Source organism: Ipomoea nil, unplaced genomic scaffold (assembly GCF_001879475.1).
Source record: "Ipomoea nil cultivar Tokyo-kokei standard unplaced genomic scaffold, Asagao_1.1 scaffold0276, whole genome shotgun sequence".
NCBI lineage: Eukaryota > Viridiplantae > Streptophyta > Magnoliopsida > Solanales > Convolvulaceae > Ipomoea > Ipomoea nil.
In genome coordinates, this window is record NW_017616704.1 from 1,585,603 (window position 1) to 1,657,691 (window position 72,089).

Consider the following 72,089-nt stretch of genomic DNA (forward strand, 5'->3'; position numbering starts at 1 on the left):
CAACACTCTCCAACTTAATTGACGTGAAGCAGGCTTAGTAACATTAAGATTATATTCTCGAATTATTAGTTCTCATCTTTTATTGATTACACACTTAATTCGATAGTATTTGGAAGAAAAAATCAATGTTCGAACTAAGATTGTGATTTTGGTCTTTAAAGGTCAATTGCATGTTGCTACATCTAGAGTTAGAAATCTCAAAGGTCTAAAAATTTTGATCCGTGGTGACTCTAAAATTGTAATTCAATTACTATTGTAGTTTACTAAATTCTTAAAATTTTGTAATATTAAATACTATGTACTAAATTTTTAATATAGTTTAAGATTTGTAGTAATCACCCACCTTAAATATTATTTTAATTGTAAATATATTTATGTTCATAATTTTATCATAGAAATTCACACATAATAATTATTAAATAACCAAAATTATATATATATATATATATATATATATATATATATATATATATATATATATATATATATATATATATATATACTAGTATTCGCACGGAAAATATGTTATAAAAATATACCCTATATGAGGTTTATATATCAAATACTAGTATATATATATATATATATATATATATATATATATATATATATACGAACCAGTATGTGCAATTCATATTTCAAATTTTAGAATCAATATGTATCATATCAATCATGCATTTCATAATCATATCAAGAGGTGTAGAATCAACATGTGCCATATAAAACATGTATTATATGAATCCTATGAACATGCTTACCTAGTATAAAAACATGTATTGTAACAGATTCAGGCATACCGTTCACCGAAGATTACGATAGAGACTCGTGCTGATAACGTGTTGTAATTCGGCCTATCAACTTGTTAGTTCTCGCGTGATAGTTGTACGGTAACGCATCGATTGTATGTATAAAGAATATTGCAATATGGAATGGAAGAGTAGAGAGAAAAATATAACACAAGAATGTAGAACTCAAGAACACAAGTTCTCTCTTTCATTATGCCTTGAACATGTATATATATACATCCATATAACCCTTCATTTTCTATAACATAAATAATGGAATAAATATAAGGCAAATGAAAGGTCTTGTGATAATGTCCATAATAATAATAATATTTATAACAAAAATATATTTTTTAAAATTTTCATCTTTAATTTATAATTTCTTGTAACTTATTTTTATCTTTTTAAAAACAAAACTCAATGGTTTTCTAATGCCCGTTCCAAACACGAATCGAGTAAAAATTACCGTAAAGATATGGACGTAAATGAAATGATTTGGGAATTTTTTTTAAAGAAATTAAATTAGCAAAAATTATGGGCCATTTTTGTTAAGTCAAGCTAAATTTTACTATTTTGTGTATATAGGCAAATTATTGTCTGGATCATGATTTACATAATGTTGTATGAACCATAAAAGAAAGTATATTTTTAATATATTAAAAGTACATTATTAGTGTACTGAATATACATTATACAGAATAATATACTTTTAGTATTTAAATAATGTACTATCCATGAATACAAAGTAAATTTTTAATATACTAATAAAAGTACATTATTTGTATACTAAATGTACATTATTTTATGGCATACAAAATATAGTCCACACAATAATAATAGGTGTATATACTTGTACATGTACATAATGCGTAAAGCTCTATGACTGTAGTGCTTTGTAGTATTTTTATGGTGACACTGAAGGTGTTGGAATATTACGAAAAGTTTTTGAAAACAAGCACAAAAATAAAAGGGTTTAGGTTAATTAATAAGTTTGAGTCGGGTGACACTCACACATTTTTTAAAATCTTATTTCTTACCTCCTAATGTAATAGGAGTATTGTAGCCTAAATTTTTTAAGATAAAATGAACTTAAATTTATAATTTGAGCACTTAAACAATAAATTCAATGAACTAGGACATTGGTTAGAACATAGAGTATTTGAGAGAAAGATCAAAGTTTTCTGGAGAGAGAAGTACGTATGAGAGTTGAGTTGTAAAATGTCCTACTCAACCAAGGTATATATAGAGGAGGATGGTTAAATAGCATTAGAAACACGACATTGACATTGATTTAAAATTAGTTTTGTAACCTTTATAACTAACAATTTACTCAGAAGATTAATTCTAAAACTTAAAATTGAAATTAATTTCTTAGGATCAGAATAAATTCTTTGGAGGATGGTACTCAAAATGTGACACCCGGAAAGTGAAATCAACTTTCCAGTCGAAAACGGAAAAATAAGATTTACTTCTCGGTCATGTTAAATAATCCTTTATGCGCTGTAACTTGAATGCGGAAGCACAATTAACATTATATTGATCGCATGTAAATCAAATCAATCAACTAAACAATGTTCATGATCATGGATTTTTAATTAAACAGAACTAAAGATAAAACTTACTTGTTCCGTTAGAGATGTAATCTTTAAATTGACTTGAATAAAGAATGCTTCACCTTCTGATTTGTATGCCTTAATCACCTCTCGATATGGGGACTGGAAACTTAGAGACTAGAAAACCTCGTGATCCCTAGAGTTTTCCTGGGTATTTATAGACGTGAAGAGAAACCCTCTTTCAAGAGGAATTATGGTAACTTCCTTTTAGGAATAGAAATCCCTTTAGGAATGTGAAACCTCATTTTAGGAAACCCATAACATTTTTCCATTATACATCTTTTAACCCTTATAAACTTAAATTTTAATAGAATGAGAGGGAATAAATTTCACCCAGTAATTCTGCCTTTACATATCACTAATCATCATCGTGAGTACCTTATGGAATTACAACCTTTATTATATAAATCAGTGTTAGGAAATAATTATTTCTAACAGTCTCCCACTTGATTCATATAAGTGTGACACCTTTATTATATGAATTAACGTTAGGAATAAATTATTTCTAACAATCTCCCACTTGATTCATATAAGCGTGACTTTACAATTTTCAATCCTTAATTTGAGCTCACTTAATATGAAAATGTAAAAGTCAAAACCTTATCGAACTTTATTAACCGAATCATGGTGGTTACAGGCCTGACATAGCGTCCCGCTCCCTTCCATGTATCACAGTTAATAAGAATCCGAACCATAATAATAAGGTAAAATCTGAAAGTACCTTATTCCTTATGTCTTAAACAACACCATTGTTATCACTTCTGAATTATGCATAAATAAGTGATCAACATCAACAATAACAAAATCAAAACCTGAATAGATATCTAAGAGTATCATCAACCTAATGTTCCATCAAACATAAACCCATACATGTATGGCAGAGTTAACCTTTATACAAGGACTTTACCAGTATGCCAATCCTTCCAATATGGCCAATGAAGGTCATGGGCGCCAATCCCTTAGTCAACGGATCCGTGATCATAAGATCGGTGCCAATATGCACTATTGATACTCTTTTGATTTTGTACCTTCTCCTTAACAGACAGAAATTTCAAACCCATGTGCTTGGCACCTCTAGTATATCTGTCGTTCCTTGAGAAGAACATAGCTGCCATATTATCACAATGGATCCTCAATGGTTTGGCTATAGTGTCGACAATGCCCAAACCAGAAATGAAATTACGTAGCAATGATGATTGAATTGTAGCCTCAAAGCATGCTACAAATTCTGCCTCCATAGTGGAAGTAGCAATGACAGGCTCCTTCACACTCATCCAAGATATTGCTCCATCAGTAGGTGGAAAAATATATACGAATGTGAATTTTTGAGTATCCAAACATACAACATAGTCTGAGTCCGAATAACCTATCACCTCCAGGTTATTCGTTCTTTTATATGTGAGTATGTGGTCTTTAGTGCCTTGTAAGTATCGCAGGACCTTCTATGCAATTTTTCAGTTTATATCTTTCTAAAACTTTGTTAATGTGAGCCTTCTGGATGAACCTAAAATCCCATGTGATCTATAATGAAATATTTCTATTCCAAAGTTCTTAGAAAGATATTATTTAACATCACACAATATCCTTTTATCATTAACAGCTAGAAGAATGTCGTCAACATATAGTACCAGGATTACAAACTTGCTTCCATTAACCTTCATGTAGATACACCGATCAACAGTGATCTCTACAAAACCAGATGATAATTTCAAATACCATTGTCTAGAAGCATGTTTTAATCCATAGATCGACTTCTTAAATCTACATACCAGATTTTCCTTTTCTGTGGCAATGAAGCCTTGCTGCTAATCCATGTACACTTCCTCTTTTAATTTACCATTCAGAAAGGCAATTTTTACAACCATTTGGTGGAGCTCAAGATCAGAATAAGCCACCAAAGCCAAAATAATTCTCAAGGAGAATTATTATCCTGTATGGCTTGGTTAAACGAGACTGGATCATTAACAATGCTCAAGTCACTTTCATGCTCAAGTACATAAACAATATAGTCATCAAGGAATGGCTGATCTTTTCTGTCTAGTAGATCTCCTTAATGCCACTTCCTGCTGAGGTTGCACTTGATCATCAACTTGAGTTTCAACCTCATCTTCATTTACAATTTGCTTCCTCATGTGGAATTGGAGCATCTAATTGCTGTTGCTCCAAAGTATTTCCATAAGGCTGCACGCAGCAATCAGAACTACAACAAAAAAAGGATCACTTGATGAATCTGGATCCATCAATGACTCCTTAATCATTATGAGCTCCCACACTCCCACGGGCTTTGCCATTTGTTGTGAAGCAAGCATTACCAGACTCAACAATCCTCGTACTATGATTAGGACAATTAAACCTGTACCCTTTAGACCATTTTGGATATCCAATGAAATAACCACTAATGGTTCTGGAATTCAATTTATTTTCATGTGGATTATATATCCTTACTTCAGCTTGATAACCCCAAATGTGAAGATGCCTCATGCCTCAAACTAGGTTTCCTTCTTGTCCACAGTTTATAAAGTGTTTTAGAAACATCCTTACTAGGAACCCTATTGAGTAAGTATGTTGTTGTCCTTAATGCATATATCCACAATGAAACAGGCAATATACAGTTTATTGACCATACTCCTAACCATTTTCCTTAGAGTACGATTTTGCCTTTCTTCCACACCATTTTGTTGTGGTGTGCCTGACATTTGTGTATTGTACACAAATGCCCTTAAATTCGAGGAATTTCTTAAATGGATCGGGAATTGAATTTGACCAACTTATGAAGTTTTCCCAAAATACTCACCACATCTACCTACTCTAATTGTCATTACCTGTCTATTTAACTGCCTCTCAACTTCAAATATGAATATCTCTAGGACATCCATAGACTGAGATCTTTCATGCACCAAATAGCTGTAACAGTACCCAGAATGATCATCAATAAAGGAAATAAAGTATTTCTCTCCGTCCCAAGACGGGACATCAAAAGGATCACAGATATCTGTATGTATTAAAGCAAGTAATCCTGAGCTTCTTATGGCTGAGTGTACTGGTACATGTCTAACTTGCTTTTACCTTTATGCAATCGACACATGCATCATTCCAGTCAGTAAAATTCAATTGACACAAAATTCCAACCTTAATAAGTCTCAATATCCTTTCTTTGGATATATGACTAAGCCTTTTATGCCACAAGAGAACTGAAGATTCATTTGGTGCACACCTTTTAACACGAACATCACTCATATCATTAAGCAAGGAATTAACAAAGTCAGCATTAAGATTGAAGCAGTATAGTGCATCCAACAAAACACCAAAACCACAAAGGGTTTTTTGTTGATACGAACATTTGTCTCCAATATTAAAGTAAAACCCAATGTATCCAACCTAGCTGTTGAAACAAGATTTCTAGAACAATTTGGAACATACAGACAATTCTCAAGATCAAGGCAAAAACTTGTATCTAGCTTAATTTTGCAAGTTCCAATACCTTCAATTCTAGCTTTCATCATGTTTCTTATGAAAAGAAACTTTTTCATTTTCCACTTGAGGTTGAAACATTAGAACATTGCATAATGTTAGAAATGTGTGTTGTAGCACCAGTGTCTAACCACCAAGTAATAGAAGGAACCTCAATAAGATTGAATTCAAAGCATACTAAAACTGAATGTATACTTTTCTTTTCCATCCAAGCTATCATCTTCAGGCATTCAGCTTTCTTGTGCCTAGATTTGTTTCAGAAATAGAATTTATGCGCTTTCTGAATAACACCTTGCACCTTCATAGGATGTTTGACCTTTTTTTTTTTTTTTTTTTTTTTTTTTTTTTTTTTTTTTTTTTTTTAAACTTTGTTGCTATTACTACTGACATCAAAATTGTCACCATTATAGCATGATACGATAGTGTTCACTGCAAACATTTATCTCACATATCAATTACTTTGAGTAACAAACCTTTATTCATACTATAATTTATAGACATTAAGTTTGCATTTAGATCTGCCTTTGTGTCAAATTTAAATACAATGTCAATTTACCGACATGCATCATTCACACATACTTGAATGAGACTATTCATCAAGTTTCAATTTAATATATAGGTAATCTTTTGACATGCGCTACATATTAACAAAACAAGAATCATAATATCCTAAATTGTCATTAATCACATGTCTGATCCACCTTTGGGCGACCGCTAGAACCATGTGTTAATGATCACAAATGTTTATTAATCATTTAGTGTCATTCAATGATGCAAAATACATGTGTACGATAAACATTTGTAAGCATAATAATTACTTAGCAATATTCTTGAGTGGGCCACTTTGGTGTCTAACGCACTCGACTTATGCTAATAATTTATTGATGTGAATAAACATTAATTTATGTTTAAACATAAACATATATGATTATTTTAGCTATTATCATGAGTGGGCCATTTTGGCGACTAACACACCCACCTTATGCTATTAAAACATTTATGTAAGTAAACCTTAATTTATATATATGTTGTAAACATAAACATAAATGATTATTTATCTATTACTTTGAGTGGGCCGCTTTGGTGACTAACACACTCACTTTATGCTAATAATTCATTTATAAACATATATATAAATTAATAGTGGATATAACCTCTAGCCTTAATTGATCCCAAATGAGCCTATAATTTAAAGCAACCCCTTAACGCCTTAAATAAACCAAATAGGCGGAAATATTACCCAAAATTAAATGAGCCTAGAATTTAAAGCAACTCCATAATACCTTAAATAACTCAAATAGACTCAATTTAATTTGCCCAACAAAACAATCCATCAACAAGGTCACCTGCAACCGTTATGCAACCACTGTCCGCCACCTCTTTGCCCCATCGCCAGCATCGCTCCACCGAGAAGCCAGTTGATTCGAGTAGGTTTGATTTCACAATTACAAATATATATATATATATATATATATATATATATATATATATATATATATATATATATATATATATATATATACACACACACACACACACACACACACTAGTACAAAACAGGGTATAGGAGACTGACATTTAGCTACTGTTGTTAAAAAACAACAGTATATTCTTAATTAAAAAATTCGCGGTGATAATTTCGTAATAATTGATAGATAATCCGCGACTGTTCTTAGCTATAATGGATGCGGATTTAAAAATTAAAATAACACTTTAAGATTCCGTTGCCGTTTCTAGTTGAAACAGTGACGGAATAGAAAAATAAAACTTCACCGTTTCCACCGTTTCCCTTTGAAACGGTGGCGGAAAGTATTTTTAAAAAAATTAATTACAATTCTTTTTTATTTCACCACTGTTTCTTCTAGAAACTGAATCAAAGTATCAATCTAAAACCCTACACTACTCCTTATCGAACAAACAAATCTAACGACAAAATTAAACAAATGTGTTGACTGTTGAGCGTTGCCCCGTCGAAGAAGACGCTCCCACATTTACGCCGAACACACACCCATCTTCAACGACGAATGCCGCCATAGCCGCCGAAAGCCCTTTCCTCCCCCACAACTGCCGACGCAAAAGCCATCTCCACAGCCCGTCACTGCCTCCGCCCACCACAGCCACCGTCACTATCTCCGCCCACCACAGCCACCGTCACTGCCTCCATCACAGGTTTGATCTTCATTTATTTATTTATTTTTAATTTTTAATTTTTAATTTTATTAGGTTTAGGGTTTAGAAACGACTACGGTCTCTGCTTCTCTTTCACCGTAAGCAGCGGGGCCACCGAGTCTCCCGGTCAAGGAGTTGATGCCAATCATTTTCATCTTCAGAAATGACTAAGGTCTCTGCCCCTCCTTCACTAAATTTTGTGAAATGAACATTTTATTTCCTAGCGCTGGTGTTTTTATCATTTCTGCTTTGAATTCCTAGCAGTTACAGATGCACAATTGCACATACATACAACTTTTGGATACATTTACTCATTAGACATGAAGACATCTAATAGAGTCTAGAACAGTTAGTGTTGATAAGGTTGATTAGCTATTAATTCAAGTCTAGAATACAATTAGTTACTTTAGATAGACCAGTTTACTTCATTACAGAGTAATAATTATTGACATTTTTCTGTTTGATTTTGGACTATTAACTAAAATGTTTAGTTGTATGCACAATCAAACTTATGAATTTATTTGATCTCTCTGCACACAAATGTGATTTGGAAGTGAAGAGTTTATGTTGACATGTCCTTGCAATGTAATGAAATTTGATTACTTGTGGCATGCGTTTCTTATATTTGCTTAGCATATTGTTTTAAAGTAGTTCCTAGGTGCTTGGTTGTAGACTTGTAGTTCAATGTGATAGATAATAAACTTGTCTTGATTTATGTTGAGGCATTTGATTGAAAAAAGAAGAAGTTCTCAATGGCCTTTCATCCTTGCCTTTAAGGTTTTCCGCATTACCTATCTTTTTTCTTTGCTGAGGAGTATAAGAAAATACAGATGGCAGTTTAGAATTAGTGAAGGCATGCAGGGCTTTTATTAACTGTTAAATTCATGTCTCTTCTAATATCTAACTTTAAATCCAGTTGGATTAACTGTACATTGCACCACTCTTTTTTCTTGCAGTCCTCCACTATTTTTTCTTGCAGTCCTTACCATAACCCTTTTGGCCTATAAATCTATAACATTAAATATGCCCGGAAAGGGACATGGTTAAATTTAGTATGACAGAACTGGCATGATATGTATTGTTTATCCCCACAATTAGCTTATGTAGGAACATATTTCACTTTAAAATAACTTTATTGTCATATGAAAATATCAGTTGGAAAAACATCCAACCCTGTGCTTTCGCAGTCGGTTGAGTCTCTCAGGATCCCGTCAACTTCGCCTTGCTATTTTGACTGGAAACTGAGGTGAGTAAACTTTTACCGGAGTTGCTTGTTTGTTAATTGTCTGCTATTTTCATTTCTTGAAGCATGCACATCATCCTAAGGGAATCTACTGTCTACCATTGAAGAGGGAGAGTTGTGCCTCACGACTTGCGCCCGCCTGGACGTAAATCTACTTTTTTTTTTTTTTTTTTTTTTTTTTTTTAATTTTCAGATTTTTTTCTCCCCTCCCATTTTCTCTTTCCTAGTCACACATGTAAAAACTCTTCAAAAACCTCACACTATTGAGGATGCTCTAATGCCTTAGTTTTTTGTGGGGCCCATATGGAATTAAAAAGCAACGCAGACAGTGCGTCTAGCGCACTGCCGTGCACGCGCCATACCTGGGTGCGCGCATTAAGCAATGTTTTTTTTTTTTCCGCCCTGTTTCTGTATGTGTTTTCCTTACTTTGAATTCTGTTGCTTTGGTATTTGAAGGAAGAGTAATTATTTCTTGATTGCAGCCATTTGTGTTTAATTTTGGTTTAAGAGTGAATGAGGCTTTGAGGCTCTGAGATATGACCATCTGTATGGGATGTTTATATATAGGGAGAGATTTGAAGTGAGGGTCAATGATTTGATTAGATTTGGTTTTGCAGAAGCATTGTGCATCTCAATTGGCTGATGTTTAAGACTTTATGTGATTTGTATGTATACACATCTTATTTGATTGCAAATTCCAGGTTGCATCAAATCAATTTCATCCAAATAACAACCAACTAAAAACACAAACCATCCCTGTTTGGATTTATTTCTTTGAACAATAAGCAAAGCAGAAATGCTAAAGAACTGGTGCAATTATTTTCATTAAAAAGAAAATCAGCATTAAGTACATGACAATCCATTTCTATTATGCATTTAGTTAGTCCATTGTGCTTTGGCAGATGACTCTCTTTCCTTCTATAAAAGTTTTCAAATGAACATTATTTTATTAGTAAATGATTACGGTTCTGCAGGACTTGATCACCAAGCCAAGATATCTTGTTACATTTACAATTGGCTATGAATGGAAATAAAATATTGATGCTGCAGTGAAGAAGGTTTGTCTAAATTCTTACCCTCTTGCCCTAGACTAAATATTGTTAGTCTCTTGTCTATTTCCTATTAATTCTTACTCTCTTGCCCTAGACTAATGAGGTTCTTTAATTACAAATTAGGTTCTTTGATGAATTAGGTAGCTTGACAAATTAGGTATTTTATTAGTCAGGTATATATATTGAATTTGCTTATGAGTTATGTATACTTCGATGATACATTAGGTATTTGATTACGAATTAGGTAATTTGATTTCAATTCAAATCACCTAATATCGTTTATATTTACGTCCATCATTGCGTATCCATATCTCCATAGTACTTAGAGTAGCATTTTATGAATTTACAGATATGGATCGGAGTTGGATGTATGAAAAACGCACTACATTCAAATATATTCAAGGGGTTCAAGAGTTTATACGATATGCTGAAGAAAATAGGAGTAAAAAGGCGGAAGACTTTATTGTCTGTCCGTGTTGCGATTGTAATAATTTTAAAAGATATCGTAGTTCCGATGAAGTGATGGATCATTTGATTCGCCGTGGTTTTAAGGAAGGGTACAAAAGATGGATATGGCATGGTGAAAGCTAACTTCCTAGTACAAGTGCAAGTAAGGAAACTCATGCACAAAGTGAAACTCAAGCAAATTGTCAAACTCAGGAAGATAATAAGAAGAATAATACATCTCATGTTAGCAATGATGAGGATGATGAAGATAATGACCGAATAGATGAAATGATGCGTGATGTACAAGAAGATTTTAGTGAAATGTGACACCCCAAAAATCCACATTCAATCCATGGATTAATTGAGTAATTAATCCTATTTTATTTGAAGAATGAATTCCTAAAATCCTGATTTTTAATACTCAAGGACTAGTATTTGACTAATCAACCTTAAAGTTGTGTTGTACCTTGAGCTTTGAGGGGAGTTCCCTTGTTCCTTACACTTTCTAAGGGTTAGTAAGGGTATTCTTGACTTTTCACCAAGAGTTAGTATTGTAACCTAACCTAGAAGACTTCTTCATTTCATTCCCTACAATTCTTAGAAATTAGCTCTACCTTCTCTCTAGAAAAGAAGTGTAGCTTATTCTCCAAGCCAAGTTGAGACCCTTGTCAAGATTCCAAGATTTGCTTCCAAGATTCAACCTTTCACCTATTTGGGCATCTAGGAGGGTAAGATCTAAGTTCATCTTTTGTTTTTGGTTGCATCTTAGTTGTCTTTTTCTTAAAGGTAGGATCTTTATGATCTTTTGGTTTGATCTTGAAATGGGCTTGGAAAGTAAGCCTTGTGGGGAGCTTGTTGTGGTGTAAAGTGAAGTCTTTTGGTTTACAAGAGGTAACCCATGCTCTACAAAACCTATTTTGCTTACCTATATGTGATTTCTTGTATTCTACATGTGTTTTGCTATGAAATGTGAGGGTTTATGCATTTGTCTTGTGATATTGCATATCTAGAGCTTGTGTTTAGGGTTCCTTTGTTCCATTGCTTGGCATTTTCCATGATTCAAGTCATTTTGTTGTGTTGGGTGAGATTTGGCATGTTTTAGACTTGAATTTGTGTTTGGAGAAGAAAATCCTCGAAGGGATCTTTTTGCATAGGAGTATGTACCCGCGGGCTGAACGGCGGGGAGAGCCCTACCCGCCGGTACATAGGCTTGTGGGTAGTGTACCCGCGGGCGGAACCACGGGTAGGGGCCTACCCGTGGGTCCATCCGCGGGGAACACTGTGGTGTTTGTTCGGGATCTGTTCCCCGTGATCCGTTTGACTCGGTATTTGATATTTTGACTTCCCGTTGTTCTTTTGTGGAACTATTTGAGCGTCTTCTTGATGTTCCGTATGTCTAGAACTATATGGTAGGTATCCATGTAGGACTTTGGTGTCTTGAATCGTGCTAAGTGTTCAACATTGTGTTTCGTTGGACCGAGAGGTGTCTTGTGTGTTCCTCGGAACTATCTTGAGTTTCCCCGTTGATAAGCATACTAGTTTGTTGTCTTCATGCTAGCGTGTGTGTTGTTTGTACCTTCCGTTTGGTTGATGATAACTTGTGTTATTCATCGTTGATGTTGTTGGGCTGTGACCCGTTCCTTGATTGAGTATGTTTCATACGTTCGTTGTGATCCGTTGCTTGACTCTTGTTGAGTTGTGGTGTGTGTGTGGCTTTACTTGGATTGCATGATTAGTGGTATGGGACACTAGTCACCAAGGTATTGCAGCGGTCCTCGTGGTGGCCGTGACGTGATTATGGAGTTGTGGCCTTTGTGTAAGGTTCACGTTTTTGGGGGATAACATGTGTTATCCGGGCATGTGTTGCCGTGTACGGTACCTTGTGTACTATGAATTGGTGGTCTCGTTGGTGGTCGTTGGTGGGGGACGACGGTCCCGGGGGAATAAGGTTGGACTAAGAAGTACAGGGGTCCTGGAGGTAATGGTTGGAAGAAGATATAAGGTTGGGGGTAGCCATAAGGTTGGAACAGGGCATAAGAAAGGCATACCAACTCGTGATGGGTGATGTTGCGAGGGCTTGTAAAGCCGACGTTGAGTGTTCTTCTCTCGTGATGTGTGTAGTCACGGAGGCATGTGTTGCTTTGGCATGTGTTGCCGTTGGGTGAGTCTTTATCCTTCGCGTTGTGGTTAGCCTTTGTGATTTGGGATGTGTTCCCGTGTTATCTTTGAGAGTGATGAGTCTTGTGTTGACTGTTGATCTTGGCTTTTGACTTATATATATGTATCCGTTTCAAAAATGGTTTTACACCTTATATCTATCTATGTATGATATTTCACATGTATTGGTGGGTTACCAACATTTATCGCTGACCGGGCGTCGTCCCAATGTTTATCTTTGTATCTTTCAAGTGATGTTTAGACGAGCGCGATGTCTAGTGCCTGGTAGCTTAGTACCCTCATCCTTGTTTTGTGGCCTGTGCGCGAAAGTAGTTTAGACTGATGTTTTTGGGATAGATGTATACACTTGCAGATTGTTTGTCGTAGCGTTTACCGTGTTTGGTAGGCGTGGCGTGACACCCCGTTCGGATTTCTTTTATCCAGTTTTCGTTTTATCTTCTGCTGTGCTAGTTTTGTTGTTTAATCTGCATGTGTTAAGGCTTTTATATAGGTCTGGTTTGGGGGGTGTTACATGAATTCATGAATTTAAAAGTTTGTTTGACAATGCTGAAAAACCTTTGCTCCCTGGAAGTACTAAATTTACTAAGTTATCTAGTGTACTTAAATTATATAATTTAAAAACAAAAAATGTTAAGGTATATTCAATAACTTTATATACATATATATATATATATATATATATATATATATATATATATATATAAAATGCGCATGTTATTATTCAGGGACAGTTTGGTATTCAAGATGAGTCAAAGAAGCCAGTGGTTTTGAAAATTGCATCGGGAAGATGGAAAGACTTTAAGAGTAGATTGTTACGTGATTATGTTCACAAGAAGTACAAAAGTTATACCTCTCCTACACAACTTTATTCGTTCTTGAGTGATGAAAAATGGGCGACATTAGCAAATTGGCAAAGTAAAGAGTTTAAGGTATATTTAGCTCATTCAGTTATAAGTAAAGTGTTTTATGAATATTACCATGTTAGTCACCAAAAAAATGAATATTAACATGTTAGTGAAATCATAGGAAAAAAGTCAAAAGGCGAGGAAAATGCAGGCGTTAAATGAGCATCCACACTTCTTGGAAAGGATGATTATTCAGGTTATGCAAGAGGAGTTGGAAGTTACTCTACCATCCAAGGAGTGTTTGGTAGACCAGATCGGAAACAAAACACATCGCGTGGGATTTATACAGAAGAAGCTGTCAAACAAATGTTAAAGAAATGTAGGCAAGATACAATGACAGAGGTGGAAGCACAGATGAAACCCAAGATTGATACCATGGACCAGCAACTTAAGTTTCTGATGAAGAACATGGCAGGGACACATCTATTTTCACAAGGGGTCTTGGCTGGAACTCCTCAAAGTGATTCACCGCTTTGTGATCAATCGCCTACTTGTAGCAATTGTCATTCAGTTGACACATATCGAGTTACAACAATTAAGGTAATATTAAAAGTTATTTCTTATATCAAAATATTGTTTCTTGTTAGATTGAGATTAACACATGTTTTTTATGAATAGACTCCCAAAAGGTGTTCACTAATAGTCTGTCTATATGGCATACCTATTGTTGTTGCAAAGGGTATGGCTCACCCAACTACAGACGAGACTTTGGTGAATCGTCAACCATTGTTTCATAACTGTGTCAGAGTTTGGGTGGATGAAGTGATTGAAGGTCGAGAGCAATTTAATATCCCTATGCCAGATCAGCCGTATGTCACTATAGCAGATGTCGTTGGCAACTTTGTACAATAGCCTATGCATTTAGTGAGTTTAGATGAGGTATGCATTCTTATATTTAGTTATTAAGTTAGTTTTCGTTGTTTAAAATGTTAGTAAAATTACAATTTTATATTTGTAGAGTTCACCAAAACAAAATAAGAAACTAAAAGACCAAAGTGTTGATATATCTGCTATTGGTACATGACCTCCCTTTGTTGATGACGATGTCTTACAACACTTGGGAGACAATTGCAAGTATTTAGTGAATGCGTTGAAAAGCTTTCTATCTAATAAAGAGTATATTGAGTTGGGCTTGGATGAAAAAATCTTCCATCATAGAAACACAAGTTCTATTTTTGTGATGATGAAAGATATAAAGGATTCGATGCTGATGAATTGGCTTGACGTCTCAATCATACAAGTGTTTATATTGTAAGTAAAAAAAAATTACTCTTGTATTTTATATATATGTTTTTTATATTTATTGAAATTTCTTATTAATTATTTCTTAATTTTTAGATTTCTTAATCGATTGTGCAATCAGTTCAAAATTAGGTCAATCGGGTTTGCTTGTCCGACTCAGATTTGCAATAGTATGCTTAAACGGAACGCCACCAATGTTATATCATATTTCATTCATGTCATGGAGCAAAACAGAGATAAACAATTTATTTTAGCACCATATCATCAACAGTATGAATATTGTTCTTTTACTAATTTATTAGTATTTCAAGTATTAGGTATTAAAATTTTAATAATGTATGTGTGTTTTTCAAATGCAGATCCCATTGGTTACTTTTGGTGATTTGCATGCGCTCAAAAAGCATATGTTTCTTGTATCCCTTGCCTTCTGATCGCGATATTGGTGAAATTAAAGTTTCTATTAATTTGTAAGTAAATATCTTATTATATATATAAGTATTTTAACTTCTATTATATTATTTATAAATTTTTATGTATGTTTATAATTAATATAGGGCATTTCGCTCTATTCCTACGAATGGACGGATTAAGAATATCGATTGGAAGCCATGCAAAGTATGTATAGAAATTGAATTTAAGTTTTAATTAGTGTGATATTTTGAATTACAGTAAATTGCTTAAATTAATAACATATATATATATATATATATATATATATATATACACACACACACATATATATATATATATATATATATATATATATATATATATATATATATATATTGGATCCGGTGAGGTTAGTATTGGCAGACGAGGTCGGGTATTTTGCCTCCGATTATTTTGCCTCATTTTCTTTTTGCTGGTTTGGTTGGATATTTTCGGGTAATGGCGGGTCGGGGGGCTTCCGGTGGTTGATGGACGTTGGGGTGGGTATGTATTCGTCTGGGGGGAGGTTGGTGCGTTATAGGAGGTCGGCGTGTGCGATCAGTGTTTTTTGTTCGGAGTATTGTAAACCAAGTTAACTTGCCCAGAATAATAACTTGATATGTATTTTGGGTTCTCGTACTATGCTGGTTTGGTTTTTTTTTTTTTTTTTTTTTTTTTTTCTTGGTTTTTTGAGGGGTAAAGGCCGTGTCTGGCCAGCATGTTATTTGCGTGTCTGTGTTTTGGCGGGTAAGGACTGGGGGGGGGGGGGGGGGTTGGTTTGATTGTACTGGTGCGGTGATTGGCGGTGGGGGGATGGGGTTTTGAAAGGGGGGTGTGAGTTGGTGATTTTATTCGTGGATTTTTTTTTTTTTTTTTTTTTTTTTTTTTTTAAATGTTCTCGTGTTATTCGCGGCTGGGAGTGTGGCTTTATTTTTGTTTTTTGTTTTTTTTTTTTTGTTTTTTGTTTTTTGTTTTTTTGTTTTTTTTTTTTAATGGTTTTCTTTTACTTGTTTTCGTGCGTTTGGTGCGGTGATTTGCGAATCGGCTTCAAGTATGTGCATCTGAACTAGTTTAAATGGGGTGTGTGTTCGGGTTTTGTGCATACGTGTCGTGTGTGTTTAATTTTGCCGTGTATGCAACCCGACCTTTGTTTTTTTGTTTTCTTATTCTCTGCTGTTGGACCTTTATTTTCTTGCGTTTAGTGTCGTTGTTTGGTGTTTGGTGCAGTGTGCGTATAGTTCTTATGGTGGGTGCGACTTCCTATTGTGGTTAAAAATAGGCTTTTGTATTTCATTTTCATTTGTGGTCATTGGGTTTGGATTTGTGGGAAAACAATTTAATAGTGCAGTGTGCATTGCGTACTTATGGTGTGTGCGTCTTATGTCTGTGCATTACGGGTTATAGCATGTGCGAATTACATTGATTGTGGGGAATAATTTGTGCACTTGTTTGCTCAAGGTGTGTTGTAATTTGCGTTTTAAGTTCGTTTTCGTTATAAATACGTTTTTGTATTTCAGTTTCAGTTTGGTCACCGGGTTTGGGTCTTTGAGCTGTGTGCACTGTAGGGTTATGGTGTGTGTGTCTTTATCTCTTTTATTTATTTTGTATTAGTTCATTATGGGTTTTCGTTCAAGAGTATACATTACGGACTATGTTCAGTAGTTCATCTAGGGTTGTTCATTTGTGTTTTTGGTGTGCAGTTCGTTGTTATGGCACGTGCGAATTACTTTGGTGGTGAGTTTGTTTCATCTATTATTTTGGATTGTGGGGTGTTTGCAATGCGTCACATGGAGACGTACGTAGGCCAGTCGATTGCTTCGTGGGATTGTGGCCTGCCTAGGGGGGATGCACGTGTGTTACTCGCCTTGTGCGTGCAGTATGTTTTTGAAATTCTTATGTTTCAGAGCAATACATGTCTACAAGCGATCGTCAGCAGTGTGGGCGGTGGTCGTTGAACATCACGATACATTTCATATTTTCTGTAGCCTCACTTCAAACTTTTACATACACTTCAATTTTAAATTTGCACGTTAAATATTTTCCTTGGCCGCATTTCAAACTTTTGCAAAACATTTCACTATTAAATTTGTTAAAACATTTCGATATTACTACGCCGTGCACTCATATGTTGTACAAAATGCAGTTATTTTATCCTTTACGTTTTTATGTATTCCATTGTTAATGCAGGTTGTAAATGCGAATGTGTACGCACAGGCTATCTCATTTTTATGCACAAGCCTAGGGCAAATTCTTCACACCTTCACGTCTATATGTACGCAAAACCATCATTTAAAATCATTTTATGAAGCTGTCTCAATGGAAAAATCCTTCTAATTCGCACCAACGGACCCATAAATCGGCATGCCACATTATTCTGCTCACATTAAACTAACACTCTAAATCGCACCAACGCACCCATAAATCGGAATGCCACATTATCCAGCTCATAATAAACTAACACGTATTCGCACACTGCTCCATACGCTAACGCATGCACCTTTTTGAGCAGTTTACACATCCATTTGTGACCGTCATCCAACTCAACCTACTACACTTGCACTAACCGTGTGATTCCCACGCACAGACCACCAAAACCCAACAACACTGCCCCCTTAATTTGTTCTCCATGACTTATTACGCAGTTTTATTTGGTCGCACATGATGCACACGCATGCACAATTCGTCGTCTAATGGAGAATTTATCAATTTATAATTTTTTGCCAATCTCAATAAAGGCTAGGGCATATTTCGCCTTAAATAACATCACACCATCATCAACTCACACAACCAGCGTTTTAAAATGCAAACATTATTGGGCTACTCAATAATAACAAACTAGTGGCATAACTACTTTTGTGGGCAGCTTCGTCTATTATGGCTAGCCGCCATTCCGCACGTTTTGCAAGTCCGTTTTTTCTTAACCTGCTACATCATTGCTCCCTCCCTAGCTGATTTCAGTCGTTTGCCCGACCCTTTGTTTTTTGCCTCTGGAGGTGGGTGCACTTCTATCACCTCTGGGCCTGGAACACCGCAATACGATTCCATAATTGCATGTTTCCCAAATTCAGACGCCCCTTGTTCTTCCCTCGCCCCTAATGTCGCTTCAAACGCTTCCATCCACTATCTCATCTGTTGTAGTTTTTTTGGTCTTGCTTTAGCCATGCCTAAACATCTATGAAATATGTTTATTAGATGCCCTTCCTCACTATTTCACATATCTTTCACTCTCATTACAAATACAGTGCATAGCATTTACGTACAGTAACTTGCACATGCAACTACCCTAACTTGCACACCCTAAAACAAAATTTGTACACACTATTAAACTTTATTGGTAACGCTAGACTGAACATACAAGACATCTTGCATAGACATTATGCTAACATGCATACGCTAGAAACATATAACTATCACATAGCCTCCCCTCGTATTAAAATTGAATTGCTCATAATACAATCTATCATTAAAATTGAATTGCACGGTATTACAAAACACTTTCACATATCTTGCACTCTCATTACGAATACAGTGCATACACTTTACAGTAATTTGCACAGGCCACTAGACAAACTTGCACATGCTATTACACAAACTTGCACAACTAAAACATAATTTCCACACGCTATTAAACTATTTTGGACACGCTTGCCTAAACATGACTGATATCTTGCACAGACTGTATTCTAACATGCAAACGCTAAAAACATATAAGTAGCACATACCTTCAATAGTATTAAAATTGAAAAGGCTAAACTCAATTACCGAGAAATCTTGCACAGACATAATACGAACTTGCACAGACATAATACGAACTTGCACAGACCACATGTAGACTTCAGGAACACACACTTCAGGCCAAACGAACTTGCCTATCGCGTATTCTGATATCCCATCCAATGAAAATATATCTCCTAATGTCACACACCCATAAAACTCTCTTGAACAGGCTATATGACACCTTATGTAACTCATCAAATCCCTATCTGTTTTGTGTTTACAGCAAATTAAAAGCTAGAACTTAGTTTACCTCACACATTAAAAAAAAAAAACCCCCCAAATCACATTTCATATCAACACACATGTCGCATTGTATAGAACACATTTTCAGACCTGTGTGGTATCTATTTTACTTACTGCTAATTAAACAAACGCCATCCACATGCACTGTCTAAACACACGCCATCCACCGCACACACCATATCTTACAAACGCACTCACTCAACATAATAACTGCACATACGTAAGAATATAATCCAACTCAAATGTAGTTCACTTGCACATGCCTTTAGCCGTATCCGCCGTCACCATCGCTGGAAAGTTGAACGCGCTTCCACCTTGGTGTGCTAAATGATTTTTATATTACAGTTCTCCCCACAAAATGAATAGCGTTTGTTACTATTAGTATATATCTAATCATATTATCATTCGGATGGTATGTATCCCAATTGATTTGTAACCAAAAATAGTTTAAGAATACAATGACTAATTCACCCTTATGCTTAAAATACTACCTTAAATATATAAGAAATCTCATTCTGTAACACCCCCAAATTTAATTCTCAACACATGCTATAAATAGGCTACTATAACAGAAACTGCCATGAATAGAATTCCTGAAGTATGCATACCACCATTTAGAAACTAATTAATAATTCAACTTACAAAATAGCTTTAAGTCCTTAATAATAAATGAGGGTGAAACCGCCACATCTAATCTAACACTGACTAGATGTTAGGCTCTAAACCATAACATTCAATCACAACTTAATCCAAAAACTAAAGAAATACAATATGAATCAATAACTCCAAAACATCATAAATAAAACAGCTACTACGTTCTAAGGCGCGCTCTCAGCCAACAACTTATTCATTCACCTGCACAAATCACAAACAGGAGAAACACGAAACAATAAAATTAGCAAAACATTGCTAAGTAAGGTTTACTCCACCCTGTAAAATGGATTTAATACAATATATATTCACATTCAAAAATAATTAGCCACAAGGCTTAACTTCTCTCAACTTCAACATAACATTTACTCCACATCACAATCCACATAGAATTTTCTCAACCTAAGATTTCAAATCAACTCTTTTCCAAATTACGCGTTTCCAAAAGAAATCATTTTTAGGAAGTATAGATGAATATCAAACCAAATAATGGGCAGGGTCTTAATTACTTAAGCCCTAGTGAACAGTGATCACTCCACTGAACACTACGCAAAAATCCCATTTAAACCAACCAAATAATGGGCAGGGTCTTATTTGATAAGCCCTAGTGAACAGTACTCACTCTACTGAACACTACACAAAAATCTCATTTAAGTGGAACAGAACTAATACCTTAAGTGTGCACACCCCCAATGGGTTTCCAAGCCCAACGGGTAGTAACTAGTCCTAGTAGCCAGGATACGTTTCTACTGACTACTACTCAACAGGGTAAATACCCTAGTGGTAGACTCCGCTAACCACTCCTCAAAACAACAGGACTAAAAGTTCTAGTGAGACAGGATATGTTTCTACTGCTCACTCCTCAATTAACAGAGAGTTTTTAGACTCCCTAGTGAATCAGTATATTTCAACTGTTCACTCCTCAACAAATTGGGTAAATCCAGAATCATAGTTGGATACTATATGAGTCAAAAAAAAACCTTTTTATTCACCACATTTATAAAAAACAAGAGTAATGATATTTCACAAGCAAGCAACTTCTCAATATCTCAAATAAGAAACTGTCAAAAATTTTCAGAAACTATGACCTGAATTGCAAAATTTACTGGGAAAAATCGGTAACACATTTTCATATGAAATTTTCCAGATAAGTAGTATAAAGAGTCTAGAATACACACAAAAAGTTTCAAGCCAATCTAAGGCCTAGAAGTATTTTTACCAAAATTCTTCTCAACACAGCACCAGACTGTAATTTAACTGGCAGAACACTGCCTAAACTTTACGAAATTATTCTGGAAAAACCGAAACATATTTTTAACCAAAACTTTTTATAAACATCAAATATAACAAGTCTAGATTCTCCATAAAAAAATTCAAGAAAAAACAAATTTAGGAAACAATTTTCACGAATTTTTCTTTCCAGCTGCGCCAGTCAGAATTTTCTCAGGCAATGATCAAATTGTGTAAAAGTTATCCTTTTCAATCACCACAAAATACCATATCACATATGCCCACAAAATCACGAAGTATATATATATATTTTTACAGAGTAAAAGTAATTTTTGATAGACATAAGCACTTACCTGGATACGTAAAACAAATCACACACTTGACCCGAGTCCTACGTTTGCTCCTCTGCAAACTCTCCTTCTAAACCAAATTGAATGTCCATATAAACACAGGAAATCACATAAGCATATAATCATAGAAATTTTACCACAAACATATAATTAAACTTACGAATAGATGACACTAGATGGAAGAAAAATTGACACCCAGGAGTTCTCTTGTGTCGAAGCCGAAACTGGGAATGAAAAGAATGAGAGTGTCGACTGCGAAGATGATGATTTAGGAGGGGAAGGTGTCGTATATGCTAGGGTTTGTTTTTGTATTTCTTTTGATTCCAGTAGCAGCGTGTGTTAAGAATTAGAGAGTGAATTTAAAAAGGTTTAGGTAACTAATATCATAGAATTACATCCTGACTAGACATATATATCTCAAACTTAATCTAATAAACTAACATTAATCTAATAAACTAACATATATATATATATATATATATATATATATATATATATATATATATATATATATATATATATATATATATATATATATATATATATATATATATATATATATATATCTAACGTACTGGAGAATCACATATACATACTATAACTTAAGTTAAATTTATTTAATATAATATAAACATATTAGTTTTAGGATTTAAAAATTAATTTATTATTATCATATAAGTATTATGGGTTTAGGAATATTAATAACCATAACATAATAGTAGTAATTTTTTTTAAACAGTTTATTTATAACAAATTATAATACTCAAATAATCGGGGTATCACACATTCAATCTCAACCTTCTACATGATCTCATCCATATAAGTGCACTCGTGGGATCCGGAGTATATATATATATATATATATATATATATATATATATATATATATATATATATATATATATATATATATATATATATATATATATTTTGAAGTGCCCGATACAACCTGGAGATTTTGAGTGTGGATATTATGTCATTTGATACATGTTTGATATCGTGACAAAATATTCAATTCATCTGTTGATGATTTGGATAAGGGAAGTGAATTTAAATACAATTATGTATAGTTAAGTTATATTTTATTAATTAACATAAATTTGATTACTTAAATTTTTTTGTAGGCATTTGAAAGTAATAGTCCGTACTCCATCAAATACATAAATGAGATTCGAGAGCAATGGGCAAAATATTTCTTTTCGGAGTGCGTGTAACTTTTGTTTTATTGATAAATAGTTTTGTTTTGATGATAGTATTGTGTTGTGCTTGTTTTGATGATATTATTATATTAAAGTGTGATCGAGGATATAAAGTAGTATTGTGTTTTGATGAAAGTATTGTTTTCAAGTGCATTTTGTTAAACTATTGATGTTTTTTTTGTATTAAAAGTATTGTGTTTCTATGATATTAAAGTGTGGTGATATAAATAGTGTATTGATAGATAAATTGTGTTGTGTAGGACTCTAATTGTAACAGGTACATGAACTATTAAAAAAAAAGGGGATTTAACAAAAATAAATTAAATAATTAAAAAAAAAAGAATTCATCCGCGACTGTTCTTCAACTAGAACAGTCGCAGTATATATTTTTAAAGAAATAATCCGTGACTGTTTCTATCCTAAAACACTTGCGGATAACCACAGATAAAGAAATTAAAAAACAAATAAAAATACAATCCGCGATTGTTTGACATTAAGAACAGTCGCGAATTAATTCCCAATCAACGACGAACAATAGTCGCGGAATGTCCAAGGCTTTTTGTGACTCTAGTGTTCGCGACTGTTGTACAACAGTAGCTAAATGTCATTTACGACAGTGGCAAATGATCAATTCTGTACTAGTGAATATTAAACAGTATACATTCATTGTACATTTATATATAAACATGCAAATCAATGCTTATATATATAAACAGTATGCATAAGTAACCATATATGTTGATGATAAAAGAAGGCAAAAGGAATTTTTGTTTAGAGATTTGATTTCATGGCGTACTGCCCAACATCAACGAACACAAAGCAGTTCATGTAGTCACCGAACAAAATACAGTTGCGTACACATCCATATAAATCCATCATCAACGATGCAGTATGTATATATGGGGCGATAATCAACAAACCCACAATCAATTAAACCTTATAATTAAAAATCCCCAAATATTATAAACCCTGATGGGTTTAATTACTCGGTGTGGATCCGAATTACTAAACCCGGTAAAGAACGTAAATAATAAAAGGATAGAACGATGTCGTAAGTTTAATAAAAGGATAGAACGATGTCGTAAGGTCGCAGAGACCATATATTGTATTATAATAATAGGTAGTCTATTACAACGATTCGCTAGGACAAAGTAGCTATAATAGATTGAACATGTTTTAATGAAACAAGGTGGGGGATTTTTATACAAGCCAAACCCCCAACCACCCCCTCTAAATCGGGGGGTGGTTGCATCTCCGGGTTGACTATGCCAGGGTGTGGACCGGGTCCGCGGGTCAATACGGCCAAGCCCTCCGAGGCGAGCCCGGTATGGCCGAGTCTACCGTGACGAGCTCAAAGGCTGAGCCCACCCCGAGGTGAGCTTTAGGGCTGAGGAGCCTTGGGCCGAGGCGCCTTGAGCCGAGGTGTCTTGGACCCCCGGGCCCATTCTGTACTTCCTTGCTCCGTATTCCCGGGTCTATCTGCTCCGGTCATAATATATCCATCATGAGTCCCCCACTCTCTTCGTTGCGAGAATTCGACAATGAAAGAGAGTAGAACAGTCATGACCCAACCCCTGGCAAAAACATGCCGAGCTCAACATTCACCAACCTCCGTCCTCTGTCCGCGAGACTCTCACCAGATGAAGTAGAATCCCTACAAAAGTGCACCACTTCTCTATATATAATAAAGCATAATATAGCCACAAAATTTTCCCTTCAAAGTGTGAATGCATTTTGATAGAAACAAGATTTGCAAGTATGAACGCATTAATTGTGTGTGTAGAAGTATTTATACATATTTTTTTTGAAGTTATTATCTATATTTATATTTTATAAATTATATTTTATTATTATAGTTCTATCTCTATCTCTATATATATTAAAGTATAATGAAGTATGAAAAAAGTTTATTGTGTTCAAATTTATTGGTAAAATTTTATATTTAATATAATTTGTGTATATATTCATTTAAACCTCAATTAAAATTAATTTGACTCCACATATATAAAGAGGAGAAATTAGATATAAATAAATATAGTTCTTACATGAATAATCTTTTTCAAATGAATAAGTTTTTTGTGAAGATTTTTGACAAATATCGCCTGTTATTTTATTCACAAGTTTTATTTAAATACGTTAGTTATATACTTAAAGTAGTTATTTCAAATTCAAATTCCTTTCAAAAAAAGTTCAAATTCAAATAATAATACAAGTAACAATAAACTTTAAAATCAACATAAAAATAGCATAATTAAACTTTTAAAAATATTAAATATTACATTGTATAGTTATACTTACATTTTTAGTCAAACTAATTTTGAGCTCAAGAACTCAAGTACGTTTTTCTATTTCCACAATCATTACTTTCTTTGCTAATTCAGAGGATGTCAAAAATTTAATTGGTAAATTTATTAAATTAATAATAGTTCGTGCATCGCACGGGATAATTACTAGTGTATATATATATATATATATATATATATATATATATATATATATATATATATATATATATATATATATTTTATTTTATTTTATTTTATTTTATTTTTATATATATGTATATATATATATATATATATATATATATATATATATATATATATATATATATATATATATATATATATATATATATATATATATATATTTTATTTTATTTTATTTTATTTTATATATATATATATACATATATATATATATATATACATATATATATATACATATATATATATATATATATATATATATATATATATATATATATATATATATATATATATATATACATATACATATATATATATATATATTTTATTTTATTTTATTTTATTTTATTTTATTTTTTTGGACTGAGAGGCCACCTCCTCCTTCCCCTCGCGGTTTTTGCTCCCCTTGCATGTCCATTAGCTTTGATCTTAGTGTCTTGAACTCCATTAGCGGTAGCGAGGTTGACATGGATGACTCCAACCCCGTGGGTGAGTTCCCTTCCCCCGGGAACGAAGTTAATGACCTCTATGCCTACCCCGGGGGTGGTCACCCTTTTGAAATAGCCACCCCGAGCTCGCGGAATACACGGACCTTGACGTGACCATCCCGCGCGCCACTGTGTCTTACCCCTTGGCCCATCAATGGGACAAAGCAAAGAAAATAGTGGGGTCGAGTGCCATGGTGGTGGTCCCCTCCCCGGTTGATAATGTTACCGAGCCTCCGGGTACCCACTATTTTGGTATCCACGTCCTTTCCATTTCGTTCGGCCCCCATTTTCTCCTCCATCCATTCGTCTTGACCCTCCTTAACTATTACGAGATTTGGTCGGGCCAACTAGTCCCAAACTCCCATTACATGCTCTTAGCTTTCCTTCTTAGATGTAGGGAGAACCGGGTGCAGTTTTATCTCGATCTTTTCAATTATCTCTACCATGTCTCGAGTTCTTCGGGCCGAGCAAGTAAGGGGTGGGTGGCATTCTCGACTCGTCCCCACATGAAAACCATCCAAGACATACACTCCTCCAACCACCAATGAAAACCCGCCTTCGTGTTCATTTCCATAGGCCCTGAGCTTCCTTTTGTGTCTCTTTGGAGTAGCCGATTTCGAAAACATGCGACCCCCAAGCAAAACCGCAATTTGATATCCCACGTCTTTGCCTTTCGTCACCTGGGTCCAATATTGTACATAGCGCCCATGTTGAGCGAGGATAGCATGGCTGGTGTGGGGTTTGCATTGGGCACCTCGCTTCCACCTCTGCTACCCGAGCCTCCCGAAGACGAGGGCGAGTGTTACTGTAACACCCCCTAAAAACATGCTATTTTAAAGCCTTAAACATGCAGATAACTAAACCAAACAACAATCACAGCGGAAGACTGAAAGATAGATGTATATAAATAAACGGAATCCGGGGTGCTATGCCACGTTCACCAAAGATATGAACGCACAGGCAACATCTGCAATGTTTAAATCTAAACCAAATATCTCATTGTTCTACATCTAAGCTGGCTCACAGGCCACAAAACGTAAGGGAGAAGCTATACTAGCAAGCACTAGACCGCGCACTCGTCTAGACATCACCTGAAAGAACACAATAACATGGGACGACGCCCGATCAGCGAATAATGCTGGTAACCCACCAATACATGTGAAATAACATACATAGGTAAGATATACATTTGTAAAGCCATTTTCGAAATGGAATACATATATATAAGTCCAAAACCAAGAATAATCGTCAACACAAGACTTAACACTCTCATCAAGAACACGGTAACACATCCCAAGACCACAAGGACAACAAAAACTTCAAAGGATAAAGACAAGACCAACACCAACACATGCCTTTGTGACTACACACGTCACAAGAAGAGAACTGACAACAACGGCTACACAAGCCCTCGTGACATCACCCATCACGAGTTGATATGCCTTCCTTATGCACGGTTCCAACCTTATGGCTACCCCCAATGTAACACCCCGTGTTACGGCCCCTAAACCAAATTACTTAATTTATCACCCACCCTAAAAAGGGAATTAAAATCCATCAAATTGCTAAAAAGGGATCCACCATGGTCCGTGGGCCTTTATCCTTAAAGCCAGTCCCTTAGTCCTATAAGAAATAAAATTAGCAAACCCATGCCACTTAGACCCTAATTATGACTCTTAATTATATAAATAGGGACATAAGAGGCACCTAGAACTCACACCATAATAATCTCTCACCACACAAGAAGTTCCAAGAAATCCCCTTAGGAGAAATCAAGAAAGAAGAAAACTTAAAGAAAGACCCTTCATAGCCAAGGAAATTAATTAAGGCTAAGAGGTAACCCATGTCTCAACAAACCTATTTTCTTTGCTATAATCTCCTTCCTTGACCTCCTTCTATATGCTTGTGTCTTGATTAATACCTCTATGCTATTTATGATATATTCTTGATGATTGATAAGATGATTTGTGCGTATTCTTGATAATCTTGATGATCTTGATGATGAAAAGAGGTTCTTGATATTGATGTAATGATTCTTGACAAATCTTGATATTTCTTGATGTTAAAGATAAATTGTGATTTTGATGATTTGGGAGGGATTAGAGCCCAAAGATAGATTGGGAATTTGTATTGTAATGTTCTTGATATATATTGGGTGGGAATTAGGATGTTCAGGTGTTCTTTATGTTTAGGAGTCGTGATAGGATGAGTTATACATGATTCTTGCTTTTGATCCATTAATTGACTACGTGGCGTCGTTAATTGCGTTTAAAAGTGTCTAAGCATGGTTTCGGGTTCCACAAAGGATCCCGGGACGAATTTGTGATGAAAGAGTCAGTTGGGGGTAGGTGGGGGTAGGGGTACCCGCCACCTACCCGCTGCCCGAAGATCAACGCCGGGCAGCGGGCAGGCGCCGGGCAGGCGTCCGCCCGCCGGCAACCTGCTGCTGGGCAGTGATATCCGGCGGGCAGCCGGCGGGTGACCCTCCACCCACCGGCTACCCGCTGGTCCGTTACCCACCCCGGGTCCTCGGCTTCCCCGTTTGATGTTCCCCATTCCCCGTGGTGTCCCAACAGACCCCGTTTGTCGTGCTTGAGTCTAGTTTGATGTTTCGGGTGCCGTTCGTAGGATAAAAGAGTTTTGAGAATTGCATGCTAGTTGAATCGGTAACCCGTTGACCTAGGTGGAAGTCATATGAACCCATTAGGACTATTCTTAGTATGTGAATGATCACACGTAAGCTTAATTATATGTCTCCCCCTTCCCAATGTGCTATTTTGTTTTATTGTGTGTTATGTGATGCATGATTCTCCAACTTGGTTGAAATCAAGTTGGCTATACGGGCAGTTGAATGGGCTGAGAACCATCCCAACTGTTAACCAGGTCGGTTAAGATCGGTCAGGTATATAAATATTATATAGGGCTGCGATCCACTATACGGGCAATTGAATGGGTTGAGAACCATCCCAACTGTTAACCAGACTGGTTGAGATCGGTCAGGTATAAAAAGATTATATAGGACTACAGGTCCACATGGGCCTCGGTGATATGACCCACCGACCTGGACGCGCCAGGCGGTGTGTAGGGCCAATAAGCCGAGGAAGGCTGTAGTCCATCGACCTGAGTAATGAGGCGGTGTGTAGGGCTACGGCTAGCTGCGATCCACCGAGTGATGGGACAGCGGTGTGTAGGGCCATAGTCTCCGAGGATCTTCGCCCACCGACTGAGTCCTTCAGCGGTGTGTAGGGCTTGATCCGCAATAGTCCACCGACTGTACGCATCAACGGTGTGTAGGGGATCACGGTCCACCGACTGTGCGCGTCAGCGGTGTGTCGGGTGTGGTCCGACGTTGAGTTCGTCAGCGGTCCTCTATGGGTTGGTTGCGATCAACTCCCTTCATGCCGCGGTATGAAGTAGGGTGCTGCGGGGCCATGTTAATGCTATACGCATTAACCCTCATGTTCGGGGCATGCGATTGGTCCCGTGGCGCCATCTCAATGTGATTGAGTATCACAAATGATGATTGAATGATGACATGATTGATGTGGAAATAGACTATGACCTTAGTTGCGTATTCTTTATGATGATTCTCCTTAACTACTATTATTGCTTGTGTGCTTACCCTATTTGCTGAGTCCGTTCCTGGTTTTAAAACTAGTGTCTCTTAAGTATATATCTTCCTACTTCAAATGATTTTCGTATATCTATATATATCTATCTATAATGTATTTCAACGCGTTGGAGTAGGTTACCAGCATCTCTCGCTGAACAGATATATTTGGCTTTCAGGCACAGATGAGTAGACACCGGAGCGCGCTAGAGATCTGAAGCGTAGAGTAGCTAGTTTCCCTTTTCGACCTGCGTGCCATGCTTATGTACTGACATTACTTTGAGGATTTTAGTTAGTTTGCCTGTGCACCTGAGTTCTCTAGCTCAGGTGTGGCATAGCACCCTGTACTCTTATGTTTACTTTCGGGATTTAATGAGGATTTACCATTATCATATAAGATTTAAAAGTTTCAAAATTTCGTGGTGTTACAGTTGGTATCAGAGCCTAAGTTTGACACTAGGATAAGACTCTTAAGACCAAGACCTTAGGGCAATAGGCTTAAAAACACTTGAAGTTTAGTAAGGATATGATTTAGGTACTTAAGAACACAAGAATTAGGAATCTTAGGACACGCGGTGAGATTGTGAGCCTGCCCTTCATCACATACCCCCCCCCCCCACCCTCATCCCTCATTAATTTAAAAAGAACTCCCCTTCGCTTATCACACCAAGGTAAGGGTACAACACTCTAACTCAAACGTTGCTATAAACATTGGCTCTATAGATCAGCATCATGGCACCAACCAGAAGACAATCAAGGACCCCGGAACCCGCTACACAAGACCCCCTGGCTCAAACCCTACAACAACTAACCCAAGTCGCCCAAACACTAAGCGATGTAGCTCTCCGCAACAACCGACCGCTACCAAACACAAACTCAGAAGTCGCCCGACAAGTTTCGAACCATAGGCCACCCACTTTCTCGGGAGAGGAAGATCCCGCCATCCTTGAGGAATGGATTCGGACCTTCGACAAAATTCTGGGGTTAGTAGAATGCCCAGAAGAACGTCGCGTAGAGGTAGCCTCGTTCTACTTCGGTCACGAGGCAGACCTCTGGTGGATCCCCGAGGGACCCACTTACAGACAGGAACCAGGATTCAACTGGGAAAGCCTGAAAACACGATTGAGAGAACGATTTTACCCAGCACACATAAGAGCATCCATGCACAAAGAGTTCCTTCACCTAAAACAAGGAGCGGCTACCTTCATGGAATACCATAATCAACTCCTCGAACTGGCACGCTTCGCGCCAGAACTAGTCCCCACAGAGACAACCAAAATAGAGAGATTTATATCAGGCGTCAACTTTGAAGCCCGAAAAGCTCTAGTAGTGAGCGGACCTGGACCCTCAACGAGGCCTACTCTAGTGCCGCCAATCTCTATCGAATCCAGCTACTACACCGTGGGGTTCTGGAATAGATTCAAAAAAGAAACACCGGCGGTGGGGCACCACCTATAAAAAGAACGAGAATCGACACCAACACAAGGCCAAGCAACCCAGTTGGACAAAGGTTGGGAAAAGAATTTCGTGTCTTATTCATAAAAAACTCTAAAAAAAAAAATTTCCTTTGCAAAAAAAAAAAAAAAAAAAAAACAAAATAAAAAAGAGAAAGCAATAAAGAAGAAGAATAAGGTTGGGAAAAAAATCTGGTTGGTAGGAGAAATTTGGAGGGATAAGGAAGGGGAAAAGTATAAGGTTGGAAGGAGTTCTTGATATATTCTTATTTGGTTGTGGTACACTTGCACCCCTATTACATTCTATTTGTGTCTATCTACTGATATTGGTCCTGCGTATCTTTCTGCCATACTTCTTTCTTTGCTTCCCTTTTTCTTCCAAATCTTGCTTAGTTTCTTTGCTTGTATTGTCCTTTTTCTTTCCTTCTTGGTCTCAATTTTATTACCTACCTCGCAATACACCTTACTCTCAAAGGCTTGTGAAGTTTTCCAAGGTACGTTTTCTTGAACTTTAAGGTCCCCCAAGAAACAACGAAACCAATACAGGGGGCTTCCCTTGCCCAAAATGCCACCAAAGCCATAGGGGCAAGGACTGCATGGGGAACCCCTTACGATGTTTCAACTACGGGAAAGAAGGGCACAAGGCCTTCTACTGCACTCAACCCTCAAGCTTACGCCCTATAGCCATGGGCCAACACGGGGGCACGAACAATCAAGGAAATTACGGTGCCTCCGGAAAAGTATTCGTCATGATTCGCACACAAGCCGAACTCGAGGACGAGGGCAACCTCGACGAAGAAAATACGATCCCAGGAGACGAAGATCACGCAAACCCACTAGAAGAAAACCAGGGAGATGAATTCTGTTTAGGATAACTAACAAACCCCTTGTAACCACCCTCGTAATATAATCGCTTGTTTAGACTAATTACTTCAGAATTATTGTAAATAAGGGGCTAGATCAAAATAATATTAGCATAATAAAAGGGAATTAAGACTACCCACAACAACAAACAACAACCAAATCTTCTACCACTAGAAGACAAAAGACAAATCTTCTACCACTAGAAGACAAAAGAGGGAAAAGACAAGGAATACCCAACAAAGAAAGCTAATGTTACCAATGGGAATTGAACCCTTAACTTTCCAGACCAAGCCCTTAACTACTAGGCTATGAGTGTTTCTTAAAACCTCAAGGGATCACTCCCTTCTTAAACCCCTACAAATCCCTAAAAACCCCAAAACCCCCAAATCAAAAACCCTTCTTCTTCCTCAACTTCTTCTTCTCCCACAATTCATCTCTCTCTCTCTCTCTCTCACACCTCACCGCCGTCAGCCAACGGAAGCCCTCACCCCACCGGCAGCCACCATTAAACAGTCGCCACCCGCCACACGGTTAGTGCCACCACCCAGTACACCCACCGTCGACGTCCCGGAGACCACCGCCCCTTGACCGGCCACGACCCGCCGCCACGCTACACCCGCAGCTCGCCCGGCTAGTGCTGTCAATACGGGCTGGCGGGCCGGGCCGGGCCAAAGCCCGGCGGGCCGCGGGCCTAAATGGGACGGGCTAAAAAAGCCCGCTCCTAAATGGTCCGGGGTTTGACAGGCCCGAATCGCACCGCCAGTGGCTCGCGGGCTAGGCGGGCCCCCGCCCAAACCCCTTTTTTTTAAAAAAAAATTATTCATCAAACATCAAACTAATTAAAATAAATTGATACATAAGTCTTACCTCACATAAAACATAATAATCAAACATTAAATATTACATAAAGTTCAAAGTTCATAGTTTATCAAACATCAAACTAGTCAAAACTACAAAGTCCAAAAATATTACACATAACAATAATTTTAAAGTGCATATTTTATATAAAAATATTTTATATAAAATAAAATAAAATAATGGCGGGTAGCCCGCGGGCCTGGCGGGTCGCGGCCCTAAGCGGGGCGGGCCAAAAAAGCCCGCTCCTAAACGGTCCTCTATTTTCAAAACCCGCCCCCTACCTAAGTAGGGGCGGGGCGAGTCGGCCCGGCGGGCTAAGCCCGTTTTGACGGCTCTACGCTCGGCCAACACCCACTGCCAGCAACGGCCACCTGCTCCGCCCGGCCCTCGCTGTAACACCCCATGTTACGGTCTTCAATCCCGAATTAATTATTTAATTAATTACGTTAATAATAATTAAAAAGGATTTAATTTGGTTAGGATTCCCTTTAATTAATTAATGTGGTCAACCATGGGCTGTGGACCCTTGCCTAAACTAGAGTTTTAAGCCTATTAGGAATAAAGAGGGTAAACCTTTTACTAATCAGATTCTAATTAGGAATCCTAGACCTATATACCTATTAAGAATAAAGAAAGTAGGCCTTTATTATTCAGAGTATGATTAGGATTCCTAATTCTATAAATAGGGGATTAGAAAACAATTAGAACCCACACCATAAAAAATAACACCACACAAGAATTCCCAAGAATTCCCCACCACCAAACGTAGGAGAAATCAAGAAAAAGAGATCGTAGAGAAAAGAGCCTTAATAGCAAAGGGATCTAATTAAGGCTAAGAGGTAACCCATGTCTCAACAAAACCTATTTTCTTAGCTATGATCTCCCTCTTAGGCCTCCCTCTATATTCTTGTGTCTTGATGAATCGTCTATAATATTGATGATGTGATCTTGATAATTGGTGATATGATTTTATGTGTGATCTTGGTAATCTTGATGATGATGAGGATTCTTGATGATTGTGTGATATTCTTGATGAATCTTGATGTTTCTTGATATTAAAAGATGAGTTATGTTCTTGTTAATTTAAATATGATTATAGCCCTAGGATGTATCGTGAAATTCATATTGTGTTATTCTTGTTGTATTGGGTGGGAATTCGCATGCTCGGGTGTTGTTTTGGTTTAGAAATTATGATAGGATACGTGCCGTATGATTCTTGCTTTTGATCCGTTAATTGTCTACGTGTTGTCATCAATTGCATTTAAAGATGTCTAAGCATGGTTTCGGGTTCCACGAAGGATCCCGGGGCGCGTATTGTGAAAAAGATTCAGTGGGGGGTAGGGGACCCGCCACCTACCCGCGGCCGGAAATAATGCCGCCGGCAGCGGGCAGCCGGCGGGCAGGCGACTGCCCGCCGGGCACCCGCTGCCCGGATAATTGTCGCTGGCGGGCAGCCGGCGGGTGACCCTTCACCCATCGGCTACCCGCTGGAAATTTCCCCACCTCGGGATCCCGGCTTCCCCGTTTGATGTTCCCCCGACCCCCGTGGCTTCCCAACGGACTCCGTTTATCGTGCCTAAGTCTAGTTTGATGTTTCGGGTACCGTTCGTAGGATAAATGAGTCTTAAATATATCGCATACTAGTTGAATTGGTATCCCGTTGGCCTAGGTGAAAGAAGTATGAACCCCTTAGGACTATTCCTAGTTTGTGGATGACCACGCATAGGTTTCGTTATACGTTTTCTCCCCTTTCCCAATGTGTTAATATGGGTTGCATGTGCTTGTTATGTGTTATGTGTGCATGTTACCCCAATTTGGTTGCGATCAAATTGGTTATTCCTGAGCTGCGGTTCAGAAGCTGGCTGCGGTCAGAATTACACTCTTGGGCTGCGGTCCACCGTTTGGTTGCAATCAAATGTTTTACATGAGCTGCGGTTCATATTTAGGAACATAGGATTCAAGAATCTTAGAACGCGCGGTGAGACTATGGGCCTACCTATCACCATATAACTTCCCCTCACTCTATCCTCCATTTAATTTAAAGAACTCTCCCCTTCGATTACCGCATTAAGGTAAGGGTACAACACTCTAACTCGTCATTACAATAAACATTGGCCCGGAAAACCATCAGTATTGCGCCAACAAGAAGTCAGTCAAGGACCCCTGATCCCTCCGCTCACAAATCTCTAGCTCAGAATCTACAACGACTAAACTCAGGTCGCCCAAGCACTAAAGCAACGCAATCATCCGTAACAACAACCGATCACCACCACTAAGCGGGAACTCGGATTTCACTCGACAAATTTCAAATCATCCGCCACCCACCTTCTCAGGGGAGGAGTACCCCGCGATCCTCGAAGAATAAATCTGAACCTTCAACAAAATCCTCGGGTTAGTGGAATGCCCGGGGGAACGCCGCATAGAGATAGCCTCATTCTACTTCAGACACGAGGCCGATCTTTGTAGATCCATGAAGGACCTACCTATAGGCGAGAACCGGGATTCAACTGGGAAACCCTGAAGGCTTGGTCACAGAGACATCTCTACCCCGCACATGAAAGGACAACCATGTACGCGGAATCCCTCTGCCTAAAACATGGATAACTATAGTGGTCTCGACTTCGAAACTCGAAAGACTTAAACCGTAACGGCTTACACTAGCAACGCTGATCTTCACCGAATCCAACTTCTACAATGGGGAATTTAGGAACAAGACTCGGAAGAAGGAGTAACGGGAGTGGGAAACTACCTGTAAGGAAAACTAGGTCACCAATTAGATGCAAGGAAATGAAGTAGTATTTTCTTAATCTTTGGTGCAAATTGTCGAAAATGACTCGGCATCATAGGAAGAAGCAACAGACGCATGAATAGTGTCGTACAACTAAGGCTTCCCTGCAATAAAGATCTCACCCTGCAATGAGGACCTTGATGGTTTTAAGGCATCGTAAGAAGTACATGAAACACGCAAAATCGCCAAACGCTAGGCGACATCAATAGCATCCAATCAAATGCATTCCAAGGAAGAGAAAGACATCACTAAGCATTTGGTTACTAAAGGATTAAACAGGGACCGGACGACAAATCAAACTTCAAGAAAAGCCGAAAAGGCTTGCCATTAATCAAGACAAGAAAGGACAAAGTTGGCTTATAACCAACTACCCTGTGAAGGTGACGAGGTTGCTAATTAGAAACCGGACTGAACTACTGAGAAGGAAGGACATACGAGAGCCCCTAACTCATCTAGAACTCGTACTCAAGGATCAATGACACAGTACGATGAGTCACTCTATGTATTCAAATCCCTTTTGTTGATCACACGGACATAGGGCTTGCCGGGACTTGAACCTGTGCATTCTCGGGGTTTTTCGCGAAGAAATTTCCCCTTCCTAGTCACCTTCCCACGGGTCCCCAACGGGACCTTGATGGGACCCTAACGGGTCCTTGACAGGACCTTGACGGGACCCTAACAGGAGCTTGGCAGGCGGACGACCTCCCACCTTGCGCCCACTGGTACAATGTGTTGATTTCCTAACTCCCCATTTTATTGATAAATGACGCACTTGCGTACCTCGATTGATGAATGCGAGTCTTGAGTAAGGAATCATGGGTTGTCTAAACACGATGACCTCGGTAAAAGACCTTGACCCACGAGACACCTTCAGAAGAACGCAACCAATTGCATTACACATGAAGTTGTAGTTGGACTCTACAATGCAACCAACGAAGGATGATTGGCGAGAAGGATTATGCGAACCAAGGAGTCGAGTTGGGGACTTGTGCTAAGGACTCACAAGGGCCTCAAAGTCAAAACGCCAAGGATGGATCATGACTCCTTCAAACCATGGACATCGTACGAGTAAAATCAGATGGCTCCTTACAAATTATGTAAAATCAAGAGTGACGTCGCTCGTGGTGCTAAGGAAAAGGGTTAACGAGCACATCGGCGCCAAGACCTCAAGGGTTTTTAAGGACCAACAAGGAAATATGATAACTCGTAAAATCACCAAGCCATTCCGCAACAAGATCAGGTAACCAACTGCACCTCAAGAAGAAGAGGAGCATGCAAAGGCACCTTCATCACTAAACAGGTAACACAAAAGGCACAGCAAGCCAAAATCCAGGAAAGACATGAAGCCTTACTAGGGATTTCATTCACCAAAGAAGAAATGAGATTCAATAGGAAGAAGAAAGTTAACCCGAAGTTTAAATTGACTCTCAAGAAACTTTGGGAAGGATTTGGAAGGTGCGCCCTAAAAGATTGATTTCGTTGACCAAACTTGGCCAAGACCTTGGGTGCATTAGAGAACTTAGTGTTGAATCATCACGAGAGATTCCCTCAAAGATAGAAAAGAAGGATGAGACTTTAGCCGGGGAAGCAAGTCTGACAAAGATCTTAAAGTCAAACAGTGCCAACACCAAAGAAAAAGAATCATCGATTCGTCAATACGTCGTGATCAAAGCATCAAATCAGAGTAGTCACTTGAGATCGAGAACCCTTAACCCATCCTAGCCGAATTCATTTCCTTCTCTTTGACAATCGAACCCCTTCTTATTGCAAAACCCTTGCTACCCTCCGAACCTCATTCTTGATTCCCCATTCTAAACGATTCCATACAAGGTAGCAACCCCACTTCCTAAGTTGCAACTTTGAAAACTTTGATCCTCAAGCTTGAAGCCCGAATCGTCCGCTCTCTTTACCCCAAAAACCCGATACACATAGATATACAATCATATAGTTTCCCCCATAAAATACCTTCTCTTTATGACCACCGTACTAATGTTGACTCGTTATCCCCGTGATGATTTCTAAGCTTCGGGGACGAAGCTTCTCGTAAGGGGGGGGGGGGGGGGGAGAGTGTAACACCCCGTGTTACGGCCTTCAATCCCGAATTAATTATTTAATTAATTACGTTAATAATAATTAAAAAGGATTTAATTTGGTTAGGATTCTCTTTAATTAATTAATGTGGTCCACCATGGGCTGTGGACCCTTGCCTAAACTAGAGTTTTAAGCCTATTAGGAATAAAGAGGGTAAACCTTTTACTAATCAGATTCTAATTAGGAATCCTAGACCTATATACCTATTAGGAAAAAAGAAAGTAGGCATTTATTATTCAGAGTATGATTAGGATTCCTGATTCTATAAATAGGGGATTAGAAAGCAATTAGAACCCACACCATAATAAATAGCACCACACAAGAATTCCCCACCACCAAACGTAGGAGAAATCAAGAAAAAGAGATCGTAGAGAAAAGAGCCTTAATAGCCAAGGGATCTAATTAAGGCTAAGAGGTAACCCATGTCTCAACAAAACCTATTTTCTTAGCTATGATCTCCCTCTTAGGTCTCCCTCTATATTCTTGTGTCTTGATGAATCGTCTATAATATTGATGATGTGATCTTGATAATTGGTGATATGATTTTATGTGTGATCTTGGTAATCTTGATGATGAGAGGATTCTTGATGATTGTGTGATATTCTTGATGAATCTTGATGTTTCTTGATATTAAAAGATGAGTTATGTTCTTGTTAATTTAAATATGATTAGAGCCCTAAGATGTATCGTGAAATTCGTATGGTGTTATTCTTGTTGTATTGGGTGGGAATTCGCATGCTCGGGTGTTGCTTTGGTTTAGAAATTATGATAGGATACGTGCCGTATGATTCTTGCTTTTGATCCGTTAATTGTCTATGTGTTGTCATCAATTGCATTTAAAGATGTCTAAGCATGGTTTCGGGTTCCACGAAGGATCCCGGGGTGCGTATTGTGAAAAAGAGTCAGTGGGGGTAGGTGGCGGTAGGGGACCCGCCACCTACCCGCGGCCGGAAATAACGCCGCCGGCAGCGGGCAGCCGGCGGGTAGGCGACTGCCGCCGGGAACCCGCTGCCCGGATAATTGTCGCCGGCGGGCAGCCGGCGGGTGACCCTTCACCCACCGGCTACCCGCTGGAAATTTCCCCACCTCGGGATCCCAGTTTCCCCGTTTGATGTTCCCCCGACCCCCGTGGCGTCCCAACAGACTCCGTTTATCGTGCCTAAGTCTAGTTTGATGTTTCAGGTACCGTTCGTAGGATAAATGAGTCTTAAATATATCGCATGCTAGTTGAATTGGTATCCCGTTGGCCTAGGTGAAAGAAGTATGAACCCCTTAGGACTATTCCTAGTTTGTGGATGACCACGCATAGGTTTCGTTATACGTTTTCTCCCCTTTCCCAATGTGTTAATATGGGTTGCATGTGCTTGTTACGTGTTATGTGTGCATGTAACCCCAATTTGGTTGCGATCAAATTGGTTATTCCTGAGCTACGGTTCAGAAGCTGGCTGCGGTCAGAATTACACTCTTGGGCTGCGGTCCATCGTTTCACATGAGCTGGCTGCGGTCAGATGATCACTCTTGGGCTGCGGTCCACTGTTTGGTTGCGATCAAACATTATGATGAGCTGCGGTTTATCGGTCGGTTGCGATCGACCCCTTCGTATTGCGATACGAGGCAGGGTGCTGCGAGGCCGTGTCAGAGCTATATGCGCTGACCCTCATGTATGGGCATGCGATTGGTCCTGTGACGCCACCAAAGTGTGCTTGTGTTTGATGAGATACGAATTGGGATGATGATATGAATGAGATAAAGTGAATCTGTGACCATAGGATATATGCTAGTATCTCTATATGCTTGATTATAACTGTTGAATGTGCTTATCCCTATCTGTCGATTCTATTCCGGTTTTAAAACTAGAGTTTCCTAGGATATATCTTCCTACTTCAAAATGACTTTTCTTATATCTATATATATCTATCTATAATGTATTTCAACGCGTTGGAGTGGGTTACCAGCATCTCTCGCTGAACAGATATATTTGGCTTTCAGGCACAGACGAGTAGATCCCAGAGCGCGCTAGAAGATCATGGATTAGATAGATAGTCTTTCTTTTCGGCCTGCGTGCCATAATGATGTATTGAGGTATTAGTTAGTTTAGCCTGTGCAGCTGAGTTCTCCAGCTCAGATGTGGCATAGCACCCCGTACACTTGTGATTAGTATTACTCTGTTTGGGATTTTATGAGAAATTACCTTTATTATATAAGCTTTAAAAGTTTCGAAAATCTGGGGTGTTACAGTTGGTATCAGAGCCTAAGTTTGACCCTAGGATAAGACTCTTAAGAGCAGACTTTAGGACATTAGGCTTGAACTCTAGGTATTTAGGAATATCGGATTCAAGAATCTTAGAACGCGCGGTGAGATTGTGGGCCTACCTATCACCCCATAACTTCCCCTCACTCTATCCTCCATTTAATTTAAAGAACTCTCCCCTTCGCTTACCGCATCAAGATAAGGGTACAACACTCTAACTCGTCATTACAATAAACATTGGACCGGAAAACCATCAGCATGGCGCCAACAAGAAGTCAGTCAAGGACCCCTGATCCCTCCGCTCACAAATCTCTAGCTCAGAATCTACAACGACTAAACTCAGGTCGCCCAAGCACTAAAGCAACGCAATCATCCGTAAAACAACCGACCACCACCACCAAGCGGGAACTCGGATTTCACTCGACAAATTTCAAATAATCGGCCACCCACCTTCTCAGGGGAGGAGTACCCCGCGATCCTCGAAGAATAAATCCGAACCTTCAACAAAATCCTCGGGTTAGTGGAATGCCCACACCTAGGGATGGAGCAACGCCGACTACATAGTGATCGGAGGTAAAGCCCTCGAACCCGACCAATTCTCACTGGAATTGGTCGACATGCTCAATTTCCAAGTGCTCTTGGATACGTATCTCACCATTAAAGGGGATAAATACCCCGAATTGGTGAAAGAGTTCTATCATCATTTGATAGCCGTTAAGCGGGGTGAGAAGAAGGTTTCACCTCGGCCACTCGGCCAAACAGGAAATGTCTAACCGCAGAGCAAAAGATACTAGTCATGATTGTAACGGATAGCCTGTTGCCCACAAATAACAAGAGCAAGGACGTGGGAAGTTTGGAGTGCACTTTTGCTTACCTCCTAAAACAAAAAATCAAGTTCAATATATCGGCCCTTATGTTGAAACACATGGGGTTTTGCAAGACTAGCAACCGGCTTAGCCTACCCTTGCTCTTGTTGGATCATGGAGAAGAAGGGGGTAGACCTGAGCCACACCGAGGTTAAGACCGCAAACGACATGGTTTTCAATGCCCAAAACCTCCGTCGCAATGACATCTACTACACCGAAGGGGTACAATACATCACTCTCGAAGAGGTTTGCCTTAAACCCGAGGAAGAACGAAGAGAATTGGTTGACCAACTGGACATCTCCAACAAGAAAACTCAAACGGGCAATGCAAAAATGTGGGAAAATGGAAGGAAATGAGGGGCAGGAAGACGAGGGCGAGCCTAACACACCGATAACCACTCAGGTAAGGGGAAACCCAAGGGACCAAAACGAAGGGCCCATCAACGAACAAATCCTCGCACAACTCACCTGGCAGAACCAAATCATGGACGAAGGGTTCTCGTCCCTAATCCGCGCGACACGCGCTTTGGACCAAAGGGTGGCAACTATCGAGGCCGCGTTGGGCACACGCGGGGCATCCAGCTCAAGAGCAAAGAACCAAGGTAGACCCGAACTTCCCAAACCACCACCTCACTAAAAGTCCAGTCTACCCCAGCAAAGATAACATGTGGAGCCACATTTCCTAATCAGGAGGCCAAAATACGTGACATCTAGGGGTGAATGAATGGATCCACGCACCGGCTTTGAGGACGAAGCCTCTTGTAAGGGGGGGGGGGGAGAGTGTAACACCCCGTGATACGGCCCCTAAACTAAATTAATTAATTTATCATCCACCCTAAAAAGGGAATTAAAATCCATCAAATTGCTAAAGGAGTCCACCATGGTCCGTGGGCATTTATCCTTAATGCCAGTCCCTTAGTCCTATAAGAAATAGAATTAGCAAACCCATGCCACTTAGACCCTAATTAGGACTCTTAATTATATAAATAGGGACATAAGAGGCACCTAGAACTCACAACACAATAATCTCTCACCACACAAGAAGTTCCAAGAAATAAGTTCCAAGAAATCCCCTTAGGAGAAATCAAGAAAGAAGAAATCTTAAAGAAAGACCCTTCATAGCCAAGAAAATAATTAAGGCTAAGAGGTAACACATGTCTCAACAAAACCTATTTTCTTCGCTATAATCTCCTTCCTTGACCTCCTTCTATATGCTTGTGTCTTGATTAATACCTCTATGCTATTTGTGATATATTCTTGGTGATTGATAAGATGATTTGTGCGTATTCTTGATAATCTTGATGATCTTGATGATGAAAAGAGGTTCTTGATATTGATGTAATGATTCTTGACAAATCTTGATATTTCTTGATGTTAAAGATAAATTGTGATTTTGATGATTTGGGAGGGATTAGAGCCCTAGGATGGATTGGGAATTTTTATTGTAATGTTCTTGATATATATTGGGTGGGAATTCGAATGTTCGGGTGTTGTTTATGTTTAGAAGTCGTGATAGGATGAGTTATACATGATTCTTGCTTTTGATCCATTAATTGACTACGTGGTGTCGTTAATTGCGATTAAAAGTGTCTAAGCATAGTTTCGGGTTCCACAAAGGATCCTGGGAGGAATTTGTGATGGAAGAGTCAGTGGGGGGTTGGTGGGGGTAGGGGTACCCGCCACCTACCCGCTGCCCGAAGATCAACGCCGGGCAACGGGCAGGCGCCGGGCAGGCGTCCGCCCGCCGGCAACCCGCTGCCGGGCAGTGATATCCTGCGGGCAGCCGGCGAGTGACCTTCCACCCACCGGCTACCCGCTGGTCCGTTACCCACCCCGGGTCCTCGGCTTCCCCGTTTGATGTTCCCCATTCCCCGTGGTGTCCCAACGGACCCCGTTTGTCGTGCTTGAGTCTAGTTTGATGTTTCGGGTGTCGTTCGTAGGATAAAAGAGTTTTAGGAATTGCATGCTAGTTGAATCGGTAACCCGTTGACCTAGGTGGATGTCGTATGAACCCCTTAGGACTATTCTTAGTATGTGAATGATCACACGTAAGCTTAATTATATGTCTCCCCCTTCCCAATGTGCTATTATGTGCTATTGTGTGTTATGTGATGCATGATTCCCCAACTAGGTTGCGATCAAGTTGGCTATACGGGTAGTTGAATGGGCTGAGAACCATCCCAACTGTTAACCAGGCCGGTTAAGATCGGTCAGGTATATAAATATTATATAAGGCTGCGGCCCACTATACGGGCAGTTTAATGGGTTGAGAACCATCCCAACTGTTAACCAGGCTGGTTGAGATCGGTCAGGTTTATAAAGATTATATAGGACTACAGGTCCACATGGGCCTCGGTGATATGACCCACCGACCTGGACGCGCCAGGCGGTGTGTAGGGCCAATAAGTCGAGGAAGGCTGTAGTCCACCGACCTGAGTAATGAGGCGGTGTGTAGGGCTACGGGTGGCTGCGATCCACCGAGTGATGGGACAGCGGTGTGTAGGGCCGTAGTCTCCGAGGATCTTGGCCCACCGACTGAGTCCCTCAGTTGTGTGTTGGGCTTGATCCGCTACGGTCCACCGACTGTACGCATCAACGATTTGTAGGGTCGTAAGTCGCCCCTTGTAAAAGGGATCACGGTTCACCAACTGTGCACGTGAGCGGTGTGTCGGATTGTGGTCTGACGTTGAGTTCGTCAGCGGTCCTCTATGGGTTGATTGCGATCAAATCCCGTCATGCCGCGGTATGAGGTAGGGTACTGCGGGGCCGTGTTAATGCTATACGCATTAACCCTCATGTTCGGGGCATGCGATTGGTCCCGTGGCGCCAGCTCAGTGTGATTGAGTGTCAAAAATGATGATTGAATGATGATTGAATGATGACATGATTGATGTGGAAATAGACTGTGACCTTAGTTGCGTATTCTTTATGATGATTCTCCTTAACTATTACTATTGCTTGTGTGCTTACCCTATTTGCTTAGTCCGTTCCTGGTTTTAAAACTAGTGTCTCTTAAGTATATATCTTCCTGCATCAAATGATTTTCGTATATCTATATATGTCTATCTATAATTTATTTCAACGCGTTGGAGTGGGTTGCCAGCATCTCTCGCTCAACAGATATATTTGGCTTTCAGGCACAGATGAGTAGACACCGGAGCGCGCTAGTGATCTGAAGCGTAGAGTAGCTAGTTTCCCTTTTCGGTCTGCGTGCCATGCTTATGTACTGACATTACTTTAAGGATTTTAGTTAGTTTGCCTGTGCACCTGAGTTCTCTAGCTCAGGTGTGGCATAGCACCCCGTACTCTTATGTTTACTTTCGGGATTTAATGAGGATTTACCTTTATCATATAAGATTTAAAAGTTTCAAAATTTCGTGGTGTTACAGTTGGTATCAGAGCCTAAGTTTGACCCTAGGATAAGACTCTTAAGACCAAGACCTTAGGACAATAGGCTTAAAAACACTAGGAGTTCAGTAAGGATAGGATTTAGGTACTTAAGAATATAGGAATTAGGAATCTTATGACACGCGGTGAGATTGCGAGCCTGCCCATCATCACATACCCCCTCCCCCTCCCCCTCCCCTCATCCCTCATTAATTTAAAAAGAACTCCCCTTCTCTTATCACACCAAGGTAAGGGTACAACACTCTAACTCAAACGGTACTATAAACATTGTCTCTATAGATCAGCATCATGGCACCAACCAGAAGACAATCAAGGACCCCGGAACCCGCTACACAAGACCCCCTGGCTCAAACCCTACAACAGCTAACCCAAGTCGCCCAAACACTAAGCGACGTAGCTCTCCGCAACAACCGACCGCCAAACACAAACTCAGAAGTCGCCCAACAAGTTTCGAACCATAGGCCACCCACTTTCTCGGGGGTGGAAGATCCCGCCATCCTTGAGGAATGGATTCGGACCTTCGACAAAATTCTGGGGTTAGTAGAATTCCTAGAAGAACGTCGCGTAGAGGTAGCCTCATTCTACTTCGGACACGAGGCAGACCTCTGGTCGATCCAGGAGGGACCCACTTACAGACAGGAACCAGGATTCAACTAGGAAAGCCTGAAAACACGACTGAGAGAACGATTTTACCCAGCACACATAAGAGCATCCATGCACGAAGAGTTCCTTCACCTAAAACAAGGAGCGGCTACCGTCACGGAATACCATAAACGATTCCTTGAACTAGCACGCTTCGCGCCAGAACTAGTCCCCACAGAGACAACCAAAATAGAGAGATTTATATCAGGCCTCAACTTCGAAACCCGAAAAGCTCTAGTAGTGAGCGGACCCCGGACCCTCAACGAGGCCTACTCCAGTGCCGCCAATCTCTATCGAATCCAGCTACTACAGCGTGGGGTTTAGGAACAGATTCAAAAATGAAACACCGGGGGTGGGGCACCACCTATAAAAAGAACGAGAATCGACACCAACACAAGGCCAAGCAACCCAGCTGGACAAAGGCCACCCCCAAGAAACAACGAAACCAATACAGGGGGCTTCCCTTGCCCAAAATGCCACGAATGCCATAGGGGATAGGACTGCATGGGGAACCCCTTACGATGTTTCAACTGCGGGAAAGAAGGGCACAAGGCCTTCCACTGCACTCAACCCTCAAGCTCACGCCCTATAGCCATGGGCCAACACGGGGGCACGAACAATCAAGGAAATTACAGTGCCTCCGGAAAAGTATTCATCATGAGTCGCACGCAAGTCGAACTCGAGGACGAGGGCAACCCCAACGAAAAAAATACGATCCCAGAAGACGAAGATCACGCAAACCCTCCAGAAGAAAACCAGGGAGATGAATTCTGTTTAGGATAACTAACAAACCCCTTGTAACCACCCTCGTAATAGAATCGCTTGTTTAGACTAACTACTTCAGAATTATTGTAAATACGGGGCTAGATTAAAATAATATTTGCATAAGAAAAGGGAACTAAGACTACCCACAACAACAAAGACCAACCAAATCTTCTACCACTAGAAGAGGGAAAAGACAAGGAATACCCAACAAAAAAAGTTAATGTTACCAATGGGAATTAAACCCTTGATTCCACTTATAAGCCCAAGCCTTTAACCACCAAGCTATGAGTGTTTCTTGAAACCTTAAGGGAACACTCCCTTCTTAAACCGGTACAAATCCCTAAAAACCCCAAAACCCCCAAATCAAAAACCCTTCTTCTTCCTCAACTTCTTATTCTCCCACAATCCCTCTCTCTCTCTCTCTCTCTCCCACACCGCACCGCCGTCAGCCACCCGAAGCCCTCACCCCACCGGCAGCCACCATCACACAGCCGCCGCCCGCCACATGGTCAGCGCCACCACCCCGTACACCCGCCGTCGACATCTCGGAGACCACCGCCCCTTGCCCGGCCACGACCCGCCGCCACGCTACACCCGCAGCTCGCCCGGCCACCGCCCATTGCCAGCAATGGCCACTTGCTCCGCCCGGCCCTCGCACCCTCGCCGTCGACCCCAAAACAGTAGGCCGCACCATCGCCCCACACCGCCGGGTCCTCGTCGGAGCCTCGCCGGAACTTCACCAGAGCCACACCGGAAAACGCCACCTAGGGGAAAAAATCAGAAATGTCGAAAAAGCTCCTCGGAGTCCGCACCTTGGGATGGAGCAACGCCGACTACACAGTGATCGCCGGAATTGGTCGACATGCTCAATTTCCAAGGGCTCTCAGATACGTATCTCACCATTAAAGGGGATATATACCCCGAATTGGTGAAAGAGTTCTATCATCATTTGATAGCCGTTAAGCGGGGCGATAAGCTAGAAATCACCGCTAAGGTCCGAGGCAAGGAAATCATACTTTCCGAAGGACGCTTGGCCAAGCTCTTAAAACTGACCACTACGGTTGTGTCAGACTACGACCGAAAAGGATGGATTGGTACCCAAAACACGGGGTACAAGGACTACCTCGGGTACCTACTCGGGAGAGAAGAAGGTTTCACCTCGGCCACTCGGCCAAACAGGAAATGGCTAACCACAGAGCAAAAGATACTAGTCATGATTGTAACGAATAGCCTGTTGCCCACAAATAACAAGATCAAGGACGTGGGAAGTTTGGAGTGTACTTTTGCTTACCTCCGAAAACACAAAATCAAGTTCAATCTACCGGCCCTTATGTTGAAACACATGGAGTTTTGCAAGACTAGCAACCGGCTTAGCCTACCCTACGGGATGATCCTAAGTTGGATCATGGAGAAGAAGGGGGTAGACCTGAGCCACACCGAGGTCAAAACCACAAACGGCATGGTTTTCAATGCCCAAAACCTCCGTCGCAATGACATCTACTACACCGAAGGGGGACAATACATCACCCTCGAAGAGGTTTGCCTTAAACCCGAGGAAGAACGAAGGGAATTGGTTGACCAACTGGACATCTCAAACAAGAAAACTCAAACGGGCAATGCAAGAATGTGGGTAAACGGAGGGAAATGAGGGGCAGGAAGACGAGGGCGAGCCTCAAACGGGCAATGCAAGAATGTGGGGAAACAGAGGGAAATGAGGGGCAGGAAGACGAGGGCGAGCCTAACCCACCGATGACCACTCAGGCAAGGGGAAACCCAAGGGACCAAAACGAAGGGTCCATCAACGAACAAATCCTCGCACAACTCACCCGGCAGAACCAAATCATGGATGAAGGGTTCTTGTCTCTAATCCGCGCGACACGCGCTTTGGACCAAAGGGTGGCAACTATCGAGGCCGCGTTGGGCACTCGCGGGGCATCCAGCTCAGGAGCAGAGAACCAAGGTAGACCCGAACTTCCCAAACCACCACCTCACCAAAAGTCCAGTCTACCCCAGCAAAGATAACACATGGAGCCACATTTCCTAATCAGGAGGCAAAAATACGTGACATCTAGGGGTGAAAGAATGGATCCACGCACCGGCTTCGGGGACGAAGCCTCTTGTAAGGGGGGGAGAGTGTAACACCCCGTGTTACGACCCCTAAACCAAATTAATTAATTTATCACCCACCCTAAAAAGGGAATTAAAATCCATCAAATTGCTAAAATGGGGTCCACCATGGTCCGTGGGCCTTTATCCTTAAAGCCAGTCCCTTAGTCCTATAAGAAATAGAATTAGCAAACCCATGCCACTTAGTCCTTAATTAGGACTCTTAATTATATAAATAGGGACATAAGAGGCACCTAGAACTCACACCACAATAATCTCTCACCACACAACCTTATATCTAGTTCGAACCTTTACCTCCAGGACCCCTGTACACCAAGTCCAACCTTTTCCATCTAAGGACCGTCAAAGAAACAAGAACAAGGTTCGGAAGAAAAGGATCACTTGGCAAAAAGGGTGATTGGATTTGTCTAGGGACAAGAAAAGGTTACGGAGGGTCAAGGGTAACTCTCGAACAAGCTAACACCCGAAGCTAACACACAAGGAAGGGCACAAAGATAAAGGGAGGTGCAGCAAAAGGGTACAAGAGCTTACTTCAACGGTCCCCACAAGCATCTGCCTCACGACTGAGGATCTTGCCTTGCCGAGGTCCTGACTTCATACACAGGTCTTGGATGCTATCTCCACTTAGTCCATTGTTGCTCCCACTTCGAGACTTTCTTCCTGACCGGGGCCTCACACTAATAATTGGTTCCAGGTCCACTGGAGTCTTCTTCTTAGTCCTGCATTCAAAGGACTGGTGAACCTTCTTGCCACAAGCAAAGCACTCAACTGGTTTCCCAAGACAGTTCACGTCGGGGTGACCACTACCTCACTTCTTGCATACGGAGCGCCTTCCTTAGTCTTGATCTTCCAAATTGACTGGGGAGCCTTACCTCTCTTAGAGCCATCTCTTTGAAAACTTCCTGTTGATTCGGCATCGGTAGCCATCAAACTACTAACCACCGGTGAAACACTTCCGTCAAGCTTCCTCTTACGGTTCTCCCGGGTTCCTTTCTGGACTTGCTGAACTCGGTAGGGGTCGGTTGCACAAAGGTAAGCCTCCTTGACATGCGCAGGATAGAACCGCTCACGTAACTTAACCTTCAGGTCTTCCCAACTGAACTCGGGATCTTGTCTACAAGCTGGCCTTTCAAGCATCCACCACGAGTCCGCTTCTTGCCGAAGGTAGAACGCAGCCAACTCCACCTGATGATCCTCCGGGCAAACCACAGCTTCGAAGATCTTGCCAAACATCCGGATCCACTCGTCCAGCACTGCGGGATCTTCTTCACCGGCGAAGATCGGGGGACGGAGGCTTGCGACTTGGCGTACTATGTCATGATTCTCATTCTGAAGAGGGTGGTTGATGTTGAGGAGGGCGTTGCTCAGCGTCTGGATGATCTGTGTCAGCTGGTGAAAGCTTTGAGCTAACTGTTCTTTGGTGACTGCTCCTGAAGACCCTGCACGACGTCTCGATGGTGCCATCCTTGACTTCTACAGCAACAACACGATGACGGAAGGAAACTTAGGACCCGCACCCTTACCTGGTGCCTTAACTAAAGAGAACCAAAGCTAACAGGAAAACAAAACACAAGAAGCACAACAGAAAACAACAAGCAAGCAGAACAATCTAAAAGCAACACACAGCTCACCACGCGTGCTAAGAGTCCTAAGCCTAACACTTAGATTCTTACGGTCACCTTAAGGTCTCAAACCATTCTTAGCCACTTAGAAAGTCTAGACTATACCCTGCTAGGCTCAAAACCTAGGCTCTGATACCAACTGTAACACCCCCTAAAAACATGCTATTTTAAAGCCTTAAACATGCAGATAACTAAACCAAACAACAAACACAGCGGAAGACTGAAAGATATATGTATATAAATAAACTGGAATCCAGGGTGCTATGCCACGTTCACCAAAGATATGAACGCACAGGCAACATCTGTAATGTTTAAATCTAAACCAAATATCTCATTGTTCTACATCTAAGCTGGCTCACAGGCCACAAAACGTAAGGGAGAAGTTATACTAGCAAGCACCAGACCGTGCACTCGTCTAGACATCACCTGAAAGAACACAATAAACATGGGACAACGCCCGGTCAGCGAATAATGCTGGTAACCCACCAATACATGTGAAATAACATACATAGGTAAGATATGCATTTGTAAAGCCATTTTCGAAACGGAATACATATATATAAGTCCAAAACCAAGAGTAATCATCAACACAAGACTTAACACTCTCAACAAGAACACGGGAACACATCCCAAGACCACAAGGACAACAACAACTTCAAAGGATAAAGACAAGACCAACGGCAACACATGCCTTTTTGACTACACACATCACAAGAAGAGAACTCACAACAACGGCTACACAAGCCCTCGTGACATCACCCATCACGAGTTGATAAGCCTTCCTTATGCCCGGTTCCAACCTTATGGCTACCCCCAACCTTATATCTAGTTCCAACCTTTAACTCCAGGACCCCTGTATACCAAGTCCAACCTTTTCCCTCCGAGGACCGTCGTCCCCTCTCCAACAGATCTCCAAAAGAACCACCGATTTCATAGTACACGAGGGTACCGATTTCACACACGGCAACACATGCCACCCAAGAAATACGTGAACCTTACACAAAGGTCACAAACTCCATAATCACGTCATAGCCACCACGAGAACCACTGCAATACCTTGGTGACTATTGTCCCATACCAATAATCGTGCAATCCAGGTAAAGCCACACACAGATCACACCTCAACAGGAATCAATCAACGGATCACAACGAAGATATGAAACCATACTCAATCAAGGAATGGATCACAGTTCACAACAACAACGATGAATAACACAAGTTATCATCAACCAAGGAAGGTACAAACAACACACACGCTAGCATTTAAACACCGAACTTGCATGCTTATCAAACTGGTAAACCAAACGTAGTTCCGAAGAACACATAAGACTCATCACGGTTCAACGAAACACAATGTTGAACACTTAGCACGATTCAAAACACCAAAACCTACATGGATACCTACCATATAGTTCTAGACATACGAAACATCAAGAAGACATACCGAGTCAAAAGAATCACGGGGAACAAATCCCCCAACATCCACAACACGTACCCCGCGGGTGGGCCCACGAGTAGGCCCCTACCCGGGGTCCTGCCCGCGGGTACAAGCCCTTCCACAACATGTACCCTGCGGGTGGGCGGCGGGTGGGCCTCCTACCCACCGTTCTGCCCGTGGGTACACCCCTGTACCACAACAAAACACTTCGCAGATTTTCAACTCCAAGCTCAAATTCAAGTCCAAAACATGCCAAATCTCACCAAATACAACAAAATGACTTGAATCAAAGGAATAGCCAATCAATGGCATACAAGAACCCTAAACACAAGCTCTAGATATGCATTTTCACAAGACAATGCATAAACACTCACATTTCATAGCAAAACACATGTAGAATCCAAGAAATATTCATATAGGTAAGCAAAATAGATTTTGTAGAGCATGGGTTACCTCTTGAAGACTAAAGACTTCACTTTACACCTCAACAAGCTCCTCACAAAGCTCACCTTCCAAACCCACTTCAAGAACATACCAAAAGATCATAAAGATCCTATCTTTAAGAAAAGACACCTTAGGTAATACTAAAAACACAAGATGAACTTAGATCTTACCCTCCTAGATGCCCAAATATATGAAAGGTTGAATCTTGGAAGCAACTCTTGAAGTTTTGGCAAGGCTTCAATCTTGGCTTGGAGGAAGGAAAGCTATCTACCTTTTTAGAGAGAAGGTGGAGCTAGATTTTTAGAAAGTGTAAGGAAAGAATGAAGGTGGTCTACTAGGTTAGGTTACAATACTAACACCAAGTGAAAGGTCAAGAATACCCTTACTAACATAAGGAAATGTAAGGGAACAAGGGAACTCCCTATAAAGCTTAAGGTACAACTTTGACTTTGGGGTTGACTAGTCAATTACTAGTCCCCGACTATTGAATTTTCAGGATTTTTAGGAATTAAACCATCAATTCAAATAGGGTTAATTACTCAATTAATCCCTTAATTGAATTTGGATTTCGGGGTGTCACATCCTCTCCCCCTTCAAAGAAGCTTCGTCCTCGAAGCTTGTGTATGACGAATTAGAACAAACGGTAAAAAGAACAACAATGTGACAATGAGTGTCAAGAACAATTCTTTTGGTCAGAACAGCAAAAGATTCCACAAGATTTCAAAGCAAGAAAGAATTCAAAACAAAGATCGGCAAGAATTAAACAAACGGATATATTGAGCATAACGAACTCTAGTCCCAACACCAACACCAACTTCTAGCCAACAACTAAGAACTAAACAACTAACTCAAAGCACCAACCACCAAAACTAACTACTCACTAAACAAGCAAGCAAGAACAAGCACACGAGGCAAGCAACAAACAACTAACAAGCGGTAACAACAACCAAAAGATAACACAAGCTAAAGAAAGGAGACGAGATTGCCACAACTCCACCCTAGAAGGATTCGCTCTCCGACTCCTCGGTGTCTTCATCAGACTCTTCGTCGGCTCTTCCTCGGCTAGAACTGGCCTCGAGCTGGTCCAACCTCTGGTTAACTGCAACGAACTGCATCTTCATAAAGGCAAAGCCTTCTAGACCACGCTTAAACTCAAACAACAAGCTAACAACCAAGGCAGCAAGAGAAAACAACAAAGCACAGCCACCAAGCAACAACTACCAAACGGCAACCACAAATGAGAGAAGAAACGAGCTAACACCACGGAACGGTCGGCTTGCGTAACGGGTGACAAAGCTTAAGAGATAGGTTGCAAACGAGGTTTTAAGCAACAAAGGTGTTCGCCACCAACCAAAGTTAGAGGAAACAAGGGTTCGAATTAAGGTAGTAAGAATGATAGGCTTGGACACAACGAATTTCGACACCGACACCATCGGTTAACAAAACGAGAAACAAGGCTTAGAGATAGGTTGAGGGTTCACAAAGGTAAGACAAGAAAGAAAGATAAGGTGATAGATAAAAGATTTACCGGAAAGGAAAGCTAACTTCACACCGAGCCTAACTCCTGCTCAAAACTAGCCAACGATCTACTCAAAACGAGACAGTCCGGCTAAGGAACAAGCCAAAAACAGAAACTGACACCACAAGAACCTAAACTAGATCACTCGGGATCACAGAACTAGGGTTGCATCTTCAACCGATCTGTGTTGACTTCTTTAGCCAAAGGAAACAAGGTACTCCCACTACTTAACTTGAGCTCGGCATCTGCGTGAACTTGATCCGACACTTCCGACAAAGGCTTCAACTGCTAGATCCAAAACACGAGTTGGATGTCCATCTCCCCGGCTCTAGGGTGAAATCGATGAAGGCTACCGACTTAACACTTGCATCAGCACACCACTTCCAACTCTCTACAAAGCAACGCTTGAAACTTCAAAACTTCGGTCTGGATGAAAGGTTCAAAACATGAATGGTAACAAAGGAGAAAGGTAACTCAGGGGAAAAAGGCTCACAAGAAGGGATTCGGTTCAACAGAAAGGATTAGAGTGAAAGGTTTGGGTTCAGAAACTCAAGGACCACGTTATTTAGGAGTAGGATCAAAGTCATCAAAGTTGCAACTTAGGAAATAAGGTTGCCACCTTGCACAGAATCGTTGGAAGCGGGGAATACAAGAACGAGGTTCGATTCAAAGGGAAAGATCAAGGTGAGAGTTTGGGTTCAACAATTTGATGACCATGTTGATTAAGAAGAAGAGAATTGTAAACGAGGTTACAACTTAGGGAGTAACTAATCAAACGAGGTTTAAAGGAGTTGAAAAGGATTTCCCCACGAAGGGTATCCGGTTTAAACTCAAGGGAAAAGTTTATTAGGAAGGGGATCAAGATTTTCAAAGTCACAACTTAGAAAAGATGAGGTTGCAACCTTGAACAGATTCGAATCAAGAAGGAAACAAGAATGAGGTTTGAAAAGATAGGAAGGATTTCTCGAAAAGGGGCAAGGGTTTTAACGAGGGCAAGAGAAAGAGATCGGCTTCAAGAGACACAAAGGGTTCACGACTTCCGGCAAAGCTTCGGCTTGATGCTGATCACTACGCTTTTCGAACTGAAGGCTCTCTACCACAACTCAGACACGGCTTAACTCTTAGACCTTGCCAGATTCCTTCATAAACTGATGACACCGCCAACTTGCACAAGATAGTTTGGAAAGAAACAAGAACAAGGTTCGGAAGAAAAGGATCACTTGGCAAAAAGGGTGATTGGATTTGTCTAGGGACAAGAAAAGGTTTCGGAGAGTCAAGGGTGACTCTCGAACAAGCTAACACCCGAAGCTAACACGCAAGGAAAGGCACAAAGACAAAGGGAGGTGCAGCAAAAGGGTACAAGAGCTTATTTCAATGGTTCCCACTTGCATCTGCCTCACGACTGAGGATCTTGCCTTGCCGAGGTCCCGATTTCGTACACAGGTCTTGGATGCTATCTCCACTTAGTCCATTGTTGCTCCCACTTCGAGACTTTCTTCCTGACCGGGGCCTCACACTACTAACTGGTTCCAGGTCCGCTGGAGTCTTCTTCTTAGTCCTGCACTCAATGGACTGGTGACCCTTCTTGCCACAAGCAAAGCACTCAACTGGTTTCCCAAGACAGTCCACGCCGGGGTGACCACTACCACACTTCTAGCATACGGAGCGCCTTCCTTTAGTCTTGATCTTCCGAATTGACTGGGGAGCCTTACCTCTCTTAGAACCATCTCTTTGAAAACATCCTGTTGATTTGGCATCGGTAGCCATCAAACTACTAACCACTGGTGAAACACTTCCGTCAAGCTTTCTCTTACGGTTCTCCCGGGTTCCTTTCTGGACTTGCTGAACTCGGTAGGGGTCGGTTGCACAAAGGTAAGCCTCCTTGACATGCGCAGGTTAGAACCGCTCACGTAACTTAACCTTCAGGTTTTCCCAACTGAACTCCGGATCTTGTCTACAAGCTGGCCTTTCAAGCATCCACCACGAGTCCGCTTCTTGCCGAAGGTAGAACACAGCCAACTCCACCTGACTATCCTCCGGGCAAACCACAGCTTCGAAGATCTTGTCAAACATCCGAATCCACTCGTCTAGCACTACGGGAGTGATTTTAGTAAATTTTAGTTATTTTGAATCCTTATTATTTATCATTTATCTAGATTAATTTGTTATAGTTGTTAGGATTTCTAGGATGAATTTTTGAGAATGAATTTTTGAGAATGAAAACTAAGATGGTTTTCTGGAACTCAGGATGAGTTCGGTCATGAGTGATTCATGGCATTCTTGACTTATAAAGTGTGAAACCCCACTTGTGGCGTCAAGTCATTCTCATATCGCTCTATAACCGGGCGTGGGGTGAGAATCAATTCAAAAATCACAAAGACAACCCTTACGCAATCTAAATTAAACCTTCAAGTCAGATTTCACCTAGCCTAATAATCCTTTAATTAGAATGTGTAGAGAAGATCGGGATAACCAGATTCGTATCACCGAGCCCGTAGAGGTGGACTCGGACGCCTCGGCCGAGGACTCGGGTGGGTTTGCTTTTGAGCTCCACCCCGCGCCTCGCCCAGAGGCCGAGTCCTCAAGCGCAACCGCAACCGAGCTTGCTCTCGCGGCCACCTCCACGACATTTTCCGAGGCCGAGCTCGAGCTCTCCATTGCCGTGTTGAGCGTTTGATTCTCGCTACCTCTTATTTGTTTTCCTTTTTTTCTCTCCGCTTTGTTTTTATATAGTCAGGATATAAACCTTGCCCTTATTGTGTGATCTTGTTGGTTGTTTGTAGGTGGTACATGCAGATATGGCTACCCGAGGGGACTTGCTGAACGATATGCGTGAATCCAAGAAGTAAAGGGCCGCTGCTAGAGGTGGTGTCCACGTGACCCGCGCTTCCACGGTCGGAATACGCGCAAGCCCTGAGGTGGTGCTGATATCATCCTCGGGACCCACCTCCTTTGTTGCGCCTCAGCCACCACCACCTCCACCACGGGCGAGTCCTACTCGAGCCCCGAGGATACCACCCATGCTCGCGCGCTGTTTCACGACCTGGTATCCTCCACTGGCCCGGAGCCTTTTCAGCTACATTAGGCCCACGCTCATGCCATTGAGGTATATCCCTTAGGGTTCTCCTTCATGTTTTGATTCCGAGAACTTGCCCCACTTCTCTACTTTTCAGGCCATTCGTCGCTGGGCTGCCCTAATCGATGCTCATGAGGTCGCGAAGGAGTGGATATCCGAGCTCTCCAAAGCGTTGGATTCATCAAGGAGATCCCATCGGCTTGATCAGCTCGACCTGGAGAAGGTGCAAGGGGAGCTGCCTCGTGCCATTCCAAACTTCCTAGAGTCCGAGGAGTTCAAGGCCAAAGCCATGACATACACTCGTGGCCGTAAGCAGGAGCTGGTGGAGGAGTGGCTTGCTTCGGAGGAAAGTTGGTGCCTATTGGCTGCGGAGGGATTAACATCTTATCAGACAGGCCTGTACCATATGCAAAACAGGATTTATACTGTCCTCCACAGGGAAGATAGTTCTTTTGATCCCGTGAAGAGAGGTCTACCGGAGGTAGAGCCCAACCCGAAAGCCCTTGCTGATGACTCTTGCGCACCTTCTGAGGCAGATCTCACCTAGGAGGAGCCCTTGGACATACATGCCTTGGATCGATTTTGCACGGAGAACCCCCTCCCTTCCAGTTCTGTCTCCCCCTCCTTGGAGAACCTTCAACTCCCCGAGAGCTTGGCTGCTTATGCCGCGGAGATTGATGCTCAAGGGGCCACCGCCAATGCCCTAGACTTGAATGTTTAGGCCTATGCTACTTTTAGATTATGGCTGCTTTTTGCTTATGTACCCGAAACTTGTTCTCCCATTTTGCTATGTACTAGCCTCGATATTTTGTATGAACAATTGGCTTTCCTCGTTTTATTACTTGAACTCTTTTGCCCAAAAAATTTGGTTGGAACAAGCCATGCCTTCACTCGTTTTCCCGAGACACGAGACCTCGACCAAGTCGATGCAGTTTGCGGCCGCGGCGTGCGACCTTGGTTACGGCCGAGGTGTGTGACCTAGGTCATGGTTGAGGCGCAAAACCTCAGCCACTGGCCAAAGCGCGTGACCTCGGTTATGGCCGAGGAGCGAAGCCATGGTCACTTGCCAAGGCGCGCGACCTCGACTATGGCCGAGGTGCCTCGGCCTGTAACACCCCGTGTTACGACCTTTAATCCCATATTAACTATTTAATTGATTCCGTTAATAATAATTAGAAAGGATTTAATTTGATTAGGATTCCCCTTAATTAATTGATGTGGCCTACCGTGGATCATGGACCATTTTCTTAAACCAAATCCTTAATCCTATAAGAAATAGGATAAGTGGACCCTTACTTTCAGACCCTAGAAGGGACTCCTAAATCTATATATAGGGACTTAGGAAGCATTTAGAAACCCTACCACAGTAATTCTACCACACAAGATATTCCCAGAGGGAAAGCTACAAAGGAATCCCCCTGCCATCAAACGTAGGAAAATCCACGGAAAGAAGATCTTAGAGAAAGAACCTTAGTAGCCAAGGATATTGATTAAGGCTAAGAGGTAACCCAAAAACCTATTTTCCTTGCTATATCTTATTCATTGGCTCCTTTGATATATGATTTTGCGTTGGAGTCTTGATAGAGCTTTGCCTAGGGTTTTTATTGTGTTTATGTTATAATCTTGGTGTTTATGTGATAATCTTGATGTTTATGTGATAATCTTGATGTTCTTGGTACTGTGATTAATTATATGAATGACCTTGTATTTTGATTATGTCTAGAGCCCTAGGGTTATAACGTGGATTTTGTATTATGATGTTCTTGGTATATTTGGGTGGGATTTTGCATGATCGGGTGTTGAGTCTAGCCTAGGACTTGTGTTCAGGACTTTGCATATAGATTTCTTGATGTTCTTGTGATTCCAGATGTCCCTGGATCGTTATGTGATTTATGTTGAGTCTTGGCATGTTAAGGAATCGTGTTAGGGTGTATTTGGTGTGATTCTTGGTTTGACTCCGTTACTTGAATACGTGGTGTTGTCTTTATGTATTTGAATGTGTTTGGACATGGTTTTGGGTTCTACGAGAGATCCCGGAACCAAAAGTTTCATGTGTATCACTGGAGGGTATATGGGGGGACTGACCACCCGCTGCCCGCAAACACTGTTCCAGCAGGCAGCCGGCGCGCGGCGGGCGGCCACCCGCTTGAATAGTGCCCGGCCACCAGCCGCCACCTACCCGCTGGAATCCCAGCGTGGTTCGTGGTGTTTTTCCCTGTTTGATGTTTCCCCGTGTCTCGTTGTGTCCCGTTATACCCCGTTTGTCGTGTATGAGTCTCGTTTGGTGTTTTAGGCATCATTCTAGGATTTTATGTGTGATACGTGTCGTTGTTGTGTCTTGCTTGTTATGTGATTATGTGTTGATTGATTGATGATGATGATTATCGTGGTCATTGCGCAATGACCAGTGTGACTGATGATGATGATGAGATTGTGATTGGTGGAAAATAAACTGTTAGCGGTTGGCACCACTTGTGCCCGGTCATTGTACTAAAGGTACAGGCCATAGCGGTGACTGTGCTAAAGGCACACAATCACCTTCGACTAGCTTGCCGTTGAGCATGGGTCAGGTTATAAGTGCTGCGGTGTCATGTTAGAGCTACATGCGCTAACCCCTTGATATTGGCACTAGAGGTGCGGATCATTGAACGGCACTGCGGAACCATCTTGATATGTTGGTGGTTGAAAGGTGGTTTGTCGGTGGGGGCATGTAGTTGCCCGAAGGCATAAAGGGTGGGGATATAAGGGTGGCCTGGAGGTATAGGTTGGAACTAATATAAGGACGGAGGGGAGCTACAAGGTTGGAACTTGGTATAAGGTTGGAGGATGAATTGTGTGCATTGTTGACTACTTGCTAATTGATTGTATTGAATGAGTTAGTTGCCTCTACTCGTTATTTGCATGATTATCTGCCTGTTATGCCTTGCATTGCATGTTTAGGACGAATATTAGTTCTTATGATTATTCTATAATATTGAGTCTGTTGATATGCCCTGAGTCTTGATCTTGGATTTAAACTAAAGTCTCGTAAGTATATATATATTGCAGTTTCAAAATGAGTTTCTTATATTGACCTATATTGTACTTAATGCGTTGGAGTGGGTTACCAGCATTATTCTCTGACGGTTGTTATACCAAATGTTTTTCAGGTGATGAGCTTTAGCATCGGGGCGTGCTAGTCAGAGCCTTGGACTTAGCTTAGTTAGTCTTAGCTCAGTAGCTAGCCTGCGTGCCATGGGATTTTATTGAATATCGATTTGATGATTTATTATGCTTGGTTAGTTTAGCCTGTGCACCTAGGTTCTCAAACCTAGGTATGGCATAGCACCCCGACCCTTATAAATAGTTTCATGCTCTATTTGGGATTTAATCAATGGATTCGCCTTTATTTTATAAGTTTTAAATATCTCAAATTTAGGGGTGTTACACGGCCACTACCGAGACTCGTGATCTCGGTCATGGCCGAGGCGTGAGACTTTAGCTATTCGCTAAGGCATGCGACCTCGGTAATGGCCAAGGCATGGTGCCTCGGCCAGTGCCAAGGTTTTTTTATTTATTTATTGCGCTAAATCGTAGGAGACTAGGCCCTTGGGTTCTTCCATCGAGGTTGGTACGCGAGGTCGGATCTCGTGCCCCCTTATGGTACACTAGCCGCTCGAGCCAAGTTGTAACACCCCTGATTTTCAAGATATTTAAAACTTAATAATAAAGGTAACATCTCATTAAATCCCAAAGCGTAACATAAGTGTACGGGGTGCTATGCCACACCTGGGCTAGAGAACCCAGGTGCACAGGCTGTCTAACTACTATCCTCCGAAATATAAATGCATAACATGGCACGCAGGCCGAAAGGGAAACTATACTACTTCTACGCTCCAGTTCTAGCGCGCTCCAGTGCTCTAATCCTCTGTGCCTGAAAGCCAAATATATCTGTTCAGCGAGAGATGCTGGTAACCCACTCCAACGCGTTGAAATACACTACATATAGAGATATATATAGATATACGAAAACCACTTTGAGCATGAAGATATATCCTACGAACTCTAGCTTTAAAACCGGGAATGACTCGACAGATAAGGCCAGACACAAGCAATAGTTATATCAGTCATAAGCAGTTTATCATAGATAAGGCAAATAAGGCAAGCGTAAGCAGTAATCATAATCCATCATACACAATCCCCAATATGAATCCCATAGTCACATCCCAAGGCACTCGTAGTCACAACTCGTCCGCATCACAACACATAACGCACGTTGTTGGCGCCACAGGACCACTCGCATGCCCATACATGCGGGTCAGCGCATATAGCTCTGACACGGCCCCACAGCACCATGCCCCGTATCGCAACACGGGGAGGTCGATCGCAACCGACCGATGAACCGCAGCTCATCATAATGTTTGATCGCAACCAAACAGTGGACCGCAGCCCAAGAGAGTGTGTCATCTGACTGTAGCCAGGAATTCCCATCTGACTACAGCCAGCCTCTGAACCGCAGCTCAGGAAAGATGTCACCTGATTGCAGCCAGGAATTCCCATCTGACTACAACCAGCTTTTGGACCGCAGCCCAGGATACCGTCATCCGACTGCAGCCAGGAATTCCCATCTGACTGTAGCCGGCTTCTCAACCGCAGCTCAGGATAACCAATCCGATCGCAACCGAATTGGGGCAACACGCACACATAACACATAGCAAGCACATGCAACCCACATTACACATTGGGAAGGGGGATAAAGCGTATAACAACCTTATGCGTGATCCATCACGTACTAAGAATAGTCCTAAGGGGTTCATACTTCTTCCACCTAGGTCAACGGGATACCAATTCAACTAGCATGCAATATAATAGACTCATAAACCTACGAACGGTACCCGAAATATCAAACTAGACATAGGCACGACAAACGGGGTCCGTTGGGACACCACAGGGGTCGGGGAAACATCAAACGGGGAAGCCGGGGTCCCGAGGGGGGGGGGGGGGAATTCCAGCGGGTAGCCGGTGGGTGGGGGTCCACCCGCCGGCTGCCCGCCGGTTTCACTGTTCCGAGCAGCGGGTCGCCGGCGGGCAGCTGCCCGCCCGCCGGCTGCCCGCTGCCGGAACTGCCCGGAGTTGCCACGGGTAGGTGGCGGGTCCCCTACCCCCACCTACCCCCCACTGACTCTTTTCATCACTTTTCGCCCCGGGAACCGTTGTGGAACCCGAAACCATGCTTAGACACTTTACAACGCAATTAACGACAACACGTAGACAATTTACGGATCAAATACGAGAAACGAACGGCACCTAACCTATCATGCTTTTCTAAACATAATCAACGCCCAAACATGCGATTTCCCCACCCGATAATCCAAGAATAATATCATACGATACAACCTAGGGTTCTAATCACTTTTATATCAACAAGAATACGATTCATCTTCTAATTGCAAGATTCGGTAAGAATAACACATAAACATCAAGGATGCCAATTAATCATCAAGAACATCATAATCATCAAGAACAACACATAACCATCAAAATCCCAATTAATCATTGAGAACATCATAATTATCAAGAAACTCCCAATATCAAGATTATCAAGATTCCCCATGGAATCATTAAATCAACATCAATAATAATCATAGTAATTCGCCATTTACAATCATATGGGGGAAACCCTAAGGGGAAATCATAGCTATGAAAATAGGTTTTGTTGAGACATGGGTTACCTCTTAGCCTTAATTAATTCCTTGGCTATGAAGGATCTTTCTTTAAGCTTTCTTGCTTTCTTGATTTCTTCTAAGGGAATTCTTGGAGCTCTCCTGGGGTGATGGGGCGTCTAGGCGTGTGGGGGTTCTGGGTGTCTCCTAAGTTCCCTATTTATATATTTAAGACTCCTAATTAGGGCCTGAATGGTATGGGTTTACTAATTCTATTCCTTATAGGACTCAGGGACTTGCTTTAGGGATAAGGGTCCATATTGATTAAAGCGGATCCAAATCACAATCTGAATAGTAAAAGGCCTACTTCCTTTATTCCTAATAGATAACTAGGTCTAGGATTCCTAATTAGGATCTGAATAGTAAAAGGTTTACTATCTTTATTCCTAATAGGCTTAAGCCTCTAATTTAGGCAAGGGTCCACGGTTCATGGTGGACCCTATTAATTAATTAAAGGGGAACCTAACATAATTAATCATATTTAATTATTATTAGCGGGATTAATTAAATAATTAATCCAGGATTAAAGGCCGTAACACGGGGTGTTACACAAGTCATACCAGACTAGGCCGTTGGGCTCTTACGTCAGGGTTAGTACACGAGGTCGGACCTCATGCCCCCTTAGGGTATGCTAGCCGCTCGAGCCAAGTTATACGAGACTAAGCCGTTGGGATCTTCCATCGGGGTTAGTACGTGATGTCAGACCTTGTGCCCCCTTAGGGTACGGTTGGGGAAGTTGGGTAAATATTCGCCTGCCCCCCCTTTTAAAACAAGTGGAAATCAATCCAGGGCAAGAACTTTATTCCGTTTATTGCACTAGAGGGGACGGGCCACCTCTTAAAACATTAATGGAGGGGACGAACCACCTTGTACACCGCGTGAATTACTAGTAGTATTTCAGCAAATGCTCCGAGTTCCAAACTCTTGCTATCATCTTTCCCTTGGGGGTATTAAGCTTGTAGCTGCCTAGGCGGACCACGGCTACTACAATATATGGACCCTTCCAGTTCGCAACGAACTTTCCTCTGGCTTAGGGCTGACTTGCCTCTCTCCTCCTGAGTATGTACTCTCCTGCTTGAAAATAACAAGGTTAGACTCGTCTACCATGGCACGTTTTGGTCTGCCTATGATAATTTTCAGCTCGGATCGCGGCCGCCTCTCTCCTGTCATCTACTAGGTGGAGGTTGGCCATGTGGTGCTCATCATTCGTGTCGGGGTCATACTTTTCTGCTCGCCAGGAGGGTATGACCGCCTCCGTAGGAGCTCGGGCTTCGAAATTGTAGGCTAAAGAGAAAGGTGTTTCCTCGGTAGCCTTCTAGTGGGTGGTGCGATAAGCCCAAAGAATAGCGTCGAGTTCCTCTGCCCACGCTCCCCTCGAGGATTCGAGTTTTTTCTTTAGGCCATCTACTATGGTGCGGTTGGCGTTCTCCACCTGTCCATTTGCTTGCGGGTAGCACATGGCTACTCGGCTGTGGATAATGCGCCGCTCGGCACAAAATCTCTTGAACTCCTGTGCCTCGAATTGGCGCCCGTTGTCGGTGATGAGTTGCATCGGGACCCCAAAACGGCATAACACATTTTTGTAGATGAATTACTTACAGCAGATTCTTGTGATGCTTGCTAGGGGCTCGGCCTCTACCCATTTTGTAAAGTAGTCGACTGCCACTATCAGATATTTCCTTTTACTCGGCCCCATAGGTAGAGCTTCCACAAGGTCCACCCCCCACCTGGAGAAAGGGAGCACCGAGCTGATAGGGGTGTAATTCGTGGCGGGTCATCCCGACTCATTTTGGAAATGTTGACACGCGTCGCAGCTCCTAGCGTAAACGTCACGCTCCTAGCCATTTTCGGCCAGAAGTATCCTTGCAAGATTGCTCTACGGGCGATAGTGTACGCCCCCTGGTGAGCGGAGTAGGTTCCCTCATGGATTTCTTCCATGACCTACCTGGCCTCGTCTGGGTATTAGCAGCGCAGCAATGCGCTGTTGTATGACCTATTGTAAAGTACGTCCACCAGGACCTGGTAGGTGGGAGCTCGCCGCCTGACGAGCTTGGCATCGATCTCATCGGGAGGTAGCACGCCTGTCTTGGCGTAGATCTCCGTCGCCCTTGGTGCTTGAGGATCTGTCCGTTGAAAGGGTCCACCACTCTTCGTCTTCATCTTGGACCCGCTCCGTGGCCTCTCAGGCGATGCACTTGATTATGAAGTCAGCCAGCGCTTGCCCCTTGATAGCGGGTCTGCGCTTAAACTTGATGTCGAACTGACTCAGTCGCTTGGCCCACCTGATCAACCTGCTGGCCTACACCGAGGCCCTTAGTATCGCGTCTAGAGGTTGGTTGGTGAGGACCTATATGGGTGGGCTTGGAAGTAGTGACCAAGTTTCTTTGCTGTGACATCTACTGCGAAAATAGCCTTCTCAACGGGTGTGTACCTGATTTGCGCCCACCGCAGAGCTCGGCTCGTATAGTAAACGGGCCGTTGGACCCCCTTGTCGTCCCGGACTAGCACGGAGCTAATCGCGACCTGCGAGATACCTAGGTATAAATATATGACCTACCCCTTGACGGGTTTGGCTAGGGGGGAAGCGACATCAGGTATGCCTTGAGGTCTTCGAAAGCCTTCTGGCACTCTTCGGACCATTCAAATCCCTTGGTCTTCTTGATGACTCCAAAAAAAGGTAGAGATTTTTCGGCTGACCTCGAAAGGAAGCAACCAGTGTTGCTAACCGCCCATTGAAGTGTTGGACCTCGGAGGTTCCATGTCCAAGATGGCCCTGACCTTATCGGGGTTGGGCTCTATGCCCCTCTTTGAGACTATGTACCCCAAAAATTTACCCCCATGCACCCCGACGGTGCACTTCTTGGGGTTCAACCGTAAATTGAAATGCTGCATTATCGAAAATACCTCAGTTAGGTCGTCCATGTGGAGGTCAGCCTAGGTGCTCTTGACGATCATGTCCTCGATGTAGGCCTGTAGGTTGCGGCTGAGGACCTGTTTGAACACCTTGGCCACCATCTGGGTGTAGGTGGTACCTGAATTTTTGAGCCCGAAGGCCATGACCTTGTAGCAGTAAACCCCTTCTGGTGTGGTGAATGCTATCTTCTCCTCGTTAGCCTCCTCCATGAAAATCTGGTGGTACCCCCTGAACGCATCTAAAAAGCTCATGAGGGCATAACCCGCGGTCTCATCCACCAGTTTGTCAATGTTGGGTAGTGGAAAAGGGGTCCATAGGAAAGCCTTTGTTGAGGTTGGTGTAGTCCACGCACATCCTCCACGTGGGCAGTTTTGGGGTAAGGACCACGTTGCTAGCCAATTAGGGTATAGGACCTCCCTGACATGACCAATCTCTAGGAGGGTGTCGACCTCCTTTTTCACGAACTCCCTCTTCTAGGCTAAGAGGTACCTCTTGCGCTGCTGGACTGGCTTGACCGCGAGGTCTACGGCCAATTTGTGCGTGATCACGTCCCGGTTGAGGCCTGACATGTCCTCGGGGTCCCATGCAAAGATCTCCTTGTAGTTCCTAATTGTGTCAATGATTCGAGCCCGGAGCTCGGCCGGAAGGTTGACCCCCACCTTTACAACTTTGTCGGGTCTGTAACACCCCAGATTTTCAAGACTTTTAAAACTTATATAATAAAGATAGAATCTCATTAAATCCCAAATTACGATACAAAGAGTACGGGGTGCTATGCCACACCCGAGCTAGAGAACTCGGGTGCACAGGCTAAATTCTAAAACCTCAATCAGTATCAATACTAAATCATGGCACGCAGGCCGAAAAGGGAAAACTATCTAAGCTACGCCTCAAGCTTCTAACGCGCTCCAGTGATCTACTCGTCTGTCCCTTTTAGCCTTAATTAATTCCTTGGCTATGAAGGGTATTTCTTGAAGCTTTCTTCTTTCGTGATTTCTCCTAGGGGGATTCTTGGAACTTCTTGTGTGGTGAGGGATTATTGTGGTGGGTGGTTCTAAGTGCCTCTTAAGTCCCCTATTTATATATTTAGGAGTCCTAATTAGGAACTAATATTATAGGCTTGCTAATTCTATTCCTTTTGGGACTAAGGATTGGGTTTAGGGATAAGGGCCCATGGACTATGGTGGGCCTTTCCTAATTAATTATTGTGATTTAATTCTTTCTCTTAGGTGATTAATTAAATGATTTAATTGGTTTTAGGGATCGTAACACGGGGTGTTACACTCTCCCCCCCTTACAAGGGGGCTTCGGGGTGTGTTAATCCATTCTTTCACCCCTAGGCATCCCGCGTTTTGGCCTCCTGGTTAGGAATGTGGCCCCACGTTTTGCCTTAGCTGGGGTAGACTTGATTTCTGGTGGTGTTGTGATAGAAGGGTTTTGGGTCTACCTCGGTCTCCTGCTCCTGAGCTGGACGCCCCGCGAGTGCCCAAGGTGGCCTCGATTGCTGCCACCCTCTGATCTAGTGCGCGTGTCGTACGGATCAAGGATGAGAACCCTTCCTCCATGATTTGGTTTTGCCGGTTGAGCTGTGCGAGTATGCGTTCATTGATTGAGCCCTCGTTTTGCTCCCTTGGGTTCCCTCCTGATCGTGGTTGCACCGACGGGTTGGGTTCGTCATCCTCCTCCTGGTCCTCATTTCCCTCCAGGATTCCGCAATCTTGCATTGCCCGTTTGAGCTTCTTTTTGGAGATGTCTAATTGGTCAACCAATTCTCTTCGTTCATCCTCGGGTTTTTGGCAAATTTCTTCGAGGGTGAGGTAATGTCCTCCCTCGGTGTAGTAGATATCATTGCGGCGTAGGTTCTGGGCATTAAAGACCATGCCATTTGCGGTCTTGACCTCGGTGTGGCTTAGGTCCACCCCCTTTTTCTCCATGATCCAACTTAGGATCATCCCGTAGGGTAGGCTAAGTCGGTTGCTTGATTTGCAAAACTCCATGTGTTTTAGCATGAGGGCCGGCAGGTTGAACTTGATTTTGTGTTTCAAGAAGTAGGCAAAGGTGCACTCTAAACTCCCCACGTCCTTGCTCTTATTGTTTGTGGGCAAGAGGCTATCGGTTATAATCATAACCAATATCTTTTGTTTCGCCGTTAGCCATTTCCTATTTGGTTGTGTAGCTGAGGTGAATCCTTCCTCTTTCCCGAGTAGGTACCCGAGATAGTCTTTGTACCCCGTGCTTTGGGTATCAATCCACCCTTTTCGGTCATAGCTTGACACACCCGTGGTGGTCAATTTCAAGAGCTTGGCCAGGCGGCCTTCGGAGAGTATGATTTCCTTGCCTCGGGCCTTGGTGGTGATTTCTAGCTTATCACCCCGTTTGGTGGCTACTAGATGTTGATAGAATTCTTTCACAAATTCGGGGTATGTATCCCCCTTGATGGCGAGATACGTATCCAAAAGTCCTTGGTGATTAAGCATATCAACCAATTCCGGAGAAAATTGGTCGGGTTCAAGGGCTTTACCTCCGATTACGGTATAATCAGCGTTGCTCCATTCCGGGGTACGGATTCCGAGGGGCTTTTTCGGCATTGTGGAGCTTTCCTTGGTGGCGAAATTGTCCGGTAGATTTTCCGGTGATTTTCCGGTTGGACGGCGGCGGAGCTCCGGCAGGTTTTCCGGCGGGTTTTCCGGCGGGCAGTTTTCTCCGTTTGCGAGGGAGGTGACAGCGAGCTGAGTTCCGGCGTCGGCTCGGCGAGGGGAGGCGACGGTGTGTTGGCTTCGAGGCAGCAGTGGCGGCGTGTAGTAGCGGGGTTCGTCCGGGTGGGTGGCGGACGGTGACGGCGTCGCAGTTTGCCTCCGGGTAGCGACGTTGGTGTGCGGTGGTGTGTTGCTTGGATGGCCGGCGGTGACGGCGACGGGTGGGTGGTGGTTGCTGGGTGTCGTTGGGTCGGCGGGGGTGAGAGGGAGAAGAAGGGAGAGAGAGAGGGTGTGGAAGAAGAAGAAGAAGAAGAAGGGTTTTTGATTTGGGGATTTTGTGGGTTTTAGGGATTTGTAGGGGCCTTAACAAGGGAGTGTTCTCTTGAGGTTTCAAGAAACACCCTTAGTTTAGTGGTCAAGACCTTGGTCTTGTGAGAGGGAGGTCAAGGTTTCAATTCCTATTGGTAACACTAAGCCCTTTGATGATGGGGCCCTTGTCGTTTTCCTTCTTTTGTCTTCTAATGGTGAGGGCTTGGCTAGTTGTATAGTTTTAGTTCTACCCCCCGTAAGTAGGATCGAAATTCGAACTAATCTTTTATTTATAATATTTCCGAAGTAATGAAGCTAAGTAAGTAATTCTACTACGGAGGTGATTATAAGGAAATCACTGAACTATCCTAGACAGAACTCGTCCTCTTGATTTCCTTCCGCGGGGTTTGTATGGTCCTCGTCTTCTGGGGTTAGGTTCCCTTCCTCGGGGTTGCTCTCGTTCCCGAGGTCGGCTTGAGTGCGGCTCATGACGAATATTTTCCCGGGAGCGCCGTAGTTCCCTTGGTGGGTGGTGCTTCCGTGTTGACCTGTGGTGGTGGGGCGTGGCCTTTGGGGTTGAACGCACTGGAAGGCCTTGTGCCCTTCTTCTCCGCAGTTGAAGCATCGCCAGGGATTGCCCATGCAATCTTTCCCTCTATGGCTTTTGTTGCATTTTGGGCAAGGGAAGCTTCTTGGGTTTGCTTCATTGTTCCCTAGGGACGGTCTTTGGTTGGTCAGGTTGCTTGGTCTTGTGTTGGTGTCGTTCCTTGTTCTTTTTACCGGTGGTGCTCCCCCTCCGGTGTTCCTCTTTCGTATCCGTTCCTGAACCCCGCGCTGGAGTAGTTGGATTCGATAGAGATTGGCGGCACTGGAGTAAGCCTCGTTGAGTGTCCGAGGTCTGCTTACCACTAGTGCTTTTCGGGCTTCGAAGTTGAGGCCCGAGACGAATCTTTCTATTTTGGTTACTTCGGTGGGGACTAGCTCTGGTGCGAGGCTTGCGAGTTCGAGGAATCGCTTGTGGTATTCCATGACGGTGGTTGTCCCTTGTTTTAGGTGGAGGAACTCTTCGTACATGGTTGCTTTTACGTGTGTTGGGTAGAATCGTTCTCGTAGTCGTGTTTTGAGGTTTTCCCAGTTGAACCCTGGTTCTTGTTGGTAAGCGGGACCCTCGTGGATCCACTAAAGATCGGCCTCGTGTCCGAAGTAGAACGAGGCTATCTCCACGCGACGTTCCTCTGGGCATTCCACTAACCCGAGAATTTTGTCGAGGGTCCGGATCCATTCTTCCAGGATCACGGGGTCCTCTTCTCCTGAGAACGTGGGTGGTCGATGGTTTGAAACTTGTCGGGCGACGTCTGAGTTTGTGTTTGATGAAGGAGGCGGGGGCCTGCTGTTGCGTAGAGCTGTGTCGCTTAGTGCCTGGGCGACTTGCGTTAGTTGTTGTAGTGTTTGGGTCAGGGGGTCGTGTGTGGCGGGTTCTGGAGTCCTTGATTGTCTTCTGTTTGGCGCCATGCTGTCGTCCTTCTGGGTCAATGTTTATAAGAGCGTTAAGTTAGAGCTCGGTGCTCTTCTTTTGACGTGATAAGTGGGGGAAAAAGTTCTCTTTAGATAGGGGAGGGATAAAGTGAGGGGAGGTTATGTGTAGGTCTCACAATCTCACTGCGCGTCCTAGGATTTCCGAATCCTATGTCCCTAAGTACCTAAAGTCCAAGTCTATGTCCTAAGGTCTGTCTTAATAGTCTTATCCTAGGGTCAAACTTAGGCTCTGATACCAACTGTAACACCCCAGATTTTCAAGACTTTTAAAACTTATATAATAAAGATAGAATCTCATTAAATCCCAAATTACGATACAAAGAGTACGGGGTGCTATGCCACACCCGAGCTAGAGAACTCGGGTGCACAGGCTAAATTCTAAAACCTCAATCAGTATCAATACTAAATCATAGCACGCAGGCCGAAAAGGGAAAACTATCTAAGCTACGCCTCAAGCTTCTAACGCGCTCCAGTGATCTACTCGTCTGTCCCTTTTAGCCTTAATTAATTCCTTGGCTATGAAGGGTTTTTCTTGAAGCTTTCTTCTTTCTTGATTTCTCCTAGGGGGATTCTTGGAACTTCTTGTGTGGTGAGGGATTATTGTGGTGGGTGGTTCTAAGTGCCTCTTAAGTCCCCTATTTATATATTTAGGAGTCCTAATTAGGAACTAATATTATAGGCTTGCTAATTCTATTCCTTTTGGGACTATGGATTGGGTTTAGGGATAAGGGCCCATGGACTATGGTGGGCCTTTCCTAATTAATTATTGTGATTTAATTCTTTCTCTTAGGTGATTAATTAAATGATTTAATTGGTTTTAGGGATCGTAACACGGGGTGTTACAGGGTCGGTTGAGGTCTAGGATGACCATGGGCTCTGCCCGGGATCGACTTGCTTCCTCTCGCAGTGCCTTCTCAGCTATGGTGTGGACCTGGAAGTCTTTCTGACCTATCTGGCGGCATGCTCGTAGGTAGCAACTGTGGCTTACCTTCTGATCTCCCCGGACGACTACGACCCCGGTTGGTGTTGGAAACTTGAGGCACAGGTGCTCCATCGAGATCACGCACCTAAGCTCCTCTAGGGTGGGTCGGTTGAGTATTTTTTTTGTGGGCGCAGCTGATTTTTACCACCACGAATTCGACCTCCCACCTCTTGGTGTAGGTGGGGTGCCTATCTCCACCTCCAAATTGATCGACCCCTCCGTTTTGATTGAGTCCCCCGTGAACCCAGATAGAGGGGTCCTCACCTGCTCTAGCTGCTCTCTTTAGAGTCCCTGTTGGGTGAATGTGTCATAGTACATGACGTTGATCGAGCTACCTATATCGACGAGCACCCGGTGCACTACCACATTGTTGATGTCCACCTTGACCACTAAGGCATCTCGATGGGGGAGGGGCCCATCCGGCAGGTCGGCATCGGTGAAGGTGATGGACTCTCTCCGTGGTTTCATCTCGTGTGGTGCCCGTGTGACCTCCCCTACATATAAGCTTCTTGCCCAACTCTTCCGCTCGGCTTGTGTGTCGCCTCCCCGCCCCCCCCCCCCCCCACCCCAAAGATAACATAAATGACACGTTTCTTCGTGGACTGGGAGTCCTCAGTCATTTTTCCTTCCTCCTCGGAGCTCTGACCGGGCTCTCTCTTGCGTGGTGCCGAGGTAGATGGAGCGGAGCTACCCCCTTTCTTCCATACATTGCCTTAATTTTGGCCCTGTGCCTAGCCGGGCCTTTTAATGAATTGACTCAGGTAACCCATTTGGATGAGCTCCTCGATATGCCGCTTCAGGAGGATGCACTCATCTGTGTCGTGTCCCCTTTGTCGGTGGAACCTACAGTATTTATTCGGGTCTTTCTTCGGTGATATCTTCATACACTCCTCCTTTGGGAACTCGGCGAACCCATAGCCCTCGGCATGAACCAAGATGGTGCTTATAGGTTGTGTTAACGGGGTGAGGAAACGCGAGGGGGTTAGCCTGGGGGGATACCGGATGAGGTCCTCGTGGAAGGCACCCGACCTCAAATTTTTCCTGAAAATCGGCATGGCCGACTTCCCATCAAAATTAGCGACCTCCATGTCCTCCTTCTTCCACTTGCTGAAGTACTTGGCTAATGACTCCGAGCTCTTCTACTTCAGATCGCATAGATCAGCGATCTGCTTCTTTAGCTGTATGCTGGTGGCAAAATGGGACAAAGACTGCTTGGTGAGGTTCGAAAAGGTAGAGATAGACCCCTCCGGTAGGGACCCAAACCAATCATGCGCCTGGCTGTCCACAGTGGCGAAGAGCCCCCTGCACAGGATGGCGTCGGAGGCTCCGGTGATCATCATGGCGGCCCTGTACCTGGTGAAGTGCATCTGCGGGTCTCTGGTCCCTGAGTACGCTTTGATGGTGGGGAAACGAAAATCTTTGAGTAAGGGCTCCTCCATGATGGCGTTTACAAACAAGGCGGACAACACGTCGTGGGGCCCCACGGACCTGTCCTTCTCATCGATCTTTTTCTGGAGCTCATCCATCCTCTTCCGGAGCTGCTCGACCTCTTCCCGATGGGAGCTCAGAGCTCGACCATTTGTTTCTCCTGACCGCTCAACCTGAGAGGCTTGCTCACATCGCGGTGGGGCTCGAGGCCTGCAGCCCGGTGACCTCTGTGAGCACGACTTTTGTCGCGGTGGGGCTAGGCGACCCTCCGGGCGACAGATTCTTGTCGTGGTGACCTGTGGGAGCGTGACTGCACTGTCGGTGGCCTGTTGGCGGTTGGCCTCTGGCCCAATCTGTCCCGGGCCGACACACGATTACCCAACCTCTCCAGGGCAGAGGCTTGGTTTGGGTTGGCCTCCTTCGATCGTCGTCGTGATGGCGGTTGATGTTATCACATCTGTGCATGTTTTTATAGCTTTTCTGATTCATTTTAGAATCAAAGTTATTGAATCATGTCCATTTATTACTTGTTTTCCTTGCTTTCTCGTTAGATTATGTTTTTACACTTGTTTTGAATGCCTTACGGTGTTCGGTAGTGTTTTTCTTCACCATTACAGGGTGAGCGTGAGAGCAAGGGAAGAATTTCAAGCACGAAATGATCAAAAGAGGAAGAAGTCGAAGCATCAGCAATTCGACGCGTCGAAAAATTCCAGTAGCTTCAAACATCGCACATTTTGG

General features: G+C 42.2%; 1 protein-coding gene and 1 long non-coding RNA gene across 7 annotated transcripts; one reads left to right on the forward strand and one right to left on the reverse strand.

The window, feature by feature from the left end:
* The first annotated feature begins 7,784 nt into the window (after positions 1-7,784).
* LOC109154897 lies at positions 7,785-17,604 on the forward strand. Of its 6 annotated transcripts, none has more exons than XR_002049813.1 (11): positions 7,785-8,210; positions 9,194-9,284; positions 10,256-10,339; positions 13,684-13,887; positions 13,985-14,403; positions 14,482-14,742; positions 14,822-15,114; positions 15,227-15,375; positions 15,465-15,572; positions 15,660-15,720; positions 17,235-17,604. XR_002049813.1 is itself a non-coding variant. In XM_019302639.1 (10 exons), exons 6-10 carry the CDS (start codon positions 15,044-15,046, stop codon positions 17,487-17,489), a joined length of 669 nt encoding a protein of 222 aa, XP_019158184.1. In that variant the 5' UTR covers positions 7,809-8,210; positions 10,256-10,339; positions 13,684-13,887; positions 13,985-14,403; positions 14,482-14,742; positions 14,822-15,043; the 3' UTR covers positions 17,490-17,604. The 6 variants fall into 6 exon arrangements, 2 of the variants coding, with proteins under 2 accessions (XP_019158184.1, XP_019158189.1); XR_002049811.1 differs by having other exon boundaries at positions 7,809-8,038; positions 15,202-15,375; XR_002049810.1 differs by having other exon boundaries at positions 14,482-15,114; positions 15,202-15,375.
* A 2,735-nt stretch (positions 17,605-20,339) lies between these two features.
* LOC109154919 lies at positions 20,340-22,081 on the reverse strand. Its single transcript, XR_002049814.1, has 3 exons — positions 21,946-22,081; positions 21,789-21,855; positions 20,340-20,409 (listed from the first exon to the last, which is right to left on the reverse strand). It is a non-coding gene; the product is annotated as an uncharacterized LOC109154919 (long non-coding RNA).
* Between the last annotated feature and the right edge of the window lie 50,008 nt (positions 22,082-72,089).

Excerpts from the sequence above, each read along its gene's own strand:
- LOC109154897 (XM_019302639.1), top strand. The coding sequence starts at position 15,044 with ATGATGAAAGATATAAAGGATTCGATGCTGATGAATTGGCTTGACGTC. Across the intron at positions 15,115-15,201 it reads ATCATACAAGTGTTTATATT|ATTTCTTAATCGATTGTGCA; the intron begins GTAAGTAAAAAA and ends CTTAATTTTTAG. Across the intron at positions 15,721-17,234 it reads TCGATTGGAAGCCATGCAAA|TTCGTTGTTATGGCACGTGC; the intron begins GTATGTATAGAA and ends TTTGGTGTGCAG.